At 32.0% G+C, this 72,089-nt stretch overlaps 5 protein-coding genes and 1 pseudogene across 7 annotated transcripts; 2 read left to right on the forward strand and 4 right to left on the reverse strand.

Annotated features, from left to right (window-relative positions):
* Positions 1 to 6,437: 6,437 nt before the first annotated feature.
* LOC125876944 (60S ribosomal protein L7-3) lies at positions 6,438 to 9,262 on the reverse strand. The gene is made up of 7 exons (XM_049558237.1): positions 9,197 to 9,262; positions 8,493 to 8,675; positions 8,308 to 8,405; positions 8,171 to 8,228; positions 7,324 to 7,403; positions 7,115 to 7,217; positions 6,438 to 6,886 (listed from the first exon to the last, which is right to left on the reverse strand). The coding sequence occupies exons 2-7, from the start codon at positions 8,664 to 8,666 to the stop codon at positions 6,671 to 6,673; spliced, it is 729 nt and encodes a 242-aa protein (XP_049414194.1). The 5' UTR covers positions 8,667 to 8,675; positions 9,197 to 9,262; the 3' UTR covers positions 6,438 to 6,670.
* Positions 9,263 to 10,849: 1,587 nt separating this feature from the next.
* Positions 10,850 to 14,989, reverse strand: LOC125877866 (4-coumarate--CoA ligase 2-like). The gene is made up of 5 exons (XM_049559144.1): positions 13,731 to 14,989; positions 12,449 to 12,647; positions 11,524 to 11,737; positions 11,342 to 11,444; positions 10,850 to 11,235 (listed from the first exon to the last, which is right to left on the reverse strand). Exons 1-5 carry the CDS (start codon positions 14,796 to 14,798, stop codon positions 11,116 to 11,118), a joined length of 1,704 nt encoding a protein of 567 aa, XP_049415101.1. The 5' UTR covers positions 14,799 to 14,989; the 3' UTR covers positions 10,850 to 11,115.
* Positions 14,990 to 17,261: 2,272 nt separating this feature from the next.
* On the reverse strand, positions 17,262 to 27,049 carry LOC125876842 (mitochondrial outer membrane protein porin 4). 2 transcript variants are annotated; one of them, XM_049558098.1, is made up of 7 exons: positions 26,925 to 27,049; positions 25,480 to 25,560; positions 23,961 to 24,028; positions 22,319 to 22,429; positions 22,080 to 22,166; positions 20,719 to 20,927; positions 17,262 to 17,843 (listed from the first exon to the last, which is right to left on the reverse strand). In XM_049558098.1, the coding sequence occupies exons 2-7, from the start codon at positions 25,526 to 25,528 to the stop codon at positions 17,537 to 17,539; spliced, it is 831 nt and encodes a 276-aa protein (XP_049414055.1). In that variant the 5' UTR covers positions 25,529 to 25,560; positions 26,925 to 27,049; the 3' UTR covers positions 17,262 to 17,536. The 2 variants fall into 2 exon arrangements, with proteins under 2 accessions (XP_049414055.1, XP_049414056.1); XM_049558099.1 differs by having other exon boundaries at positions 25,480 to 25,550; positions 26,925 to 26,993.
* A 3,987-nt stretch (positions 27,050 to 31,036) lies between these two features.
* On the forward strand, positions 31,037 to 32,316 carry LOC125877599 (uncharacterized; annotated as a pseudogene).
* A 5,585-nt stretch (positions 32,317 to 37,901) lies between these two features.
* On the reverse strand, positions 37,902 to 44,814 carry LOC125875882 (ABC transporter E family member 2). 2 transcript variants are annotated; one of them, XM_049556931.1, is made up of 12 exons: positions 44,473 to 44,814; positions 42,563 to 42,648; positions 42,379 to 42,476; positions 42,177 to 42,294; positions 42,010 to 42,099; positions 41,021 to 41,325; positions 40,740 to 40,935; positions 40,483 to 40,668; positions 40,115 to 40,384; positions 38,591 to 38,836; positions 38,251 to 38,379; positions 37,902 to 38,174 (listed from the first exon to the last, which is right to left on the reverse strand). In XM_049556931.1, the coding sequence occupies exons 1-11, from the start codon at positions 44,573 to 44,575 to the stop codon at positions 38,260 to 38,262; spliced, it is 1,818 nt and encodes a 605-aa protein (XP_049412888.1). In that variant the 5' UTR covers positions 44,576 to 44,814; the 3' UTR covers positions 37,902 to 38,174; positions 38,251 to 38,259. The 2 variants fall into 2 exon arrangements, with proteins under 2 accessions (XP_049412888.1, XP_049412889.1); XM_049556932.1 differs by having other exon boundaries at positions 37,902 to 38,379; positions 44,473 to 44,610; positions 44,694 to 44,788.
* A 4,671-nt stretch (positions 44,815 to 49,485) lies between these two features.
* LOC125876843 (uncharacterized) lies at positions 49,486 to 55,429 on the forward strand. Its single transcript, XM_049558100.1, has 8 exons — positions 49,486 to 49,799; positions 51,017 to 51,081; positions 51,594 to 51,634; positions 51,751 to 51,947; positions 52,052 to 52,468; positions 54,085 to 54,174; positions 54,285 to 54,346; positions 55,041 to 55,429. Exons 1-8 carry the CDS (start codon positions 49,542 to 49,544, stop codon positions 55,144 to 55,146), a joined length of 1,236 nt encoding a protein of 411 aa, XP_049414057.1. The 5' UTR covers positions 49,486 to 49,541; the 3' UTR covers positions 55,147 to 55,429.
* The last annotated feature ends 16,660 nt before the right edge of the window (positions 55,430 to 72,089 follow it).

The following is a 72,089-nucleotide window of genomic DNA, read 5'->3' on the forward strand; positions in this document are numbered from 1 at the left end:
TTTGCCGTCATATAAAATGCTTTAACTTTAACTTAGTGGATCCACTAGCTTAACTTACGTGATCATCTAAAAAGTATGACCTGTTAAATCCCATGTTGGCTACATATTTCTTATGGAGAGTTGAGTTAATATGAACTCATGTCCCCAATTCGGTGCTCAAGACTACTCCCAAAAATATACTTTAGCTCATATGTTTTAAAAACAAACTTCTTTCTCTAGTTTGAATTAATTGCTCAAACTACCCTCTTTTGGTAATTGCTCTTGAAAACTCTTTTTAAAGAACATATCAAAACCATATCATTGATGACTCGGGAAGTCATACTGCATAAACATTGATGGTATATCTAGAGACCATATTGTTTAAACATTGATGACATACTCGCTTGTCATACTAATCATGTTTTAAAAACTCTTTCGCAAAACTCATCTTTCTCTTAAAAGAGATAGTACTCAAACTGTTCAAAACTCTTTTGGAAATCGCAATTTCCTATCATCTTAAATGTGAAAACATTTATAAACTTCTTTGGGAATACTTAGTTCCCTAATAATTTTTGAGAAATGAACTTGACTCTATACACTTTACTTAACTTGAAACTCTATACTCTTGGAAAAAAAAACTAGAAGACTTGCTTTGACTTACTTCTTAACTTCTAAGCTCGACTCTAACTTCACTTGACTTTGACCCTAACTTTCCTCGAATTGAATTATGGATTCAAGGGTAATGATCTTATGTTTATGGATGAGTTCTTGATGTTTAGATGTACCTTAGAGTGTTGAAAACAACTATAAAACATAGGTACATTACCAAGGAACATGTATGAAAAAGTGGGGAAGTAATAGGAAGGATTGGTGTCCTTGGCGCTCTGAGAGGCGCGGGGCGCCAGCCCTCAAACTTCAGAGGGCCTGGTGGGGAGCTCTGCATGGCGCGCCGCCCTAAGGGTGGAAGTTCAGAGTCTCTTTTGGGGCGCGCTGGCAGGCGCGACGCCCCAGCCTTTTTTCCCGAAAATTCGACTTTTCTCCTTTGTTTTTCCAACTCTAAAACTTCTTAACTTCAAAGGTTCCATCCCCAAACACTTAGAATCATAAAACCCCTTAATATACAATAGATTCAAATCGAAATCAGAACCGGAAACATGCATCAAACCAACAAGAAACTTCAACAAACACAACCACAAACTTCAACAAACACAACCAATCTTTTCTCAGAATTAAAATGAGTTTGGCGTGTGGGGTAAAGAACCAACCCAACATTATGATCTCACATACCTTAATAGGGATCACCCCCGACGAAATCCACGACGATCTCTATGAACGTTGCTTCTTCTTCTACTTCTCCTCTTCTTCTCCTCTTCTCTCTCAAAGCCCTAACCTTCACTTTTTAAAAAGGAAAACTGATTTAAAATCAGCCTAGACCCTTAATATAACCAAAAGAAATGGTTAGGGAAAAGACCAAAATACCCTTACAAATTCGGATGAACTTCCTTGTGCCAACTGCCCAACTTCCAAAGGTCATAACTCACTCATACGAACTCGGAATCGAGCAAGCTCGGCGGCGTTGGAAAGATCACTCCAAGAGCTTTCAAAACATAACTGGAAGTACACCTAACTCATCCTGAGCTAGGAGTTATGACTGTATGAAGTTGACCAAAAATTCATTTTTTCCATACTTAGCTAAATTTCCAGATTTTGAATTCTTTCCAAAAATGACTATTTCCAATTCTAAGCTTCTTCCTAGCTATTTCAAATTGCCGGATGTTACAAAACCAACCCAACCTAATAGTTCATAATTCACATAGCATACAACTCAACAACAACACGCTAACAATTACATATCCTCAACAACAAGCTCAGTATTCATCAATCAAAGTTCCACAGAAAGGCACTCACAAGATCAGCACAACACAACATCAAGTTCACTAATGATAAATATGTGCAATGCAATGTCAAGTATAGTGATGCATGTCTGACCTAGTGATACACACCCGCTATCTCTCAATCTGGGACCCATGGGGGACATATCTGACCATGTATCCATTGCGGCGCGCGATACGACCCTCGATAATAGTAACCATCGCGGCGCGCGATATGTCCCTCGAAATATTATATCTATCGCGGCACGCGATACGTCCCTCGAAATGGTACATCCTTTTTAATTTCTTATTCTGTCTCAATTCACATAACACTTGCCACAACCATGTCTCAGAACAATGCAAATGACATGTTCACACAAATAATAAGGAGATGACCATTTTCATAACATTGCACAATTCACAATAACACAACCATGATACAACATTAACAATGATTCAACAAGCCTTTCAAACTATTCTCAACACATCACACACAAATAATTAATCACATTTCCTTTTGTTACCCTATTTTCATCATTAGAATTAATCAATGTGGACAAGTCAACCCATCATTAAGTCTCATTACCCCCAAACACATATTACAAGGAAATACATGAATTCCATACACCTAACAAGGGTTTAGAAATCCACTTGCGTCAATCAATCAAGAATTCACTCCGGAACTTGAGCCTTCCCTTTTCGTTGGACTTCCAACTCAAAGCAATCTATTCAAATAAATGACCACAATAAGATTTCAAAACTAACAAGACTCGTATTATTATGTGTTTAGCTTTGACCCAAAAATCCACCCAAGTTTATAATCAAGTTCTTAAGCTCGATGTCAATTAGCATATCAACTCTCATATTTCTCAAATTCAAGCCTAGGGTTAAGTCATAATTTCCCCAAACACTATAACTCTAATAGCTTTCATATAATATAATACACCCAATATTTAATTTAATATCTCAATTTATCAAACTTGAATCAAAATATGACAACTAAAGAAAATAAACCAAAATCTGCCTAAATCACACATGACCTATACTTAACCTGCATACAAAGAAATATCCAGAACCTTATTTGTCCATAATTACCAATATATAATTGTTTCATGATTTTTGCCCACTATTTTATCCCAATCGAAATTGATACATATGGCCAATGTAAGACAAAATATTTATGAAATCCAAACATTAATTACCTACTAGTTAAATAATCGAAACTCCCCACCGATTGACAGTTTAATACTTTTCATATACACCTCTTATATTAACAATTTACATTCCAACCAAAACCGCTATAATCCATCCAATTTCTAATTTAACATATTAATATAATTATATAACTTATCACCAACCATTAATATACTATTCTTTTCCTATAACAACAATACAGAAACAAAATAAACTTAAGATTTTACCTGAAGCATGGGTTTCTTATCATGGCATCAACCCGTGCCCTCCGCCTCTCTCGTCTGACGCCCAAGTAATTTTCTCCTCTTCTTATTATCTTTTCTTTTCATATAAAAATAATCAAGTATAAAAGTGAAAAACCCTATTACTTATTTTAATATATAAGGGTCAAATAGTGTAGGGTCTTAAATAAATTATCACTTTAGCCCATTAACTATCGATTAAGTCAATTATCTACAATTACCCATCAATTAATTAACTGTAGTTAAACGAATATTTAAAATTTCCACAAATGACCTTTCGGGTCATTACACATTTATTATTTTTTAAGCTTTTTCAAACTTATCAATGGAGTTTAAAATTTTTCGATAGTCACAATCATCCTTCACATTATCCGCATCTCCTCATTTTAACCATCTAATGATACTAATATTTTTCAAACCTAAAAAACGAAAATTTTAGAAGTTGAGGCAACTGATTTGTATAAAAAAAAAAAAAGAGGCGGAGAAGAGTGAATGTGGGGCTGGAGAAAGAAAAAAGTTGAGGGTTGTGGTGAGGGGTAGAGGAGAGAGGGCTGGTGGAGAAGAAGAAAGGGTGGGTGTGGGTGAAGGAGGGTTGAAGAAGATGAATCTTATTTTTTAATATTTTGTTAAATTGATTTTTTCAAAAGTAAAAATTGTTTTAACTCGCTTTCAAGCGCGTGTAATCACGGATATTTCCAACTCACCAATATTAATGTCACATAAGCTCGGTCAATGATCAGAGGGGTTTAAAATATTGTGTTTTGATGAGTTTAAGGGTTTGGTTGGCAAAGTGACGAGTAGGAGGGTCCAACTGACAAATAAAGCCAAATACAGGTGTCTCCCAGGTCATTCCGTCTTTAAATAAATCGATCCTAAATATTTGATATTTCTAATATTTTGAGAGAATGGAAGCTCCGATTGAACTAATTCTCAATGTATTTTTCTCATATAATTATTGGGTACATTATTATTCACACATATCTTAAACATATTTTATAATATACCATAGAAATTAAAATAAAAATGAATACGTAAAAGGATAATTTATTCAACAGACCATTTTTTTGTCTTTTTTTAGTCGAATGATTATTTTGAAACAATAGAACTGATTCTATTGACTAGATTCATAACTCCTATCGTAATTACCTTAAGAGGAATAAATTTAAATTTATTTCAAAAGAAAATTCATCGAACTTCATACTATTAAAAAGAACATATTTTATAGAAATAAAACATTCACTATGATTCATCGAAAAGGACGAAAATTCCTTTTAATGAATAAATGTAAATATAACTTTCATATTTTAATTTTTGTAGAAATTAAATTAAGAACATGTGCAATGACATAAAGTCTTTTGTCCAACAGTTTTACAAATTCCTCCACGCTCACATGAATCAATGCAAAATTTCCAACATTTGCCATCGTTTTCTGGATTATCATCTTTCCCTGCTATACATGGACTTATATCTGGGTGATCCAAACAACACTTTCCATCTGCATCGACTATATTACTGCAACCTACAAACAGAAACGTATTCAGAATTTCGAGATGATAGATGCACAATTATGAAAAGATGGATGTAAGATACAAATTTGATCGATTTGACATTTAAATTTTTATCATGGAAAACAATTGAAATTTTAAAATAATAGGTCCAAAATTAAAATGCCAAAATATGTGAGAATTGAAAATGATTTGAGATAACATAAAAAAATTAATTAATGTAGGTTAAAAATACCTATGAAAAGTATAAGGAGCGTAAAAAGAAGAAGTGAAACACTCTTGATGGACATGCTTATATTAGTACAAATATTTGAGAGTTAATGTGTATATTTGTTGTGATAAGTGAGATGGTGATGGTGTTATTTATATTGTGAGAAATAGTTAAGGATCTTTGACTTTAATTTTTAAAAAATCTATACTTAATTAAATTGTTTCCATCCATTACTAGCTTTAAAAGGAATAGTGTTTATTATCTTTCCATCATAATAAAAAAGGTAAGGAACTTGATAATTATTTAATGAAATATAAAAAAAAATGATTATCTCATAATGAAATTTCCATATTGGTCCTAGCAATTGGAGATTGTGATGATAATGACAATTCATTATGAAAGTATACACAAAATTATGTTGACTTATATATGTCGTTGACTAAACAATAAGGTATACCATATTATATATATATATCCCAACCTCAACCAGTATAATACACTACGATAGTACTATATATGAGTTTAAAACATCGGTAATAGAACTAAAAAATATGAACTATAATTAATAAATAATACTTCATTTAAGCCTATCAAATTCAACGTATGTCATTATTCTAAAATATTTCTTTTCGGCTTAAGTCATATGCATCTCCTTAAAATTGTCCGCATATTTTATTTGAACACCTCAATCTATTTTTATGTCTATTGAACACTTTATTTGTTCAAAAGTCATTTCTATAAGACACAAATACTGACATTTCTAAAATTCATTTTGGATTATTTAACTAGTGCCAATGTCATGTGTCATCATTTTATTGGTATGTTTGTTATTTGCGGGTGTTTGAAATACCCACATATTTATTTTCCAATTAATTGTGATTTTATGTCAAATAGGGATAAATTTGTTAAGATTTATGTGTTTAATAGTTACAAGACTAAATTAAGGTGTCTAAGTAAAATGTGCGGACAACTTTAAGGGCGACTATGATTAAGCCCCTCATTAGTACTTCTCAAGATGAACTCAAACTAATGTGTTGAATGACTCTATCTACGTGATAACATCATTGAGTGTGTATATTGATTTGTTTCAAATTCATACATTTCTTGTAAAATAATGACACGATGTTATATGAATTATAATTATTTTCATATTTATCAAACTCTCTGTATTTATTTGAATCGGCGGATCATAATTACTTTGATAAATATCTATGGTGCAACATTACTTATATTGTAATCTCATCATTAATTTTTATTTAGATAACAATAAAAAAAATTAGTAAAATATAGTTCAACAAGATTTGAAGGTGTGTTTCAAAATAGGCTATTTTGGAAAGACTTATGAGGTTCTGTCTCGTGCAAGCAGATACTGTCACAGTCAAATATAAGATTCAAGCACTTTCTCATACAGGGTATCATGTCAAAAACAAACAAATTGAAACGGAGTAAGAATATCAATGTTCAAAACCCAATGGCAGAAACCATAATATAAATTGAACAAAGCACACTTCCATTTTAATATTGAACAATGAGAAAACCAGAGGCAACTGGTATACTTAACCCAAAGACTATTTTTTAACCTCTGATAGAAATGCATCTAGTTCAATATTACAAACAGTTCAAAATACAAAAAACAAACTTCTAAAGAAACAAAACTGTTGCTTAGTTTTAGTTCATCCTCCTGATGAGCTCATTGATGAAATTCTCGCGATTTCCAGCATCACCACCTTCAACATAGTGGTTTCTCTTCTTTTTTAGTCCACCAAGAGGTGCCTTGAGTTGGAAAGGCCATAGGAAGTTGTTAGCCTCCTTGAAGTGTGGTCCCACAGTGATGATCTCGTGGACGAGATCTTCAATGCAAATAATTCCATGTTTGCCCAACACCTACAACATGAGAGCATTGTGATGAAAAAACTGTAGAGATTGAGGTATCCTTTCGTTAGAAGCTTGGGAGATTCTTGAATTTACAACAACCAAGTTCTTCTCGGAATCAATTCTATATGTTATGTTTTATATTATACATCATAACCAAAAAAAATATCCAGATGAATGATGTTGAAGAGAGGTTTGTTAGAACACTATGAATGAATTTCAAATATATTTTGCACCAACCTGCTCAACGACAGCATTGTCGGTCAAAGCAATTCTCTGCTTGTCTACCTTTCCATAACCTCGTTTGTAGATCAATTCTTTAATACTCTTCAAGTTGGGATAGCTGAGAAAATTAAAGAGATTCATCAATCAATAACAGATAGAGGAACTCCGAAATCAAAATCAACCTCAGAAGGACACAACGCATTAGAAAACATATAGAAAGATACCCGTATGTAACATATGGCTCAACCCTATGCAGCATGTTCACAGTAGCCTTGTTAACTTTCAAGAAGACACCGTTGAAGATCTGTCATATAGCAAAGAGTCATCTCATTAGACAGACAAAAATGAGCTGGGTAAGTACTAAAAAAGAACAATAAGAGAGACCTGCATAGAGAAAAACCAAATAAATTTCCATGTACAAAAGTTTAAAAGCAATTCAATGGCAAGTTATCACATCTTCAGAAAAGATCTAAGAAAACAGTAACCGGCTATCTAAAACAAGAGCAGAGCTGTAATGAGAGGACAGAGATTGGTATGTCCTTTCGCAACACAACTTACTAAGACTTTGGAAACACCTCACTAGCAGAAATCATGAAGTAACTACAAAAAGTAAAAGATGTACAAAGTAAATGGCAGTCCAATCATGTACTATCACAGGTATAGGATTAAACTATGCAAGGTTACATGATAAGAAAGTGTAATGAATGAATCCACTAAACAATGCAAAGCCTACATGTAAGAAAATGGAATGAACGAATCAACTCCTCCATCCAAGTTCAATGTCAATGTTTATCGTGGCATGACAGTAACAATTGAAATTGGAAGCTGAAGTGCTACTCTAAATCTTTTGGACCAAAAACAACACCTAACTGACCATAATAATGGTGCAGTCCATATCCAAGTTGAGCAGATTGAATCACTTAAAGTTACAAAGTGGCATGGAAACTAACAGAAAGGAAATATAATCCAATAATACATAAAGTAGATCATATTCTTGTGACAGCCAAAACTTGAACCAGCATCCTCTTGCGGATTTTTATACATATTAAACAGGAAACATCAATAACTCACCTGTCGCAGTCTGAGAAGCTGCAGAATCTTTTTTGTCTGAGGAGGCATTGCGTTAATCCTGAAAATTCGAAATTACAGTCAATAAACAAGACTTAATTCATCAAGTCCCTGAGTTAAACAATCCAGCAACTTCTTACCCACGGATTCTGATAATGAAAAGCAACTTTGCTTCGGGGTCAACATAGAATCCTCCCTTCAATCGTGCTTCGCGCTTCAAACGGATCAGCTCCTTCTCCTAAATGCATAAACACAAACTCTTAAATGCCTCATTAACAGAGGGAAAAAATCAGCATCATTTACTGACATTGAGTTTATAAATTACCTGCTCTGAGTACTCCTTAGCATACTGTTTAGCTCTGTTATAGATAAGTTTGCGATTCTCAACACACTTTTTCTTGGCGACTGCAAGCTCTTGCTTCTTTACAAGAGCCCACTCCTCATTCCTTTTCTGCTTCTTCAATACCGACTCTGGAATTACTACACCTCCCTCACCCATATCTCTACTCTACAACACATAAATACAAGTTTAGAAACACAGTATTAACATCAAGCTTACTAGCTGAAATAAATTCAGTTAAACCAACTACTTTACACCACAAAAACAGCATGGTTAGAAAAAAGACCAGATTTTAACCACTTTCGAAATGGCAAAAGGGAATGTTACATCAAAAACAAACAGAAATTAACACAAAACCTGAACAGAAAAAAAAAGAAGANCCCCCCCCCCCCCCCGCCCGAAATTTCAAGGATCAAACAGTTCGTTATATTAAACTGGAAAAAAAAACTCAAAAACTGAAGCTTTTGACACAAACCCATTTCAACAAATCAAAACCTCAGGCTATTATCTAAAGCCCCAAATCAACGATTCGATCAAATGATTTAACTATATACACAAGCCCATTCCAAACAGCCTAAGCCTTACATCTTTTTCTTTAGCTCAAAAAAGATGATTTTTTTTTTTTCAAATGCTCAAAATTTGATAAACTCATAGCAAAAACATAAAGGCAATTGTAAAATTTTGATTACCCTATGGATTCCTGCGGCGGCGTCTCTTCTCTGCAGTGTTCTTCCTTCTCTGCACTAGCTGAGTTTACGTTCATTTCATTTATGTAGTAGGGTTTTGGGAAGATGTTGTAAATTTGGGCCTGTTGCATGGCCCAATTAATGAGGCCCAAATTTAGTCGCAACATCCAAAATTATCCATCTATCTATGTCGTTTTAATTTGTTTGATGTATTTTTTTTGAAAAAATTATCTAAATACACGTTTATTTTGTCATAACTTTCTACCATTTGAAAAACTTACAAAAATGTCTACTCTCATATCCTCGGATACATCATTTTATGTGATGTATCGATCGGATACATCATTTTACGCGATGTATCAAGATGTACACGATGTATCAAGACGTTGAGTGATATATTCGAAATTGAGACGCGATCTATTGGGACGTTGAGAGATGTATCTGAAATTGGGACACAATGTATCGGGACATTTTGGGATGTATTCGGATTCCACCAAATTTAAGGGATTTTTGTAATTTGGAAAAGAGTAGGGATGTGATGTAATTAGTTCTTAACAGTGTGATATTTGTGTAAAATTCCCTTTTTTGTGTGTTTCAAAAATAATGATATTTAATTTTACATGACATGTCAAAGATATTTTGGTACATTGCACATACATTTAATTTCGTACCATTGTATTAAAAATCTTTTTACTTTTTTAAACTCTATGTCAGGTCAAAATAGGTCAAACAAATTAAAACGAAAGGAGTATAACATAAACATAGTGATAAAATTGAATAGCTTGACCTTTAAATGAGTTTAATTTTTAATTTTTGTCCCTTAAATGACCAGGTCTAGTGAGGCATACGTTATTTAAAAATTAAATTCGTGTATTATAAAGGGCAAAAAGAAAATAAAGATCAACGCAAGATAGGGGTAAATGTGCAAGTGATTTCCATTATAAGGGTGACTTCATGGGTGTTTGGGATGAACTAAAATGTAAAAATACGCATAGAATAATATTTCTTTTTAATGTAAATTATAAATAATCATAAGAGATTACTTCCAATAAGACTTGTCTATATTCTAATTGTCCCTTTAAAAATTATGTTGCAACAGTTATATCATATATGCATAGTAAATTTAGTCTATTCACTTTTTTGTATTCTTAGTAATATACAATTGTAAATATAGTTGAATCACACTTCAGTATGCAACTTGTGAATTGTATATCCTATAGGTATATGCATACATGACATAACCAATTTCATAAATTTGCTAGGATATTTTTATTTAGACATTCAAATTAAAATATGTTTTAATTGAGAACCTTAGTTTCTGATAAAATATTATAATTAGACACTTTCCGTTTAAATTTTAGAAAAAATTATGTGTATTCTCATCCGTCTATTACGTAGTTAAATTAATCATACAAATATTATTTCATTTTCTTTAATTATATACATTCGCATCAATAAAACATAAGATTTCATGTGTTTTCCACTTGATGTTGATGCTTATACTTAAAGGAGATGATTGTTTATAGGAGATGATTGCTTATACTTAAAGGAGATAACATATTTTATGTGATAATTTAAAACAATTTATTAAAAGTTGATGTGTTCAGTTGAAACAAGACTTAATTCCAGTATCTAAGTAAATATCACGACAAATTTAAAAAACTAATTATGTATTAAGCCATAAATAAGTAATTACATTAGTGAAGGGAGATAAGGGGAAGAGGAATGTTATCCAAAAAAAATAAAAATACGCCATAGTCAATTTAGCCAAAAGTGATTTCATTGGTTCAATATACAAATCAAACAACTATAAGCATATTATAAATTTGGTTCATATTTTTTTACAAATTCCTATATATCATGAAATAATTAAAAGAGAGAAAAAAAACATATAGAATATCTCTTTTTTCCCATAATAAAAGTCAACTAGCTAAATCTTCTGCTAGCTTAGCTCTTAAATCTTTTCGAAGTATTTTCCCTGATGGAGCTTTTGGAATTTCTTCTATGAAAAATACTCTATTTATTCGCTTGTAAAATATAACCTGTATGAAACATAATTTATTTAGTCACGTATAATTAAATTATTTCTAAATATATAAAAAAAAAAAACGTCTTTTTCTAAACGAACTAATAAAAAATGATATTTACCTGTTGGGATACATATTGTTTAATCTCTTCCTCAGAAATATTACTACCATTTGCTTTCACTACAAATGCAATAGGAACTTCTCCAGCAACTTCATCTTTCATCCTATAATTAAATGGACAGGTCATTAATTCGAATTTTTTAAAAAATATTTTCATAAACTAATTTTATCGCAACGACTTACGGGACAACAGCAGCATCAATAATGTTTGGATTAGAAATAAGCATAGCTTCTAATTCAGCAGGAGCCACTTGATATCCTTTGTATTTTATTAATTCTTTTAATCTATCAACTATGAACACTTGATCATCATCATCTATGTATCCAATGTCACCTGTATGTAACCATCCTTCTTGGTCTATTGTTTCCTCAGTTGCTTTTGGATTATTCAAATATCCTATTCATATTCAAAAATTCGAATTTTTTTTAGGTTAGTATAAACTTATATGCAACGGAAATAAAAAAGAGTGTGTGGAAACGTACTGTCAGTATGTAAAAGTTTAATTAATACATTAAAGGAAAAAACTACATTACTAGACATATTTCACTATCATAACACTAGATACACATAATATATATGTATCTGTATGTATCTAGAGATTCACATGTAACTGGGATACTAGATACTTGGGAGAGTGGCGAGCGAGATGAGAGAGAGGTCAGGGAGGTGAGCGAGATTTGCTATGTATCTCAGATACATACGAATCCACTTGGATACAATGTATCTAGAACAAATTATACTTAAATCCAACCTTATGTATCTGAGATACATGTATTTGGAGGCATCGAAATCTGGTAAAATACATAAAATTGTAAACTAAAGTGTATCTAAGTAATTAGCTCCTAAACTAATGGGATTTAGGTAAGTCTCTGCATTAAATGGAGTTGGAAAAGAAACATTTCATATTTGAGCCAATAAACATGGACTAAACATTTGTTGAAGCCCATATATTGTATTTTAATGGGCCAGAAAACTTCTAGGTCTCATTATACTTGGATCAAAACACAACAATAAAGTGTATTATTTGGGTCAATTAATATTATTGGGCCTGACTATGATCTCTATCGATATACTTAATATTAGAATTAACGCGAACGCGTATATCACCTTTCATGATCTGATCACCTCTAATGCATATTTCTCCAGCATGATTCCGGGGAAGCAGTGTTCCGGTGTTGCTATCGACGATCTTCATCTCGGCATTACGAACAACTGTCCCACAGGAACCTGATTTGACATCAAACCGTTGTTTTGCAAATGCTAAACACATTGATAATACTGGGCCTGCTTCAGTCATGCCATATCCCTATTCAATTTAATTTGTATATCACAATAAGTCATAACATTAGTTGAAAGACTTTAGCCCAAATTGCACATGATTTGGTCTTTTTCTAGCTTTATTTATGTCTTTTGTCATAAATGCTGTTTTGTTTGTTAAAAATTGACATTTGATGTAATAAAATACACTGACAATAGTAGTACTATCATGTCATCTAAATGAAAATTATAATGATCCATAAAAATGAGATTTATAACTTGGAAAATAAAAGGGTAAAAATCAAACTATCTCTAAATATAAAAATGTATCATTTATTTTCGAGATAGATTAATGATAAAAGAATGTACATGGGAATGTTAAATAGATCGCCCTCCTATCATTGTTTTCTCCTCGCAAACCAGATCTATTTAGTTGTAAAGCTTAACTAATATACAATGTTAATATAAAATATATATATACTCACTCTTTATTTGTCTTACTTTTCTTTTTTGTCCCTTTTTTAAAAAAAGAATGTCTCTTTCCCCTTTTGACAACTCTTTAATTCTAATTTTCCACGTGACATGTTTTAGACTAGAAAATTAAAAGATATTTTGGTATATTCTACATATCTTTAAGTTTAAATCACAAGATTCAAAAGTCGTTTTCTTAATTTCTTAAATTCTATGTCAAATTAAAATCAAACAAACAAATTGAAACGGGACAAATATATATACCACAAGTGTGCTTCAACTTATTATAGCATATTATTTACCTTAATTTTTAGATTATTAATTATTTGTTTGTGGTCTTACACCATAAACAAATATTATGTTCTCTTAAAACTTTTTTATGATGATGGTGTTCGAGCCATGGCTCTCGCGCATACACCTCAACTATTTCAATTCAGGTACCTAATAACTCAAGTATAGATACTAGAAATATTTGTCTATCAAAACTTAGACAAATGAAACGAAATTACTTAATTCTTTTAGTCCATTTCAATCACTAGGCCGGCTATATACATATAGTTGAGTGCAAATATTCTTCTATAACACTAGAAATTAAAACTTATAAAATATTTTTTTAAAAAAAATTATATAAAAAATAAAATAAAAAATTGTAGGATTTTACCTGTCCTAGTATGGCATTAGGCAATTTAGCTCTAACAGTATCTTCAAGCTCTTTTCCCATTGGTGCTGCCCCTGACATTATCATCCTTATAGATGACAAATCATATTTATCTACCAATGGACTTTTTGCAATAGCCAATACTATAGGTGGCACAAATGGTGCAATTGTTACTTTATATTTTTCCACTAACTCCATTAATCCTTTTATCTCAAATTTTTGCATTATCAAAATAGTTGCACCAACTCTCAATCCACAAAGCAAAATTGAATTGAGAGAATAAATATGAAACAATGGCAAAACACACATGATCACATCTTCACTATGGAAATAAAGATTAGGGTTTTCACCATCAACTTGTTGTGCCACACTTGTAACAAGTCCTTTATGTGTTAGCATCACTCCTTTTGGTAACCCCGTCGTACCGGATGAATAAGGTAATGCCACCACATCATCAGGAAGAATTTTTACACTATCAGATAAAATGATGTTGTCATCATTGCAATTGTTTTCGTCCGATTGATGAGTAGTAGTTAACAATAACTCCGCGAAACTAAGGCATCCATCGGGCAACGGCAAGGAATCGTCCACACACACGATTTTAACTCTATTTTCCTCAGCGTAACTCTTGATTTTATCGACGTAGCAAGATTGTGTTACGATGAGCTTCGCGTTCGATGCTTTCGCTTGCTTCGTGATTTCGGACGGAGTGTAGAACGGGTTCGCGGTCGTGCTAATCGCGCCTCGGAACGACGCTCCGAGGAACGAGAACACGAATTCGGGCGAATTCGGAAGTAAGAGCATGATGACATCTCTTTGTTCGATACCGAGTTTGTGGAGCCCGAGGGCGATTCTTTTGGCAGTAAGATCAACATCGGCATAAGTGTATGTCGCACCCGTGGCACTATTGATTAAACAAGTGCGTGAACTAAATTGAGAAATGTTTTCAAAGCAATATTTGTGAAGAGGTAAATGATTTGGGATGTAAATATTAGGAAGTTTTGATCTAAAAATGTATTGATCATCATGATCATGATGATTAATTTCTAATTTGTTGATCTTTTCTTCCATAATCTTTTGTTTTTGCTTTGGAGAGAGAGAAAAGAGAAGGTGGCTTATAGGTATAACTTAGATGAATAATCTTTACATTCAACTTTGGTTTGTTTGGGAATTGGTAAGTTATAGACAAAGGCAAGAGGATTAGGTGATGATAGAGGGGTCTAGTAAATTAATGGATTTGCTATTGGTTAAAAAATGGTTTAGAAAAGCATATAAAAGTGGATAAGCTACCTTTGCCAGCTCATTATTTTTATGCATTTAAGTTATATATATTAGAACGTCAAAAATAATATAACTGGTGTAATTTCATAAAATGAATTTGGGAAGAATAAAATGTATACAAACTTCATCTTTATGCTTATAGATAGAGACTAGAGAAGTTGTTTTCGATAGATTCTCGATTTAAAAGAAAGTTATTCATAAAAGAATTTTAAAAAATGGCAATATAATATCAAAATACGAATTACAAAATAAAGCAACAGATAGTAAAATAACATAAAAGAATAGAAAACTACGTAATTACTAATACTATAAAGTTGTGTTTACACTATGAGTGAAATTTACACGATATAGAAAGTTAATTATTATATTATCAATTGATGTTTATTAAGATATTCAGCAATAAATACCTAATAAGCAATATGATTATGTGTATATATTTTTTCATCGTTAATGTATAGAACTTAAACTCAATACTTATTATACACAATTTATAGTAATAATAGAGGGTACAAATTAAATTGTTTTTGTTTTAATCAGAATGTTAGTGAAAATAACGATTTTTCGCATATCAGATTTTAAAAACGAAATAAACATATGATCCTCGACTTTAGATAGAGTGTTTAGCGGACTATATAGTGCATCCATATTTGTCGAAAGAATTTAATATGGTATATTCTTATGGTTACGATTGAATTATTGCAATCAATTATATATATCTAAATATCCAAACAGTTGCAAATTCAACAATTTATGTGTTATAAACACAAAGATTACAATTTGGTTGTAAATCAAAATTGATTTCGAAAAATATGATACTATAATAAGTTTATACGTGAATAGAAACTTTTTCTTCATTAAAGTTAATAGTTATACTAATCAAGGGTTATATTTGGAAACAAATCAAGATTGAATTCATTAACTTGTTTGACCATATTAAGATATATGATTTGCTCTTCGTAATTCAATTTTGGACGATTCAGATATTGATATTATTAGTGTAATTTAACCTGTAACAGCAAGCAAGTTTAGATAGAAGTTCATGTGGAGATATTACGTTAGCAAAAGTGTACGTACATGCTCACCTAACATAATGACTAGAAAAAAACATAACTTATATTAATGCACTAACCTATATTGTAATATAATAATAATAATGTGTTTTTATATGAAAGAAAATTAAATCTAGCTAGGTCAAAACTTTGAAAAAGTCTATACACAATGTAACAAATGGTACAGCTTACCTACTTTCATACTAAAATAGTTATATATAGTTGTGTGCATGCTTTGTTTTCTTTGTTAACTTACATATATTTAGTGTTGTGAGCACCAAAAGTTTCACAATAATAATATTCCTTTTGTTTCGTATTAGATGTTACATTTTTATTTTACATGACTTATTAAAAATCATAAACAAGAAATGTATTTACTAATTTACACTTAACTCTTAACAATATAATTAATATTTTTTACTTTAAAAATAATTAATTTTAAGGGGAATTGAAAAAAAAAAGTTATTAATTCTATTTTAATTTTGTAAATTGGTAAATATTTTGGAATTGATGTTTTTATTAATGTTGATAATTAATATGAGAATAAGGGAGTATTGAATATTCTTTTCCTTTTTTGGTTTTGGTTTGGACAAAAAAAAAAGTAATTCACTTTGGCACCACAACTTATTATCCAATTAATTGCATTCTTTTTTCTTTGTCAAATGTTATCTTAAAACAATAATTTAGTCATTTAATCTTGAGCTACTAATTAAGGTAGCTGTCTATTTCCTTTCAAGCACTTCCAATATAGATGTAGTGTTTTATGTACTCTAAATTCTAAAATATTCGATTAATTGAAATTTATACCATATCATGAAAGATTATAACAGTAACATATCCAAGTGTGATCCGAAAACATGTACACAAATCTTATTTCTATCATAGTAAGATAGAAAAACAGTTCTCAATAGACCATCAGCTCAAAAACATTACCGGCCATAAATTTAATGTGAAGCTAGTTGAGGCGTTCACCAAATATCACTATATGTCATTATGGACGTTAACTACAAAGTTCATTTCTATCATAACCAACCATACATCATTGTCAACCAAAAATACAACCATATAGTTGAATATGAAGTTAACTTGATTTTATATTACTCATCACCTAATTTTTCTCCAGCAAATTAAAGAGTAAATAGTTCATGTTACACAAAAATCTACATCATAAGAAGTTGGAAGCAAGATTAAGCTCAACAAAATGTTGCGAAAAACGCGAAGCATCAGAAATATTTCATTCTCCAAAAAATACATGTATCAATAGTTTCAAGGTAATAGAAAGTCAGAAAACCTTGAAAAGGCTTATGCAACAATGCTAGTGTAACAACATATTCTTTCAAATTTATCATCATTATATGAATCTTAACAAACAAAAAAATGATGTAAGATGTAAAGGGCAACACTTGAGGCCTTTTGAAAGAATTTTAACAAAGTCAAGCTACCAAAGTAAAACTGGTTGAATTAGAGAGATTGCAGTTTTTATGGCTTCAAAGCAAGGGCAAGACCCAACTTGGGTACTGAATTCTTTGCCTTCGTGTCATACTCGGCTGAGAAAGTAATAAGTGACTTTGGCCTCCATTCCCGCTGGCAAAGCATTGCAACTTTCCCATTGTCAGAAAATCTAGTTTTCAATGATGTTAATGGGTCAACTTTGTGAGCACTCCCGATGCTGAAGCTGTTCTCGTAGGTAGATAATCTGTGTATCATCTCTGCACCGACTTCAGTTCCATTTGCTGGATCTACCGAGTGTACATATGATGCCTTCACAGCTTGTCCCCTATCCGTTCTACATGGATAGCAACAAAAGAGCAGAATAGATACTTGAGATGTGTGAATTAAATTTTCCATGTATTATGCAGAAAGGACAAGCTAAATCTTCAATGAACTTTGCTTTTGACAGAATGAATAAAGCTGATGTACATCATCAAATTAGGAAAATAAAAATTGAAGTGTTTCAGCCATCGTATGCATTCTCGGTCATACACTTAATCTTGACCAACTTTTTACGAGCTCAAGAAACAAATGAGAAATGGAATTAAGTTCCAATTACAAACCCTCATTGCAAAGCACCATATATAGAGAGCTATATCCCGGACATGCAGATTTCAAGAGTCCAGAGCCAAAAGGGCAAGGCACATCTCCCCACACCTTCCCTTCTTTCCCAAAGACCCCCTCCCCCCCCCCNCCACAATCAAATACTTTTAATATTTCCTTTCCTTTTGGTGCTCACTGCTCTACCTTTGATCAGTCACCAGAAAACTGAGTAAACTAGGAAAATGACATGACCACAACAGATTGAAATACACCTAATGAGTAAATATATTTAAAATAATTTATATTAGTAAAAGAAACAAGATAAATAAATTAAATAGAGTATGTGATATCCAAAGTAAATTTTCTGATATTAAACTCAAGTATCATCAATTTCTTTGTCTCTTCAAATCAAGCGACGTAGTATTTTTATAAATGTAGGAAAAAGAGTTAGAAAAATATAGTCAGAGAAAGAGAAGGGAAACACGGGGAGAAAGGAAGAGAGAAAGGGCAATTTGATTATATAAAATGTTCACATAAACAGCCAATAAAGGATTATTTTTTTAAAAAAAAAGTTGTTCTTAATATGGAAAACTATTATGTCAAAATGTATTTTTTGGAAAATACAATTACTGATTTTGTTCTAAATACTTTAACCAAAATGGAATAAAGAAAATGTTTTCATTGTTGTTTTGACTTTTCTTTTGTTTTTTCTTCAACCTTCCCTAGTTATTTCCTAACTAGGGTAAAATTTGTGGTTTCCTTTGGGGCCCACCAATAACACGTAAGGCGCAAGGGCTCCTGTGCCTTATAAGGTGTGTGGGGTCATGCACCTTGCCTTTGACGTTTACTTGATGGCCATTAAGAGACAAAGGACAAGGCGTGTGAGGCCATGCGCATTTGGTTTTTTTCTGAATTTGTTTGCCCTTATGGCATTTTTGCGGCAGAATCTTCCCTTTTAGCTCCAGACTCCAGATTTCAACATGTGATTTTACATGTTTTTAACAAAAAGTCCGCTACTCAGTAAGTACACAATCTTTTAAATGTACTTGTTTCAACAGGAAAACACCTTTCAGAAATAGAAGTTTTTGTAATTCATGTCATGGTTGCTTCCTCAACTAGTTTGGGATTGAGGCAAGTTATGGTAATTCATGTCGTAGTGGCTTCCCCAAAAGTTTCAAAATGTCAACATGTGTGTGTCGGATTCTCCAACTGTAGTGTATTTTGGAGAATCCAACACGGATGCGGCATCAAAAGTGAAGAGTTCACACACAACTTAGGTCAAAAGCATAAAGCGCTAAGAATTTATTTGGCCTTTTGTGTGCAAACAACTACACCAGTTCCAAACAAGTTGGGTCGGCTATATGAACCCTCAATGACCATATTTCGCTATTTCAACTCATATATGTAATGTGTATACATCGGCATGATGCAAAGAAAAATTACTATAGACACAAACCATAACTACTTGAACAAAGAATTGAAATATCTATAATTAAGCAAAATATATGAAATAAAATCATGATAATGAACTTAAAACCCATTAAATTTTTCTTGATTTAGATGAAAAGTAGTTAGTATTTGTTTTTTTACAAGGTAAAGTATCAAAATAAGTTGTTTTATGTTTTTTGAAGCTAGTATCTTGTACCGAAGTATTAATTTCTTAATACTAATCACTAACAATTTCTTCATATCACTTCTAAACTTTCAACCTATCTATTTACCAACTATATCTATGCCCTTTTAAAGATAGAAGCATAAAGAGACTATATCTCAGATCTGGGATTCCAACTAATGAAATTCGAAAGATAACCTAGTTTCCTTTTGACTGCCTATTTTCACCCCTTGAAGACTTCGCTTTGAACATATGCTGCAAAAAAAATAGACATTACCGGCATGTTCTTTCTAGAGATTATATTTGCGTCCATTAACTCTGGCAGAATTTTTCTCAAATAATTCTAGTTGAATTTTGCAGAGATTCAGCAACATCACTTCTTTAACTTTTAAACAGCAACATACCCAGTGTCACAAGTGAGGTCTGGGGAGGGTGGGGTGTATGCGGACATTACCCCTAAGGTCCTAACTTTGTGGGGTAGAGAGATTGCTTTCTGATATACTTCTTTAACTTTCAAATTAATGAAAATTTGGTTGGAAAATTTATGTAGTTTAAACCAAACAGCAAGTTAATGTTTTCCTAAAACTAGTACTACATGCATTCCCTCACACAAGATTTCTCTCCATTCTTTTCCTTCCCTTAAGAATGTCCAGAAAACTACTTTTTTTAATATCAAAAAATGTAAAGATTTATTCATAGTCAGATTAGTAGATTACAGATGTAAAACTTATTTTTATTTCTGATAATGGTAGTGCACCAAGACTTCAACAGTTAAAGCTAAAAGTCAAAACATCTTGGAAATAAATGATGAAACAAAGAGAGCGGGGCAGACAGAAATTGACAACTACACTTCAATAGTCAGCACAACATTTTGACATAATAAATAAAAAGCATATAACTGCATGTTGCATAGTTGGATTGACCATCTCACCTTTACTTAGCTAACAGGAAAACATTTGAAGAACTCAGAAGCACCAAGAGTATACTAAGCAGAAAACAACATATGAATACTTACAACATAAGTGCAGCAGAAAAATCCGGTTTGTTAAAACTAATTCCAGCATTGCACTTGGTAAAAGAAGATGAAGCAGTATTAAATCCTATTTCACCACCAAGGGCTAAATCCTTGCTGCCAATAGCAGCCGAGAGCTCCAAGAGAGGGGAGGGATTTAAGCCAATACTGGAATTGATGGCAGCATGCTGATGAAGGTACTGAACATCAAGCTGAAAATACAAAATAAATGATTCAGAGATTGATATTGAATTCACAAACCAAATAACATACAGATTGTTCCTACTTAAAAACAGCTTGAAATCATAGGACATTGGAAAAAACATGTCACACTGTTTCTCCCTAAAGAGGTAAGGTAGTTCTATCGAAATCTAGATATTGTTTAGACACTATTTTATGGCAGGTAGAACTTGCTCCTCTAATTGACACGATAGGTTCAATTACTTTCTTCCCACTCCACTTATCTGCTGAAAAAGAGATTGTAATAGAAATAAACTGAGATTTTTATACTGTTCACAACTTCACATTAGCATCATCTGAATATTGAAAATAATAGAACCAGTAATCTAGATGACCCACAAATTGTCTTCACTAAGCGCACGCCCATCGGGATAAAAAGTAAAGCATTGGCTCCCATTTTCAAAGACAATGGGAGCCGATGCTTTACTTTTTATCCCGATGGGCATGCGCTTAGTGAAGACAATGCCCGTCCTTCACAAGTGTATCTTTCATAAGATTTTAAATTTTGAGTTGTGTGTGAATAAAGGAGTCTGGAATTAGCACATTATCCCCCAAAAACTAGTCAGAATTGAAGTAAAAATAAATTAATGAAAAAGTGCAACAGACATTAAATGTTTGAAGTCCATGTGTCCAGCTCTAAGGTTCAACATTTGCACCGCATGATGTAATTAACATTACCTGAGATGATGACGCCCAAGGAAAAGAGGATGCTATGGAATAGGGTGAAAATGTAATTGGTGATAATATATGATATCGACCTATATGAATTACTTGTATCCACAGAAAGCTTTTTAAGAATAATACTTGGTAGGTAGCACATTAATTATAGTTCACTTAGCAGCCAGTGACACTCTCACCAAGTTTCAGTTAGTTCACTGTGAACAACTAATCACTCACAAATCATTATCTGCCTGTACCAGTACCATCAATGAAACAAAGACATAACTGGAAATAATCAATTTCAAAATGAGCTATCTTTTATCCTCTAATTTGTCTCTTCGCCCATAATATCTGTGGTAGCATGACACGCACTAATTTAATTCTTTGGCTCATACATGTGTTGATGTGCATCAGACAGACCAGAGATTCTTTTGACCAGTACTTGAGAAAGCACAACAATTTACCTTGCCAGACTTGTGATCAGGTATGTTGAAGCCTAAGGACACTTTTGTGGATCGGAAAACGTCAACCAGTGTAACTTTTGTTGAGACCTGCATATAAGATAACATATAAACATCACGTAAGAAATTTGTTGCACTTACTAATAAGAGACCCAAGAGTTTAAATATATCTCAGGATCACAAATTAGATTATCAAGAGGACAAGCAATTGCTGGTCTAAGTGACAGGAAATCTGCTCTTACATTGGAATAGGTATCAACTTTGATATCGACAACTGTACTTCCGAGCTTATATTGAGTACTTATATCACCAATAAAAATTTGATCTTTCTTCACACCAGTAGCTGTTATTCCCTAATATGAGAAAATGACAGAAGTTAGGATCGGATTCAGATATAACTCTAAATTAATAGAATACAGAAAAAGTTGCACATTAAATAGCAATGATAAACGTCAGAAACATCAGATTTTACAGCACACCAGCACCATCTGTTGGGATTTCGGAAAGGTTCTATAGTCACAATAAATGAAAGCATACCAAGTATGATTGCCAATGAATTCACCAACGTCACTTTCAAACAAATTGCAAACTTATGCAAGATATGAAACATTTCTAGATCAATTTCAAGGGATACACTTAATGGAACACCATAATCAAGCGGAATCAAGAGTTATTAGCAAATGCAAACTGTTATTTTAGACAATGTAAAGCTAAGATCAGGTGAGGTCCTAATACCTCTTTTCCTTGCAAACTTTATAACAGGGTAAAGTCGTCAATCATGGCTAAAGTAGAGGACAATTTCCATTTCTCCCAAAACCAAAGGAAGATGCAAGTACATTTTCTAAAGAATCAAGAACACAAATGTTCTTATGAACATCTTTCTACCATTTATATTTCATTCTCAAAGGATTTCTTTGAGTTGTAAACCGAACTTTACGTAAGCTCTCGCCACTGAATAATGTTACGGAAATCCTTCTCAATAAATAAATTAAAAAAAGAATGATCATCCTATAAAACTAGTACTCGGACACAGTACAAGAACAACAGTAAGAACACCTTTATTTGTACCCTCAAAAGGGAAAATAGTGGATTATTAATTTTCACAACCAAATTTAGTTCTTACAAGCCTTGCATGTACTTCAGGAACAAAAATAATAATATATATAGACGTGGATGTGACCAGGTTTTAATATGAATTGACTTTAATTATCAAATTGCAAATACAGCAAGTACAACTGTGTCAGCCACATGTGGAATAAAGGATGTCTTACCTGAAAATTAGGCTATTAGGAATAAAGTTAGTATCCCTTAACAATGTTGTAAAAGTAGAGAATTTTCAAAACCTCATATAAATTTGACAGAAAACTTGTGTGTCAGCGTGTGGGTGTGTATAGGTGCACAGAGTTAGATTCTTTTCTTTCTATTTTGCTTTATTTTATTTCATCCTATTCTCCTTTCTCAGAAAAAGGGCCTTACATGTTCAGATGGGGTGTAATTTGTTAACCCGGTACTGCTAGAATGGCAGCACTAGGTGATTTTATCCCATCAGCTCAAGCCTTGATGGGCAGAATACCCTATACTTTTATGGTAACAGGTACTCAGTGGAAAAGTCGAGGTGTGCAAATTGGCCCAAACACCTTTTTCATAAAAAAAAATCTAGTACAAAGGACAGATACCAGACTTGAAGACACATAATAATATATTTCAGAATGAACAAATGATTTTGTAACTGAAAGTACGTATTTATCTAATATCAATATAATAGATAAACTACAACAATGTGTGCAGGTGGAAAAGTTTGGCAGCCTTCTGAAGCCCAAATAGAAGATTCAACAGCTTAAATAATCTAAATGAGAAACAGTAAATGAGAGAATAAGCTCATACCACCCCACTTGAGCTCGGAATAGAGAAGGTGAACTTCTGATCATAATTGTAGTCTTTGGTCAGTAGATCTGCATGAATGTGACCATTTCACAGAGAATATTATATTAAGAGATGGATAAAAAGTTGTCAAAATTGTTAAATGACTAGATCTTTAGATGAGTCTTAATAGGATGCTCACCAAATAGAAATCTATTCAAGGAATTTTGATGGTAATCGAACAGTCAAAATTCAAAACTATATACTTCACCTAGTTAAGTTGTTATAACAATCTAAGTGGAAGAAATCAGTATGAAACAAATAGGCTATTGCAGGCTATATAATCAAGCTGGTTAAAGTTTGAGCTCCGCTCGCCCTGCTGCAATCTATGCACAGCTTCGCAGTGACCTGAAGCAAGCTCATTCAGCCTGACTTACTCTTATTCAAGGCTTGGTATAACCTATTTCAACAAGTTTGGGAGGCGAGTTTGAGCAAACCTAGCTTGAAAGGCCTATAAACCGGCATACTTTATATATATATATATTTGGCATAATTTTTAGTGATGGTGAAAGTGCAATATGTACACTGGGTTGAGCATAAAGTCTTCCCTTTTCCCTTTTAATGAGTACTTGAGCACAAAATCTTCTCAAAAGCACATATTACATGAAAATTTTCTGTCCAACTCATTACGAACAACTGTTAAAAGCTCATGAGATATTCTATGTTACATAACAAACTTACTATATACTCTTGATTTTTTTATAAGGTAAATAAATTGTGTTGATGCTTGGGCCAGACTCACCCATATACAAATAGTATACCAGACAATAGAAAACCTACAGAAGAAAAAACTTACTGTACTCTTGATAAATAGTGTTAATACATGTGTTATAACTTATACACTACAATTACATATTTAATAGGGGAGGTAACATGTAACTGCTTCCAAGAGGAGATTGTGTAGAGTTGGTAAGATCAAAGCGCCAAAACATTGATGTGAATTGGCTCAACAATGGTACTGGCATACACTTGGAAACTCTTCAGTAAATGTGAAGTTCCAAACAGAAAATAGACAGTATCTCCTTTATATAACCGTGGCATCCGGACTAGCTAGTGCCCACCTTGACTGATTCCACGAGGTACGTACTATCTCCCACATCAGCTCATATGCAGAAAGAACTTGAATTTAGCAAACCATGCCACGTAAGCTCTAGCCACCAAGGCTTGGGCAGATGGAAAGAAATCACCTAGTATTATTGCTTCCGCTGGGAATTGAATATGAGACCCTAAATATACAATATCATGGGGCTAAAATCTAGAGAACCCTCCTGCATGGTAGGGTACTTAGTTTGTGCTGGCTGGCTTTTGACAGGTTCAATTACCTAAACAGTTAGATAGGAGAAATTGCTTGGTTCTTCCAATTGGTTTCGCAGATCAAGTTTAATAAATATATAAGTACATGAATGCTTTCCTATACTTCATTTTACCTTCCTAATAAGTATCAGAAGCATCAGTACTCATTAAATTGATGGTGAATCATTACCTCTTGCCCGCCTGCCGATTTCGGAAAATGGTGCCGGGCTCTGCTCCATCTCTTCTTCAAATGAAATCACCCTGATCAATACTGATGAACAATTAGCATACGATTAGTTATGCCCACATGATCGAAAGAAACACAGTTAGTTAAGTGAAGCATACAATTAGTTATGGAAGAAATACAGTTTTTCTCCCATTATGCATAAACCATAACCAAAATCAAGCAACATGAAGTTTTGCATTTGCAGTAGACAAATTTGGACCATTAACAAATTAAGTGAAATTATTTCTCTGTTTTCTAATCTCACTAATACGGCCTTCCTTCAACTAGTTGTATGCCCTTGCTCGTTCACAAGCAGAATAATCCTAAGAAAATATCTACAAAAATAAACCATATACAAGCTCGTTCTCGATGAAAACAGAATCACAAGGTATCCAAAATAACACAAAATGAAATTATTCTGTTCCAATTTTAACAACACTTAACATATTTAAACTTGCAAGCAACTTCGGGCCTGACATGAAAAATTGAGTTATAATATCATAAAATTGAAATTTCATTTCTTTTCTTTTCTCTAAATTGATAGAAGGAATTGAAATTTCTTTAAGTACCTCATAGGTTTCAAATTCACAAATAATTCTCCACGGTCAGCAATGTCTATCTTGGTATCAATTTCCCCATGAATATTATAAGCCTAATATATATTTTTTTGACTATCTAAGCATAATATTACACAAACAGACATATTAATCCCAATCTCCATACATTTTTCTTCCTTTCCAGAACAAGTACATTGAAACTATTACTAGTGAAACTTCAAACAAGATTGTCTAATGTAAACCCCATTTTGTTGATATTACTATAAGCAGCATTTCAATTATTCGACAACCTAAATGCATCAAAACAGTAATATCTATTGGAAGTCAATGCAATCCAAGGAAAACCATAACTGAAACCCAACCCCACAAATTCTATAGGCCTAATACATATCTTTGACTATATAAGCTACTATTACACAAACAGCAATCTAATTAAACCCCCAATTCAAACTCCATACATTTTTCTTCCTTTCCAGAACAAGTACATAGACATTACTAGTAAAACTTCAAACAAGATTATCTCCTATAAACCCCATTTTCGTTATATCACTAAATAAGTGGATTTTCAATCATTTCACAACCAAAAAGCATCAAAACAGTAAGACCCCTATTAGAAGTCAATGCAATCAACTATCAATCAACCAAACAAAACCTAAAACTAACACCAACCCACCTCAACCCACACACAAAACAATCAAATACAACTAACAGATTTTGTATAGAACCATTGGATTAAAAAAAATTCAATTTTCAAGATTAACAGTAAGTATCAAATAAAAACTTAAATCTTTGAAACCAAAAAAAAAAAAAAAAAACCCAAAAACAGAGAGAGAGAAATGGGTTTTCGCTAACCTTTTTGATTCTCGACAGAGACCGAGAAATCGCCGTCGAGATTTGGGGTGCGCAGAAGAAAATGACTGAACCTTAGCTTAAACCTCTTAACTCTGTCTCTTCAATACCTGAGGGGTAGATTTGTCATTTTCATTTCCTCATATTTGGACCTTGGGCTTGGGTCTAATATGATGAATGAGCCCATATTGTTTGTAGAAGGATAAACTACCTTATTAGACATACATCACTACTATATATATTAATATTATCTTTACTTTCAAACAATTACACATATTACCACTTTTAATATTTTATACCATATATTAATATATTATTTGAATATACAATTAGATTATTAGATACCCACATACCTTAAAACTAGGATTAATTAATTATCTGCTTAATTAACTCTTTCACTCCAAATCAACCACTATCTCTTAATTCTCCCCTCCCATATTTATCACTTAATTATGTCTCCTCCTTTATGATTCAAGAATTTCATCGTACAATTTCATTCCAACAATAGCTAATATACTCTCTTCTTCTCAAGATATCATCACCATGGCCGACAAATTCTCCTGAACCCAAATATTATTTTGTATTATTCATTTATAACTAGATCAAATCAAAGTAACTGCTACAGAGAAAACTTTAATTCAGAGTGGGTCTTGATTGTTTGTCTCTGGAAAAAATGGATCTCAGTTTTGATTATGTTATGCCACAACGCAAAAGGATCAAAGGGAGTATTGTAGATAGGTTTTGTTTGCTGGTGTTCTTCTAAGGCTTTCTTTGGTTACCGTGACATGGATTTGGTAGTACCAATATTACTTTGATATAGCCCTTGATATCCAATAAGTAGTAATCTTAATTAAGATCTGAGTTGTATTTTTAGTAATGGGGGTGTCTGACTATGTATATGTATCTACCATTAAATTTTGGATACATGATTTTTAACAACACGATGATATTAATGATACGACAGATACTCTACAGTCGTGATTTGTTCCTAAATTCATGTGTTTCAGCTACATTTCATATTTAGATACACATAATTAAATATATACGCTTATTATGTATTCGAGATACATGTTTTTGGATATAACGTATGAAATTTAAATACACATAATTAGATGTATATGCTTACTATGTATTCGAGATACATGTTTTTGGATATAACATATGCAATTGATACTTGATACATCAAATTAATACTAGATACATACAAAAGATACATGAAATTAATATTATATATATATATATAGAGAGAGAGAGAGAGATACATAAAATTAATACTAGATACCTATAACAAATACATGAAATTAATGCTCGATACTTCTCTGAAACATATGAATGTACTTGCAGGACACTCATGTATCTAAGTGTTTAATTTGTTGGATACATCATATATTGATAATAGATACATCAAATTAATGAATTTATTATTTTAAGAGTAATAATTTGAAATTAATCAAATTGCATTACCTAGATATACATGTTTTTTTTATCTTATATTAATAATATTAATGAATTTACTATTTCAAAGAATAATCAAATGAAATTAATTATCTATGTATTTTGAAAATCCTCAATTACTCCTCTAATTAAGGAAATCAGTTCCAACCAATTAATTTAAATAAATAAATTTTGTATCTCAATCTAAAAATCCGGCAGATACATGTATCTCATGAATTCAGATTTGTGTATCCTAAGCATAAATATGGTACAGGAAGTAATATTTGAAACTATTGAGAATCTTAATAATTAAGACCTAAACTAGTGGGATTTATGTGGTTTTCCCTTTTTAGAAAGACACCAAATTATAATATTATTTATAAAATATAGTTTTAAATTATAATCTACAATAATTTATTGGAAACACAACATAATTAGATTGGCGTATTCAGAATTTTGAGATCATGGGTGCTATTACGAAAAAGTGGATCTAAAATATAAATTTTATTGATTTGATATCTAGGTTCTTATCAATAAAATTCATTAAAATTATAAAATTATAGGTCCAAAATTAATAGAAAGAAAAATAAAACAAGATATATACAAGAATCAAATTTCTAACCTCACTTAAAGAGGTGAACTCAATCATTATTTCTTCGAATGTGGATTCACACATCTATACAACACTACTAAACATAATTACAGGAGAGGGCATCTGCATACGCCCTGATTAGACAGACTTCACTCTCATATATACTAACTTTCAAAATATTACGTATTTTACCACTAATTATGAGTCTTTTTTACTATATATTGAGAAAAATACACTTAAATACATGTATTTTTGTTACCATAAACACTAAAATAGGAAGAGAGGCGAGCGAGATAGGGAGGAAGGCGAATGAGATTTTGTTATATATCTCATATACATGTAAATCACACTAATATATATATGGTGTGATTTGCATATATTTGGTATACCAAATACATAAGAGAGTGGCAAGCGAGATGGAAGAGAGGCAAGGAAGACGAGCAAGATTTGTTATGTACCCTAGATACATGCGAATCTATTTGAATACAATATATCTAGAACAAATTTCACTGATGTATCCTGAAATAAATGTATTCGAACGTATCTAGACGCACCAAAATCCAGTAATATACATAACATGTGATGCAGAAAAAGAATCTCGAACTCTTTCTAGAAGTCAATTCAATCAGCTTCTATTGTTGCATGTAACACCTAATAATGAATCGGATACCTGAGAAAGTCAGCATCCAACTATGTGATGCAGAAAAGGACCAAGAATTTGATCAACTAGGATCAAAACCAGTTTTATATGGCTGAACCAAGGCCATCATTATATTGTATTCCAAACCATTGAATCCACAATTCTTTGACACCATAATCTTTCGTTAACCACAACTTATAAGTGCATAACCCATTGATTTGATTTTTTGAAAAACCCGAACCAACCCAACTTATGTACACCTTTAGTTGTGAATGAAAGAAGTTTTTGGAGAAAAAACAATTAACGTTTAAAAAAAAAAGACCTCTTGAGCAACCACCAAACGCTTAAATAACTTAGCCCAATGAGAGATTAAAAAATAAACTGTGGCTTACTGCATAAATGTCACTCCAGTTTTCATCAACCCAATCAAATGACTCATTCATGTGCCAAAGATAAAACATACAAAATGAGAAATCAACTACTCCATCTGCTGTCAAAATTGGTGAACAAAACTACATTTACGAGTACACAATACCAGTAATAATTACTAAATCAACGNACCTTTGGGTCCAAATTTACCCCCTTCATTAACAGAGTACAATTTAAAATTATTAAATAATATTTTTAATTACGTGGCACTCAACCATTGGTTGTAATTTAATTATTTATTATAATTTTAAACCCACCCATTTTAACTTAACCCGCCCCAAATGTTATTAAACCCGCCCAACTGACCCAATACAAAAAAAAAAAACATCTAACTAAAAGAACCCTAAAACCCAAATAAACACTTCATCTCTTCCAATTTATTTCACCATCTACAGAGGGTACAGAGGGTTAGTAGCTTCCATCCTGATAACTACACTCATCCGTGAAGATCTCAGATTGCAAGGGTATTTTCGTTCACAATCTCGACTTCAACTCAAGTAAGAACTTTTGTGCGCTTTGAAATTTCAGTTAGGGTTTAGGTTTTTATAGATTTTACTTGTTTTGAGAATCAATTTCTATTAATGTTAATGTTCCATGTTTTCTATGTTTTTTTGACAATTATATGGTGATACAACAATTTGTTTTGTGTTGTCTATTTATGTTAGTGTTTTGTGTTACTATATTGATTTCAAGTAGGATTTTTATATTGTTGTCTCAAGTTTGTTCTTTTCTGTCTTTATTCGTTGTCTCTCTTTATTTTATAATTCTTTTCGATTTGTGTATTTGTTAGTTTGATTTGTCTTTACTGTTGTGAGGTATGAAATATTTTATTGAATGGTCCATTTTTTGGATTCTAGGTATTGTATTATATGTTTTTGCATATGTAAAGTTTTACTTTGAAGAATGTGGTCCCTATTCCTTTACTCTTGGTAGATTCCTCTGTTTTTTTTAATGTTTTGTTGTTGTCTAATAGCCCTTTTCTCTTTCTTTTTTTTGTCTATAATGTCCTTTTCTTGAAGAATGGTCGACAAGGTGGACCTATTATTCTATTATGGGGGTAGGTGGGTACTGACACCTACTGTTATTTACATTAAAAAATTGACTCATGTTTGGAAGGAGTATGATCCAGATTTATTGTCATATATAGACATATGTGAAGAGTTTCATGAAAAGTTAGGTTTTAGTAAGGTCCAACAACTTCTACTCAAAGGACCTACTGGGAGGTATTATTTGATTGAGGGGGATTCTGGCATAAGAACAATACAAACAGCACTGTCTGTTAGGTCTGGTGTACTTGAACTGTTTGCTGTAGATGAGGGGGATGATATTGTTCCAGCTATTGACATCAGCCACAATAATGAACCTTACCTAGTCACAATAGATGCTGCTACTGAAGGTGAAACAAGTGAGGAAGAAAATGATGAAAATGAACCTTACCTAGTCACATTAGATGCTGCAACTGAAGGTGAATCAAGTGAGGAAGAAAATGATGAAAATGAACCTTATCTCAGTGACTACAATAGTGAAGAATTGGAATCCTTTAGGTTGGAAAAGAAAAGAGAAGTTAATGATCAACTTGACAACTTTAAAGAGTTGGAAAAAGGTATGAGCTTTAAGAACCTTGAAGAAGCTAAAAGGGTTGTAAGCTACTACTCAATTGCTAGGAAGGTTGCCCTTAGGGTTGATAAAAGCGACTCTGTTAGAGTTAGATATAAGTGTGTTGTTGGCTGTCCTTTTGTGTGTCTGATTTCTGAAGTTAAGAAAGGGCAAGGATTTGAAATTAAGACCTTGCAAACAAAACATACATGTGCAGAAGCATTCAAGAATAGAAGAGCTACTCAACAAGCTCTAGCACATTACTTCAAGAAGAAGGTCCAAAATGATCCTAAGTGCAAAGTGAATGAAATGAGAAAGATTGTAGATGATAACTTTAGGCTTAATATTAGTTATTCAAAAATGAAGAGGGTCAAAAGACTTGTGCTAGAGAAATTAGATGGTAGCTATGTTGATGATTTCAATAAATTAGAGGGTTATGCTCAAGAGTTAAGGAATAGCAACCCTGGTACTGATGTGATTATAAACATATCCAAAGAGGCTTTGTTGGAACATGGACAAAGAAAGTTTTTGAGAATGTATATTTGTATTCAGGCTTTGAAAAATGGTTGGAGAGCTGGTCTGAGGCCATTTATAGGGTTAGATGGCACCTTTTTAAAAGGGAAGTTCAAGGGAATTTTATTGGTTGCAATTGGACAAGATTCAATGAAGCATTTTTATCCACTTGCTTGGGCAGTGGTGGATAGAGAAACTATTAGAACATGGAAATGGTTCATTGAGTTGTTGAGGAACTCATTGGGGTTGGCAGATGGTGAAGGATTAACACTTATGTCTGATATGCAAAAGGTAATTTTGTAAGTGTTTGATAATTTTTTATTATAGTTATTGTATACACTTAAATTTTTTAAGTTATTCTATTCTATTTTTTCTTATTGTTACAGGGCTTGATTGGCGCTGTTGGTGATTTGCTTCCAAAAGCACAACATAGATGGTGTGCAAGGCACATAGAAGCCAATTGGTCCAGGTCTTGGAGTGGTGTACAGATGAAGAAGATGTTTTGGTGGTCTGCTTGGAGTACCTATGAAGAGGAATTTAATGACCAATTAAAGTCTATGGGTTCTGTGTCTAAACAAGCAGCCAAAGATCTTTTATGGTATCCACCACAACACTGGTGCAGGGCTTTTTTTGACACTGTCTGCAAAAATCACTCATGTGAAAATAATTTTACCGAGTCATTCAACAAATGGATTTTGGAAGCAAGGGCAAAACCAATAATCAAGATGCTGGAAGACATTAGAATTAAGGTATTGCCACTATTTTATATAACTATCTGATAGTAACTAATTATGTTTAATCTGATAGTAACATGTAGGTGTGATGTTTAGATTTTATATGTCATGTATATGTTATATATTTCACTGCTATTTATAGGTTATGAAAAGGTTGAAACAACTTGAAGAAGAGGGTAAGAGGTGGACAGAAGAGTATTGTCCATACTCCATGGATCTGTATCATGATTTTAGAATGATTGCACAAGGTTGTCAAGTTGTTGCTAATGGAGACTTAGGATATGAGGTGGCTGAGGGTATAGATAGACATGTTGTGAATCTTGCTACAAAGAAGTGTACTTGTAGGACTTGGGATTTGACAGGAATACCATGTCCTCATGCTATTAAAGCATTAGAACATGATAGACTAGAACCACTGGATGAGATGCATTGGTGGTACTCAAAAGAAGCTTACTTGCTTGTGTACCAGCCTAAAATTCAACCTGTTAGGGGTGAGAAATTCTGGAAAATTGATCCTTCTCAAGCTATGCAACCACCACAAATTTATAAATTGGTTGGTAGACCAAAATTAAAGAGAGTAAGGGAAAAGGATGAGGCAAGAAAAAGGGAAGGATTATGGTCGAAAAGTAGAAAAGGATTGCAAATGACATGTGGAAACTGCAGTGCTGTAGGTCATAATCGAAGAAGATGTCCTTTGGTAAGTTATGTTTCATCAATTTATAATTACTTACAATGTGTATTTATTTATCTTACTCTTTCACAAATTTTATAGCTTCAGAAAGGAAGACAAGTTCTTCCAACACCCCAACCAAGTGAAGAAAATGAACCCGTCTTTATGCCAACTCCTGGATTTGTTGCATCTTCTAGTCGACAAGCAAGCCAGCAGTCAAGTCAAGCATCCAGTGAAGCTCCTGGTCCTTCAAAATCAAAGAGAAAATTTTTTTCAAAGGACAAAGTTGATGCAATTCCAAAGAGGTTTAAAAACAGTGGAAAAGAAATAGTTGTTGCACCTGCAATTGCAACTGTTGATGAAGATGAATTTGAAGATTGTATTGAATCTGAGAGTGAAGATACAATGTTTGCACCTAGGATGATATCTGAAGAAAAGACTAGACTACAAATGAAGAAGATGCAACAACAACCAATTGGTTCAAGAAGGATTAGTTTCAAGGGTGATGAAAATGGTGCTTCTATTCCTACTAATCTGCCATACTCACCAAAAAAGCTAACTTGGAAAGGCAAAGCATGTGTGACCTCAAATCAGTTGACAAAAGACAAGGAGAAAAAAATTGGCAAACTTAAGGCAAAGAGGGGAAAGCATTAGAAAGTAGTTGCTAAGTAGTGGTTTTAAGTTTTTGTTTAGTATGTAATGGCACAATGAAACTTCTTAGTTTGCTATTTTGTAATACTTAACCGTGTGTCACTGACCATGTATGTTAATGATAAATTAGTCTGACAATGTTTTGTGGGCTGAAAATGCTTTGTGACTTGAAAAATTTATGAAATTGATGAGTTCTGTTATCAGTTTTGATGTCTGAGATTGAAATGCTAGGTTGTTGGCAAATTGCTGAGTTCTGTTCTCAGTTTTGATGTCTGAGATAGGAATGCTAGGTTGTTGGCAAATTGCTGAGTTCTGTTCTCAGTTTTGGTGTCTGAGATTGGAATGCTGAGTTTTGTTATCAGTGTTAGAGTTGTAGTATTTGTTAAACCAATGTACAGCATGTTGATTGTAACATATTTTTAACCCACGTATTCTTCTCAAGTTTGAATATGATGTATGCGATAGTTTTATAGTCTTATTTGGTGTATGATAAGCTCTTTTTCCTCTTTTAGTTTTACAAAATTCATCTTTTATGGACAATCTTGTTGGTATGTTAAAGAAAAATGTGGCAAGCTGAGAAATACTATGTAAAGCTTCAGCTTGGCCACTGCAGACGACGAAGACTGGATCAAGGAGAAACATTTCTTTTAGAGCTGCCATATGTTTTAGTACTAAAGAAAGGATTGAGCGTATGGCAATGTCACATTCTCAAATTAGGAAGAATTTCTTCTCTTCTCTAATCACTCTGCTATTCACACATTCATATTTTTTTGGATGAACAAAAAAATTAGAGAGAGCAGGGAATAGGAACTCAAGCTTTCATTAATTCACATGGCTACACACTAATATCACACGTTCAAGGTGAGCTATTACAAATGCTATTTCATAGATACAAGTTATAGAAAATACCAAATTCAGGTTCATTACAAAGCTCCCAATTGTCAAATCTCCGCATAATTCAATAAACTAACTAGATGTTGCGTGAAACAGAACTTGGCACCTGCTGTATGAGCTAGTGTGCTACCAAGTGAAACACAATATGGAAAATGTTTAGTGCTAGCTAGTGTGCTACCAAGTGAAAATGTTACAAATTGCAGCAGCATTACTGCAGAATTCTTCATTAGTAGACAGAACAACAACCTACATCATCTTGACAAATTTTCAAAACAAAATGCAGATTATCAAATTGCAAAATTTCGTCGTTACAATAACAAAAACCACAAAACTAACATAATCTAATAATACTAACTTAACACAAATAATAGCACCACACTACATCATCTTGGTAGCTACAAAACCAACAATAATAGCCCAAGAAACTGCAAGCAAACTTATCAATTGATGAGCTTTCAACTCTAACTTCGAAACTTTATCATCCAAGCTAGATACTTTCTTCAGATTTGAACTCTCAATTTTATCCGTCAACTCCAAATTTGACATTTTTCCCTTTAAGGCAGAAACTTTCGTCAAATCAGAAATTTCATTTCCATTCATATCATTCAACTCAGACATTTCATCGGCAGTCATATCCTTCAAATAAGAATCTTCAATGCCACTCATATCCTCCACAATCTTCTTCAAATGATTTCTTTCTTTCCGAATTGAATCCAATTCAACTTTTTGATTATGAATCATGGTTGACACATGACGTGGAAGTTTGTCATCAATCCAATTCCAATAACCACAAGAATTTGACCCAAGACGACGACATCGGTAGAATCGGCGTCCATCATTTTCAAGAGTTGTAGCAGTAAAATATCTTGCCATAAGTCCGCACTTACATGTACGAGATTGAAGTTCTTCAGGGGAAGAAATCGAAGAAGAAGTTGACATTTATAACAAATTGAAGAAGAAGAAGAAGAACATTGATGTTTTGTACCCTCTGTAGATGGTGAAATAAATTGGAAGAGATGAAGTGCTTATTTGGGTTTTAGNCCAATAACCACAAGAATTTGACCCAAGACGACGACATCGGTAGAATCGGCGTCCACCATTTTCAAGAGTTGTAGCAGTAAAATATCTTGCCATAAGTCCGCACTTACATGTACGAGATTGAAGTTCTTCAGGGGAAGAAATCGAAGAAGAAGTTGACATTTATAACAAATTGAAGAAGAAGAAGAAGAACATTGATGTTTTGTACCCTCTGTAGATGGTGAAATAAATTGGAAGAGATGAAGTGCTTATTTGGGTTTTAGGGTTCTTTAAGTTAGATGGGTTTTTTTTGTATTGGGTCAGTTGGGCGGGTTAAGTTAAAATGGGTGGGTTTAAAATTATAATAAATAATTAAATTACAACCAATGGTTGAGTGCCACGTAATTAAAAATATTATTTAATAATTTTAAATTGTACTCTGTTAATGAAGGGGGTAAATTTGGACCCAAAGGTGGATGGGAAGGGTATTTGGGGGCCAATAGGTGGATGGGGGGTAATTGTGTACCATTTCCAATACTTCGAGGGTATTTTAGGCCCTTTTCCGATAATTTATTGGAAACACAACATAATTAGATTGGCGTATTTAGAATTTTGAAATTATGGGTGCACTATTACGAAAAAGTGGATCTAAGATATAAATTTAATTGATTTGATATCTAGGTTCTTATCAATAAAATTCATTAAAATTATAAAATTATAGGTCCAAAATTAATAGAAAGAAAAATAAAACAAGATATATACAAGAATCAAATTTCTAACCTCACTTAAAGAGGTGAACTCAATCATTATTTCTTCGAATGTGGATTCACACATCTATACAACACTACTAAACATAATTACAGGAGAGGGCATCTGCATACGCCCTGATTAGACAGACTTCACTCTCATATATACTAACTTTCAAAATATTACGTATTTTACCACTAATTATGAGTCTTTTTTACTATATATTGAGAAAAATACACTTAAATACATGTATTTTTGTTACCATAAACACTAAAATAGGAAGAGAGGCGAGCGAGATAGGGAGGAAGGCGAATGAGATTTTGTTATATATCTCATATACATGTGAATCACACTAATATATATATGGTGTGATTTGCATATATCTGGTATACCAAATACATAAGAGAGTGGCAAGCGAGATGGGAGAGAGGCAAGGAAGACAAGCAAGATTTGTTATGTACCCTAGATACATGTGAATCCATTTGAATACAATGTATCTAGAACAAATTTCACTGATGTATCCTGAAATAAATGTATTCGGACGTATCTAGACGCACCAAAATCCAGTAATATACATACCATGTGATGCAGAAAAAGAATCTCGAACTCTTTCTAGAAGTCAATTCAATCAACTTCTATTGTTGCATGTAACACCTAATAATGAATCAGATACCTGAGAAAGTCAGCATCCAACTATGTGATGCAGAAAAGGACCAAGAATTTGATCAACTTGGATCAAAACAGTTTTATATGGCTGAACCAAGACCATCATTATATTGTATTCCAAACCATTGAATCCACAATTCTTTGACACCATAATCTTTAGTTAACCACAACTTATAAGTGCATAACCCATGATTTGATTTTTTGAAAAACCTGAACCAACCCAACCCAACTTATGTACACCTTTAGTTGTGAATGAAGGAAGTTTTTGGAGAAAAAACAACTAACGTTTAAAAAATAAAAATAAAAAGCTCTTGAGCAACCACCAAACGCTTAAATAACTTAGCCCAATGAGAGATTAAAAAATAAACTGTGGCTTACTGCATAAATGTCACTCCAGTTTTCATCAACCCAATCAAATGACTCATTCATGTGCCAAAGATAAAACATACAAAATGAGAAATCAACTACTCCATCTGCTGTCAAAATTGGTGAACAAAACTACATTTACGAGTACACAATACCAGTAATAATTACTAAATCAACGACGAAACAAAAGGCATTCTGCTGATATCCAATCATCTGTTTGCTCAGACGTTAACCTCTTAATAATCACGTCAGACGTCTATGGTATAAAAATGCCCAGAGGCTGCTCGTGATCATCGATTAGCACCTAAGGGAAGAGTGGAGCTTCTGTTAACATCAAGGTGCCAATTAAAAGAGGTAAGCAAGGATCACGGATGCACAACCTGTTCTGGTTAATCATCCAAGTAATAATAAGATCCAGCTGACTTCTGCTCCCTATCCTTGGTTGATTCCAGTTTGTTGATCCTTGGACGGAAATTAGTTGGGTCCCTTCGAAATGTAATGTTCAGATGCTGCACACAATTTGGATAGCACACACATCAATAAGAACACGAATCCAATCAACATATCAGATCAGAATATAAAAGCTAGTGCAGTAGTCTAAACAACATTTGTTTTGATTGAGAAAATATGTGCTACACGACGAGATGAATCTTGGAGTAATGAATATGTTAGTAAGAGAACTTTTTAAGTAATGACGCAAGATATATGCAGAAGGCTTACTGATAAAAATAAGTTCATTCCAGTCAACAGTGATTGAGGTGCATTTGCAACACAATCTATGGAAGGCGTCCCCTCATATACAATGACTCTATCTGCCAGGTAAGTTGCCATTATAAAGTCATGCTCTACAACAAATGCAGTCTTCTTTGCGTGAAGAATGAATCTCTTGATGACTTTAGAAGCTACAATACGTTGCTCAGAATCAAGATAGGCACTTGGCTCATCGATCAGATATATATCAGCGGGCTGCACGGAGTTAAGTGAGTAAGTTAGGTTACAATTTATAAATACACCACTAGAGTAAACATGAGTGCAATAGTCTTCATATGATTCCATTGCAGACAAACTTTGCTCTTCATCTACACTTCACTATAAATAGTACCCCTATCTAAATGGCTTTAGAGTAACGTGATAAAACATATTTTTTGCAACATGTTTATAACTGTGCAGTAAGAAACACAGATTTTCAATGATATTATAGCACATGGTTAGACTTATTTATAAATAACAAAATGGAGGCAGAGAAGCAGCAAGATGCAATACGGATATTAATTACCCAACGCAACCCACGATGCAAATAGAAATTTCTAGCTGGTTTTGTCAATTAACTTGGCAAAATCCTCAACATGACACCCTACACTAGGGAAGAAATAAAAACAACCTTAAAAAAAATGTTAAAGCATCAAACAAACAGATGGAGAGACCATTTGCATTGTTGGATCAGATACCTTTACATTGCAATAAGAGCTAACTTGAGGAAATTTCATTAATAGAGTACCAAGAAGGTACTGCAAAATACAGAAAAACACATTGACAAGGCTGTTACAGCTCAACCCTCAGGGGTTGGCCTGCTGGCAATTGACTTGAGCCTTGGGGTTTGCTCCCTTTCAAGGTCTCAAGTTCGAAACCCACTAGGTGCAAACAATTTCTGAGGGCCATCGGACTAGGTAAAACCTGAATTAACCGTGGTGCACTTGCGGGAAACTCCTTGCCGAGGGCCTATGCACCCCCGGGATTAGTCGGGGCTCAAAGAGACTCGGACACCCGGTGCAAATCAAAAAAAAAAAGGCTGTTACAGCTCCACCTCTAATATATCCAAAAAATCCAAATTAGATAGCTAAAATTTGCAAGGCCATTCCGCAAAAGTAGGATACTTTAAAGTAAAATAAAGAGAAGGAAAAAAAAAAGAAATACTAACGGAAAAAGAGGCCCAGTATCTGTCATAGAGAGCCAAAAAAGAAAAAAGAAGGCAGACTACTGCAATTTTCTACTTTTGGTGTACAGAACATTGTATACAAAATGTTGAACAGTTGGTAGATCTTTTAGGATTACTATAACTACTTTCTTGTTTTAGCTTGTTGCCACCTTTTTTGAGGTCTCCCCGCATACCTTAATGCTGAGGAATACAACATTACCAGTTTTTCAAAAAAAAAAAAAAGATCATGTTTGATTGGACCAAGACATCTACCAGATCAATGTACAAAACAACCAAAGCAGCAGTTCTACAGAATGGGAGAAAATTACCTTTCCAAGGCACAGGGCTAAGGCAACTCTTTGCAACTCACCACCAGAAAGATTCACAACTTCTTGGTCCATCAATTGCTCAATTTGGAGAGGCTTCATCACATCTGAACAAAACTGGGGGTGTTGATAAGAATCACGTATTTTTTGATGTAGCAAATGCCTCACAGTGGATTGAAATTTTGGACTAATTTTCTGGGGCTTGTATGAAACATTGAACTCTGGTATGTCAATATCAGATCCTTCCACCACGTCAGGCTTTAATAGACCAGCCTGCAGTATACAGAAACACAAGTGGAAGAGTCATTGTAACACAGAAGACTGTAAACAGCAGCAATTTCAGACATGACGTATTTGTGAAACAAACATACCAGCATGCGAATGAAGGTAGTCTTCCCAGTCCCATTCTCACCAAGCATCACAACAATCTGTGAATCAGTAAATTCACCCTCGGCAACCTTAAGCTTGAAATTACCCTGAGTCTTTGTCATGGTTGGATATTTGTAACGTGCATATGATTCAATTTCCTCAGCAGCCTCTTGTGGGGTCTCAGCAACCTAAGAAAATGTTATCGTTCAGATAATATTTTTGCCATGACATATGGGTAATACAAAAATCTGAGTCCTACCTTAAAAGTAAGAGACTCGTCACGGAAACGTAGATTTTCTGTAGGCACAAACCCAGCCAAAAATATATTAATTCCTTCCCTGACTGAGAAGGGTAGGGTCACAACTCCATATGCACCAGGCTTCCCATATAAGCAGCAAATGAAATCCGACAAATAATCAAGCACACTAAGATCATGCTCCACAACGATGACATAGCTGAAACATTGAAGATCATTTCAGTATGCGGACTAATAAATAAAATTCTTGATTGTTGAAAAGTCAGAAGAGAATGGACTAGAACCTATTTGGTCGAAGCAAGGATCTGACAACTTGGGCAGCTTTAAGCCTTTGCTTCACATCAAGGTAACTTGAAGGCTCATCAAACATGTATATCTCTGCATTTTGTATTGCAACAACAGCAATAGCAAACCTCTGAAGCTCTCCACCAGATAGATCACCTACATTACGATCCAAAACCTGATTCAGCTCTAGATCAACACAGAGTTTTTCCTTCACGTCTCTCTCATCTTTTTGGTCAAGCACTTGTCCAACGTTTCCTTGAACTGCCTTTGGAATATGGTCGACATACTGAGGCTTGATAATTGCCTGTTTGAAGAAAGGTTCAAATTACAAATGAGTAAAATACTACATGGTCAAGAGCAAAGGTGATTAGACGCAACAAATAACGAGGTAAAGAAAAAAATACATCTTTTTTTTAAAATAAGGTAACTAGTAAGAAAAAAAAATATCTTGACGTAGAATGGGGTGATGAATTTTAAAATTTAAGTTGCTCAACAATTCTTTGAATGATGCATTCAATCATTATCTTGGAGCAGTTGAGTATCCTTAATTACTCGGAACGGCAATGGCCTACTGAATATTTTATTCAGATGTAGCGGGTGGTCTTGCTGCTCCTAGTAGAAAAAAGGATATGCCAGAATTCTACACAAGTTTCGGACACTGCCGTACTACAATCGAAACAATGGAAAATCATAAAAGGTATAGTTACGACATAGAGTTAGGTGACTAACTAGTAATGATTTGACCAATCACAATGGTACCGAAAAAGAAAAACCTTTTCTGGAGAGTTACAATGCCCTCCCAGTCAGACAACTAAATCCATTGTGCTGTAAATGTTTTGTTTATTCAAACATTACGCTGGTACCCCCCCCCCCCCGATTAAAAGGAGCAAGAGGCATTATGTATATCCAAAGGTGAGTAATACACACAAAGAAACCAACTCAAAAGACGGGACATTTAGGAGAGCTGAAACACTTAATCAGAAGTCACCTTTAAGTTATCTTCCAGAATGCGAGTGAAGTAGTTCTGCAGTTCGGATCCTCGAAAGTGAGTCAAGATTTCTTGCCAATCAGGAGGGTTCTGCCACAGAAGGATTAAAGAAAGCATAAGCAAGTTGTATGGACATGAATTGACTAGTGATGGCAAAAGAGTAGTACCGTGAAGCGCCCCAAGTTTGGTTTCAATTTTCCAGCCAAAACTTTTAGGGCAGTTGACTTTCCAATTCCATTTGTGCCAACCAGACCAAGAACCTGTCCTGGCCTAGGGACAGGTAACCTGCAACAATGTTTCAAAAAATAACTTTATAAAGATATTTGATTAGCAAAAGACTTCTCAAGAAGAGCTGCAGCTTAAACAGACCTGTGCAATTTGAAAGTGTTGGGACCATAACGATGGGTTGTATCCTTGTCTAGATCTTTTGGCAGATTGATGATCTGAATTGCTTCAAATGGGCATTTCTGTATTAACAAATAAAATATCAGTCAGCCAGCATAATGATCAATCTGCAGCAAAATGTATCCCCACATTTGCGATATATACAAACCTTTACACAAATACCACATCCAATACACAGCTCTTCTGAGATGAAAGCAATCTTCGAGCCTACAGTGACCTCTATACATAACTTACCTGCAAAACGAAAGCATAATTGACTGAAGAAGACATATCTTAACGTTACCATATAATGAAAATACGCAAACATATTTCCCTGATATACGAAGTAATACTACAATCAGTTATACATACTCCATAAATTGATTATTTGATTTGTCAGTCAATCAACTACACCTCGATCCCAAGGATTGAAACACAACTGCATCTCAGTCCTAAATAGGGGTCGACTACATGAGACTTCCGCAACCCCACTCCACTTGGACCCATTTCGTTCAAATTCTAGATAACTTTCCGTAATCAGAAGTTTTCTTATAAGCTAGTGTAAATGTAAGAACAAGGACTAAACCTTGATCCCTATAAGCTGTGGTATAATCTAAACGGACACATGCTTCCTCTGTTCTATTCTTCAACAAAACACATTGATTCAGAGAGCCTCGCTCCCCTATTAATACTTCAATTATCAAGAAAGAATGAATTAAATGAAGAAATAAAGAACAGTTTACCACCCAACATAATAGTCTATTTTTTCTCTGTTACAACAATAATGAATAGATGGTGAAAAGTAGGTTCATTTGGAATTTCGCCCATATAGCCATGGTTGATCTTGTGCATACCTTTAAAGACCCGATACACCAAAATTCTTACTCCTGTTTTTCCTGAGACCTAATATCTCTGCTACTGCACATCAGGAAATACAACCCCTTGGTTAAAAAAGCCATTTTATCCTCGTCCTCACAAACAACAAGGAGATTCCATCCGTAGCTACCTTGCCATGATGAAAACTCTACCTTGCCAAGTCTTTGCAGCCACATTCTACTTTCCCTACAATGACTCCAGCACAACCTCAAAGTAACAGAGGAAGCTTTTCAGCGCCCTTGTTTCTGTTTACCTTTTTTTTCTAGGTTTATTGGTATTTAGGGGCAATTGTAATGCATGCCTATCCACAGAAAACTACATGGTAGGACATCTACTTTCTATTCATTTATAGATATAATAATAGCTATAGGCAAAATTCAAGAATAAAGGTTAAATAAAATACCAAAAGACCACAGAATTCACTGAACGTATTAACAGAACTGTCCGCTCCACTAGGCTGAATTCATTATATACGTAAAGCTAAAATCTATAGTCCAGACGACAATATATACTTAAATATCAGAAATACTAGTTAAAATGTCATCAACTTCCAACACAAAACCTCCTTTTAAGCCCAATAGCTCATATCAATCATATACTCCTTAATCATATATGCAAAGAGTAGTAAATATATCCCCTTCTTTACTCAATCATTCAAAGCTCAAAACATTAAATGGGTAAACATGTTGTTGAAAATACCAATAGACATAATACATGATACAGACAAGAGGGGTTGCTCAGATAGTATATGTCCATTATATGCTTAACTTGTGGCCGTTAAAAGGGGGGAAAAGTAGAAAGGTACATATGTATAAAAAGGATCCGATCCTCACCTAATAGCTTACATGTTGCCAATATGGCTCGAATGTGTTAATGGGTTGTTTATAATAATTGTATCACTTGATTTGTATAGTGTAGCTACTACATCTTATTATGTAAGGCTAAAACCTCTAACCTTAAGGTTGTGCATTCGACTCACCAACGAAGTAAAACTTGGAAGTTCCTAGGGAGGGGGTTAAAAAAAGACGTACATGATACAACTTTAACCTATAAATTCACATAGAAAAACACAATCTTGTTATATAAATAGCCCAAAATACACAAACTAAACAAAAAAAAGACAAATTTTAGCACAAAAAAAACTGAAAATTTTCACAACAAACCAAAAACAAAGATTTGGCGTAAGGAAATCGAAGATTATACCAGTTTTAACAACTGGGCAGCTCTTCTTGCATTCTTGGCGGCACTTCTTCGGCTTGCACTTGTCGGCGCTAACGATGGCGATACGCGTCAATCTATCCGACATGATGTCTCTATTTCACCGATCTGAATCCCAAATCCCTAAATTTCACCCAAAAAATGAAAAAATATTGAAATTGAATGGGAAAATTGCAGATTTGTTAGAGAGAGAGGAAAAATTATACCCTAAGAGAGAGAAAGGAGAGGAGTGTGGGTGGCACGGCTGTAATGGACACTTCAGCCCTAACAACGCTGGGGATAGCCGCCGATATCAATACTTGATATTTTTCTTAATTTCTATTTATAATATATACTAGGTAAATTATCCGGAACTATTTTATTAAGCTTACATATGATCATTCGGTAATATTCATATCTTCAATACATACACTACATTGTTAAGAACATTTTATCTTAAGGCAAAGCGTTCCTCTGACGTTTATAAAAATAGTTGGTCAGAAGTAATAAAATTTGCTAAATTCCAAAAAGTTATAAAAAACAACATCTGACGTTAAAGAAGAAATCAAAAAGCCTCGAACAACAACACTCCCAAAGTGGAACATCACGTCCATACAAGAACATAATTAAATAAACTCAAATAGAAGACCTTCAACTCCTTTCTTATGAACCTTCATCGATCTGGTTTTATTATAGTATAATGTATCATGTATAGGTTAAAAATGACCCTAAAACTGTTAGTATCATAAATGTTTTTCTTCATTGTCTTAGAATAGTCATTACTATTGCTTATGTTTCATATCACCGGCCCCAACTTATTTGGAATTGAATCATAGTTATTGTTATGGTTATAGTATGTAGATACAAAGAATTAACACAATTTTCAACCAAGCAATAGGTGACATCTGAATGAAACTGTTCACAACTGGATATTCTAAATCAAAATTTTGACACATAACATATTAAAATCTCATAGCATAATTTTGTGAGCACTTGAACTCACAAATATCCACAAATAATAATAAAGACAACCTTACTTTCCTAGCAATCAAGAAGAAAAAGGCATGTTGCTTAACATATTTTTCAAAAAGATAGTCTATCAGACTATATCCAAGTTTACAGTTATACACTTGTAGTAAATTAAACAGACGATCTGTTAGAATTTTTTATGGACTTGCACATATATTGTAAAGAAATAATTGTATGAATTTTGTTGCTATCGTTAAAAGATTGATCTATATTAATAGTGAGTTTCTAAGGTTTTTAACGTTCTTAATAATCATACACGATAGATCTTAATAAAGAGACGATAGTGTTTGTCTCTTAAAGTTTGATCTGAAATAATCCAAAAGAAAGAGTTGTTACTTTTATAAAATAAAACAAAAAACTTAATCGAAATAAAGAGTTATCACTACAGTAAAAATGATCTTTAACGGCAATTAATAGCTTAATTATCACTAAATATGCATTTTTAGAGGCAATTGTTGCTCTCTATAAATGTCCCTAAAATTTACAACAACATTGAATCTAATGACAATTAATTAATGTCAGTAAAGGCTCTAGCACACTTTGTTAATTTGCATATTTATTGCCGATAAAAATTATTTTTGTTATAGTGTATTTTGGACATTTGTTAGTTTCAATAAAATTGGATTTCTTATTATGCCCAAAAAGAAGAGACGAAGAAATATGATAAATTACTTAACTTGCAACAAAAGAAGTGGACTAATTTTGTCTATACTAATATTCTAGGAATAGTGCAATGACATTCAAATTGTTTGGAAAAAACAAGCAAAATAATATACTAATTGTGGCAAGCAAGAGAGCAATCTGTTTGGTTCTTTTAACAAACATCATCATTGGTTCCATATTTGTTGTTGTATGCTATCAAATATAGCACAACCCACAAGCAATTTTCCCAAAAGGTATATGAAAAAACCTATATAAAGGGACAAAAGAGAGGATAAATTTTCAACTATCCCCACTAAAATTTTTAACAGAGTTCAAAAAAATCACCAAAATAGCAAATAGAAATTGCTATAGAAACATGAATCACTAATTAAGCTTCATGAAATATGAGGAAGAAAATTTTGAGGAAAGAAACACACTTCATAAGAAATTTAATTAATGTATTTGAATTCGGCTCCCCTATAGAAAAAAAAAACATAGAAATAAAAGTTTTATTTACTAAAGAACCAAATATAATAAATTCAACCATTTCAACAGCGTTATGAGTTGTGGAATGAAAGGTGCAAGAGTTGTAATGTCGCATTGCAATCAAAATCAAATTTCTTTATATATATGAAGAAATCTATAGAAAGGGACAAAAGAAAAGATTATTTTTCAATTATCTTTGCTGAAATTTTAAACAGAGTTAAAAAAAAGTCACCGAAATAGCAAAAAGAAATTGCCAGAATTACAAGATCACTATGACTTATAGTGAAGATTTAGCTCCATGAAATAGGGAAGAAAACTTTGAGGAATGAAACAAATTTCATAAGAAGCTTAATTAATGTATTTGAATTCGACTACCCTACAACGGGGAAAAACCTACAAACAATAGTGGCAGAAAATCCCTCTATTTATAGACAACAAAAGATAGAGTGAACAAATGCTTATTGTGCCTTATCGAAAAAAGTTACAACCCTTCGGAAAGGTCACAACCTTTTATTAAAGTTACAATTTTTCATAGAAGTCGCAACTCTTCATAAAAGTCACAACTTTTCATAAAATTCACAAATTTTGATATAAAAGTTGCAATTCTTTATAAAGGTCACAACTTTTCATAAAAGTCACAACTTTTCATAAAAGTTACAATTTTTCATAAAAGTCACAATTTTTCATAAAAGTCACAACGTTTCATGAAATGGAAATGCTAGTTTTAAAAATAAATAAATTTAAAGGGAATTCTGGCTTGTGGTGGCGCCACATAGGCGGGCCTAGGGTTCTCTTTTATATATATATATATATGATTAGGAAAAAACATTTAAAGTAAGTACTTAATTTTAAAAAAATAAGTAACTTATTATTATTTTTATACATATATACGTGTTATAAAACTATATAATTTTGCTATGTTTTGTAATTATTAAGATCTATTGTTATAATAAAGAATAATGAGAAAGTAGAATATGTAGTTAAGATAATTTTTTGACAATTTCTTCGAATAAAATATATTGAATTTTATGTTCGGATACTTTCAACTAGTTTCCTACTCTTAATGGATTGTTTTACACTAATTCGGCTTATTATTTCTTCATCCATGTTAAATTCTTCGAGATGGACCGACACATAATGTAACTTCAAAAATTATATTTACCAAATAAAAAAAATTAGAATTGGTTCTTGGTAATATCAAAGACTATACATGACTTCTTTCATATCTTTTCTTCCTCATCGTGTCATTATTGTACATTAACTGAGTAAATCGTTTATGATACTTTCTTTGGACGCGTCGAAGTTTATTATGTGTTGGATTTTCTTTGTCATTTCTTACAATTCAAATTCACCCCTCTTCTTTGGAGTCGATCTCATTATTCTTCTATGAACCTACTATTTATTATCACTGTATGATCTTTTCTATCTCATTTTTCACCCCATTTAAACTATGACATATTAAGCTAAATCGTAACCACAATTATTTCATCAATAACGTTTATATGTATCCATAACAACTATCTCATTTAACATCTATTTATCCTCACAATCTGATATTTCTTACAAAAATTTATACATATCAAATGGCATCCTCTAATCCATGTCACTACAAGCTCAACACTATTGGAGCTTTCGATCGCATCTCAAAAAAGGTGGTGCCGGAGGAAGTGGTTGCCTTCAAGAACAAAATTATAATCTCGGTTGCTCAAGTACTGCATTCGAATGTGAGTTTGCGATTTTCATGTTGAGTCTTCGCCTAATATGAGATTTGAATCTTTGTCCACAATAAATTAAGATAGATTCGCTGGTATTAACTCAAACACACACATGAACATCCAACTTTACTCATATATTATCTCATATTGCAAGTCTTTGATAACATCTCTGCATAGTACTAAGAGTAGACATCTATCGGGAGGTCAATCATTTAGTCGATATGCTAATTTAATAAACACGTTCCTCATTTTGAAGAATACCAATGGTGGTAATGCTTATATCGAGCCCACCAAATATGTACCTCATGTTTTCGACAAATGGCACAATTTTGACAAGTAAAATCTCATCTTATAACTATACTTTTTCAATTCATGTAAATAAATAAAACATATATTCTTTTTATAAAAAAACTACTGACAATTACTTTTTTATTTTTAACGCTTAATGCAATAAAATTAGTGTAAAAAAGTGTGTGAGAAAATTACCTTTACATTGGTGTGGAATAAAAATAATATCACAATTTGTTATAAAATAATATGAATTACTAATCTCAAAATTAAAAATCATATGAAACTAAAAATGTAATTTATCAAATATTGTGACATAAACAATTCATGGTTTGCTAAATTCCTGATAGAAATTGAAATTGTATTTATTTCAGGTTAACTAATATAAACATGAAAGAGTTATTTTTCTTTTATTTATTTTAGTCTTTCTTAAAATTAAAATCATCAATTCACGCGCCAAATATGCATGTAAATTCAATCGTATGAATGCCACACATGCTCAATCAACAAGCAGAACGGTTACAAGAGTGAGTTTTTCTTCTTCTTTTATTTACTTTAGTCATTCTTAAAATTAAAATCATCAATTTACACTGTAAAAATACGTGCGTGTAAATCACATATTTTGTCCAGTTCAATCATATCAATGTCATATACATAAGTTCGATTGACCATATAAAATATTGAAAATCCTAAATTTTGTAATATTTAAATATTCAATTGACAAATTGAAAAAATACAAAAATCTAATTAATTATCCGAACCAAATATAAGATCTCCGAGCTTATTCCAACCCCCTTTTTCTTACTTTGTTCCAATGTTTCATGTTCTTGTACTCTTGTAAGCGACCACACAAGTTATATTTGCGAGGCAAAGACTCATTTTTTATCAGTTGCCCTAAAACCCTTTCCTTAATATATGCTAGAACCAGAAACAAAAACCAGACAGCTGCAAAACCCTAGTACCTCTTCTCCCTCAGCAGCAGCTGCTCTGTTACTAGCCTTCAAGCCTAGACAGGTAGTTCTAGCAGAGTCATCAAAATCCAATCTTGTTATGGCTAAGAAGGAGCAGAATCAAGAAAACAAGTTTGGTTTACAACAATCTATACTCCATTATCTTCACCTCAATGGTTTCTCTAAAACCCTCAAATACTTTCTTAAAGAAACTCAAACTGAGGTTCGTTTTTCTTTTATATCCCCTTTTTTATTTTATAAAAATGTGATTTTTATCCAAGATTTTTAGAACCTGTTATGTTATATGTTTATTACTGTTGTTTGGAGCTGATGGGTGGAATTATTTAAGCTTTTTTTTGCCTCTGCCTAGGAAGTTCCACCCTTTTTACTCCATTGGTGACTCGAACCTGTAACCTTAAGGTTTAGGTGGAGGTGGAGGTGGAGGGGGCTTACCATTCCAGCTACCCCTCTTGTCTTTAATGTTTCGTATATTCCTAACTTTGCAATAAGATTTATGTATACAAAAGATGCAGAGAAGTATTACACGTCACATGATTTTTATAGTTAGAAGTAACACTTGTCAAATAGTAGCAATGTGGTAGGAATATGGAGCACGGGAGTATAATTCTTGGGTAATCGAGTAGGAATAAAAAATATAACTCTGGTTTGATGGAGCTTGTGGGATGCTGTATAAACTGCACTTTTCAGCTATGTTTATACTATATATCTTATCTTTGATGAATTGCATTTTGTTGATCTAAGTAGGATGGTTGGTTTTCCTTGTCTAACCAAAATAAGGGGGAGTGTTTGGTTTCATTGGGAAGAAGTTGAGTGTATGGTGAAAAGTCTTGGTAGAATCTGAATATGTTTTATTGACTCATAGGAATAAGTGACGGAAGATATGAAATAGGGGCGAGGGGATTAATAAGTTAAACTAGGAGGTTGCCAAAACAATGATTTCCTCTTAAACTAGAGAGCATTTGTTCTTTCTTATTTGTTATCCCATGCAGAAAAAAGTCTTCAACAAGAGCGTGTTGTTTTGGCTTGTTAATTGTGTTCTCATTCATATGTTGTATGAAGTGTTACATAGTCAACGTCGAAAATTGCTTTTGTTTTATGAAGAAGAAAAAAGAAAGTAATTGAAGGTTTCTGTACTTGTGTTAGTATTACTATGTCGAAGAAACCTTCACTTATTGAATTAATAACATCTTTTATCACGTCTGGCATTCTGTTCCACTGATTGAAAACTGTGCTAGGTCTCACTGATCCTTTAGTGTTTACAGGTTTTGTTGGAAATTTCATATGTACTTTCTGGTTGATTCCTTCATTTCGATCGAAAGTTTGATCTGTGGATGTCTCTGTAGAATCTGCAACTAACCTCTATACTAGGATGTTGGTACAGCCAATCATGTCTTTCTGCTTTTTGAATTTTTGATGCAGAGTGACAGTTGGAAGTCTTGTTCCCTTAGTTTGGAGGATTTGTACAGCAAGTATCTAAAAAACAGGTATGTAATCACTTACCTCTCCTGTGTGTGGTTTGCGAGCTATTGCATAGGAGCAGGGGTTTTAGGGTTTTACCTTGTGCGCACCCAAAGGGTAGCGGCGGTGGGTTTCCCTTGTCATAAAAAAAAATCTTATCTTGATGATGAATTTGAACTTGAGACATCACGGTTCTCAACCCACTTCAATGACCACTAGAGTGCACAGTTGGTTGCCAGAAGGAATAGTTGATTTTAAACATTCACAAGTACACAACTATAATGATTCTCAAGCAAGAATTTATCTTTTTAAGTTTGTTGATCGAGAGTAGTTTTTTTTTTTTTTTTGGGGGGGGGGGNTGGGAGTAAATTGTGTCCAACACAATGAATATGACATCTCTTGTATGTGGGATTCTGTTTGGTGGGTTACTTTGGCCAAACATCCCCTGCTTCCTTCTTACTTGTTTGTGCAGTTGTTTATAGTAATTTTACTTTCCAAGTCCTTCTCTCATGCTACTTGACCTTCCTCAAATTTGCAGCACTGATAATGATACAATATCAAAGGGCGACAAAGAGTCAGGTAATTTATCGTATATCTTCATTCATCTTAAACTTAGTTTCTTTCATGAGGCTTGTATTTGTGATGTTACGGGTGTTATTCTAACTTTATTTTATCTTTCACAATTTGGTGTGCAGCGCTGTGTCAAGACAGCATGAAGGGAAAAAACATAAGTAGCAATGATGCCGACTCTCAGGAAAAAGTTAGCAAGAACAAGAAGAAAAAGAGAAGTGAAGACAATGATATTGCTGTTCCAGATGCGTCTCATCCTGAAAGTGTTGATAAATCCATGAAAAATGGTGCTACTGCTCAAGAGGTTTTAGCAGATGATAAGGTTAGCAATCAAATTTACATGTATAAATACGAGCGACTAGATAGTTATCATGAGAAAAACTGAAGCATAAGAAGAGTGCTGATGATACTCTTTTTCCATTATAGGCAGACGTGCCTTTGAGGAAGCAGAAGGAGAAGAAAAAGAAGAAAACCGAGGAGAAACCAGAAAATGTAGACCCTATCAACAACGATAATAATGATCTTACTGTGGAAACAACTAAAAAGATTAAAAAGAAGAAGTCCAAGGAAAAGAGTGGAGCTACTGATTCTAAGGATTCCAAGAAGAGAAAAAGATTAGCTTCTGATGAAAATGCAAATCAGGGAGTTGATGGGGTTGAAACTGAAGAATCAAAGCGCAGAAAGACCGAAGACTTGGAAGAATCGAAGGCTCTTTGCACAGACAATGGAATTGAACAAAATGGTGAAGTTGGTGAAGCAAACTCTAGTGGTAATAATCAGGATGAGTTGAACAACTCTGCTAAGCAGAAATCATCAAGGAAAGACTTTAATGGATCAGCAGAGGTATGCCTGTGTCCTTTTCTATTACCTTTTTTGGCCTTGGATTGTTAATGTGTACCAATGTTTAACAAGTGAGGTTCGTAATTTGCATTTTAATGCGTAGTACAACTCTTGAAATGGTGATTACCTGACAGTTCCTCAAAAACAATTCTTAAATTGTGTGTTATGTACTGAAGGAAAAATGATCTAAAAGAATTCCTAATTGCAGAATAATCTCAAATCCTTCAAAATGACTTTCCGTCATGTTTGTGTCAAGTTTTAATAAATAATCTTGAAGCATGCTTGAGTTATTTTAAATTGTTTGATCTTTGAGATTTCAGCAAGTAAACTCGGGCATTTGCAGAGGATTTATATGTCCTTGTGTGGAGGATTAAGTGGGCATTATTTTTATTTTTGATTTATGGACTTTATGCTACAGAACAGATTATGGATAATTAGACATCATAATATGATTTGATACAGAGGGATTTATTAATACAAAAGAAAAGAAAAAGGTGTGGGCAGTGAGGATTGTAGTTCAACCAGATTGTGAGAAATAACGGAACAGTCTGAAGAACGATGAGGCTAGGTATCCTTTTGATAGATGGATAATGAGGGATAACAATCTCCTCATAGTTTTTACCATTCTCAAAAAAAAAAAACAATCTCCTCATAGTTTGGGCGGGAAGAAACTTAAGTTTTTGTTCATGTAACATATGAGCTCTCCTTTAGTTTCTCTCATTTCCTCTCTCTTTCTAAATTGACTTTAGCTCATAATTCTCCTCATCATATTCTTTTCCTATGTTTTAAACACAAAAGATAAGTCTTGTTAAATACTCCATTCGTTTCAATTTATGTGTCTTAGTTATTATTTGGAGAGTCAAAGGATGTTTTCTTGACCATAATTTTTTCAAATATTTTGAATTGTTAACTACTGTGACTTATAGTACTTTCATGTAGTTTCTCAGTATGTTCTAAGAAAATGGATGATCTATGTTTGAATTCACACCGAACTTCAGTTAGTTTGACCCTCTGAATCAAGCCACATAAATTGAAACAAAGAGAGTATCTATTTTGACCATTCAGACAATATAGTTTAATTGGAATATTAGGCCAAACATATTTAGTTGCCTCTTTTCAAGTTAGATAGTGAGAAAGTATGCAATCTTGAGGAAGAGAACCATACTACTGTAAGTTTGAGACTCACAACAGCCAAAAGTACAGTGGAAGAAAACATAGGTCATGTTTACCTAGTTAAGCCCCAGCTTTGCAGTCTCTCCACTGCATAGGTAGCTTTCCATCTTTGCCGACACAATTAGCTTTTTCGGAATTTTTCATATTTGAGGCAAAACTGATGGGATTCTTTATCTTTAATTATAGAAAGGGGTGGAGGGAAGCTTTCCTGTAATCCTAACAGACTATTTCTTTTGTTCTTTCATATTAAAATTGATGATTGCAGCTTGTGTCGTACACCGTTTTTTTGCTTGGTTTCATGTCCTGTCGTTCTTGCGTAATTTTGTGTGGCTATGTTACATTGGCTAACAGATGATTTATATGGTGGTTGTTGTTGGGAAGAATTATGAATGTGCTTGCTGAATTATTACTGATGTTCTGAAAATGCAATTTGATTGCTATTGCAGCCAAAAACCATAAATGCCTTTCAACGAGTGAAAATTGATCAGGTGGAGTTTAAAGATGATAGACTTAAAGATAATTCTTATTGGGCAAAGGTATGATCAGATTCTCGTCTTCCAGCTTTTATGCTCATTAAGTATATGTTGGATATTCATCATTTACCATTCAACTAACTTTTCCACTTCTCCACGTACGACTGTTACAGGATGGTGCAGACATTGGCTATGGTGCAAAGGCACAGGAGGTTTTGGGCCAGGTGAAAGGAAGGTAAATTTTTCCAAATCCTGTCCAGAAGTTTAACGAACTTGAGTTTACTTTTGACGAAGACGAATTAATTTATAAATAGAGGTTACCTAGTTGACAGCTCTTCTCGCGTGAGTTAAAATATAAATTTCTGAACTCAGATGTCAAGGGGAAGTAGGGAAAAATACTAGATTGCTTACATTTGTTAATGCTGCTATTGAAAATTACAAATCATCTTACAAGTATACTAATCAAGATTCAATAGCATTAACTTTCATTTTGCACCAAGGTATTTACTATAGTCCCCTCCTTCCATCCCCTCTTCTCATCTTTCTGTTAAGTATTACTCCTTCCGTCCCAATTGAAGTGTCTTTTTTTCTTTTTGTTTCTTCCCAAAAAAAAAGTGTTTTTCTTTATTTTGTAAGTTTCCAATTTCAACATCCTACCTGGCAAGTTTAGGCTCACTTCTTTAGTTTAAGAGCACAAGATTCAAGTCATCCTTCATATTTTAAACTGTGTGCCCAGTCAAAGTAACACACTTAAATTGGGATGAAAGGATTACTAGTTCTTTTCCTGGTAGTTAAACGAAGGGCATGTTACAATGATTGAAACTATGAAGTGCTGTGCTCTCTAGTGAGAACCCTGAGCGTGTTGATTGTCTGCATAGGTTCTACGTTTGTCGCAATGGCAAAGCTTAATTATCCATGCTATTTCCCAGGGATTTCCGACATGAGAAAACCAAGAAGAAGCGAGGCAGTTACAGAGGAGGGATAATTGACTTGCAATCGCACTCCGTCAAGTTCAACTACTCAGATGAGGAGTAGCCTGTTTCAAGCATATTTTCAGGGAGAGCCTCTTCATCCTTTTACAAAGAAAATAGAATTATTTTTCGCCGTTGTGGGTGTTTTTATTATTTAAGCAGAACGATGAAGATTTCATTAAACTAGAAGTTGATCCTATGCAAGAAAGTCCTTTGCATTTTCTTGTTAATTTCTTCAAGTTGTTTTTGAGCTCAGAAATTGTGTCAATTCATGAATTGTATTTAATAGTAATCAACCTAGTGTCTGAATCTCTCAACATGAGAGCTGAGATTCTTATTTTCCTTTTAACTGAAATCTTCATTATTGAGTCAATTGATCAAAGCTGAAAGGCCAAGTTATAGTGTGTGCGCCTTTTGAAGTCCAAATAGTTTTTTGTGAACAATTAATGAGCTCCATGGGCCATAATGTTGTGGCAAAGGTGACATATGATGTGTATGCATGAATTAATTATCCCTTTTCTACAATAATAATGTCTAAAATTTTGAACTTTTTTGGATTCTAAAACTTGCTGATCTNTTACTTTCTATCCCTACTCTTTTATAAATTACAAAATTCCCTTTATTTTATTGTCTTGCGGATACTTTATTATGCGGGCGGATACTTTAATTTAGAAGCTGTAATAATCAGTTCAGTGCGTTAAAAAGGGGATTTTATCAGTTTAGTTCCTTAAAAAGGGGATTTTATCAGTTTAGTGCGTTAAATAAGGAATTTAAAACAGAAATAAAAATTCATTGCCACAATTCACGCATACGTTTCTTTCATCTACAAATCAGTCATTCATAAAACAATTACTGAACTAAAATTTTAAATTTTAAAATTCTCTCTTCCTGTTTTGCAAAAAGCTCTGGAAGGCTGATTCAAAAAAAACTGCAGCGCATTTTTTGGTGAAGATTTGTAATGAATATTTCGATCTTGTTAAGGTATTCAGGAATATGGGAAAGTGATGTTAGATACGAGCACTACAGAAGTGATGGCATAGTGGTTGGAGAAAATATTTCGTTCGTTAATCTTAATTCAGCAATTGCAGCAAAATTGAATGTTGATGAATCAAAAAAAATATGGAGATCAGATACATCGTAGAAGGTAATTCATCTCCATTGTGTATTCAGAATGATATGGGGGTGAAATTGTACATAGAAGTGAAGAAACACGAGGTAGGATTCGGTATGTATCCACTATGCATTAATACATCGGATAAAAGTGATGAAGAGATACAAAATTTTGATGCAACAACAGGTGCAATTGTGTGTGTTAAAGGTGGAAAAAGGGACGCAAAGGCTCTAAGCGTTGTTGAATCGAAAATTTGTGATTCTTATTTCATGATGCAATAAATGAAAAATGTTATGTTTTGAATTCTGGCTACATTTTTTTATTGTTAATTTCTGATAAAGTTAGTTTGGTATACATTGTTGTGTGTCTGATACTTAATTGTTTGTAAATTTTTTATGGGATAGAATAATAGTCTAATAGATGTGATGTGTGCCAAAGTTAAAAGAGACAACATGTAAAAAAGGTATTATTTGAAGCAATTATATATCATATACATAATATCTTCTTCTAAATTTTGTATCTACTAATAATAGAGTATCGGAAGTTGTATTTTTTACCATTATTAAATATCATATACATATAATTTTAATATTTGTGGACGCAATTGTGTTTCATGTACATAATAATTTTCTGAAAATTTAATATCAACTTAAAAAAAGTTAGAGTAATTTTAGTATCAATTTTGTGTATTTGATACTTAATATCTTTGTAACGATGTGTGCCAAAGTTAAAAGAGGCAACATGTAAAAAAGGTATCATTTGAAGCAATGATATATCATATACATAATATCTTTTTCTAAAGTTTGTACCTGCTAATAATAAAGTATCAGATGTAGTATTTTTTATCAATATTATATATCATATACATACAATTTTGATATTTGTGGACGCAATTGTGTTTCATGTACATAATAATTTTCTGGAAATTTAATATCAACTTAAAAAAAGTTAGAGTAATTTTAGTATCAATTTTGTGTATTTGATACTTAATATATCTTTTTAACTTTGGCATGAAATAATAAAATCGTATCAATTTGAGATGTTTGAAGCACCTAAGTATCATATACATAATATTATGTACATGATAATGATTTAGTATCATCCGTTGTGATTTGTAACAATCTTATAAGATATAATTTGTACCATGTTGTGTGAAGAATATAATTTTGTTATTTGTGAAAACAATTTTGTATCATATATTTGATAAGTTTGGGGAAATTTTGTATCAGATTCATTGTAGTAGAAGTTGTAGTAATATGTATAATACTTATAATATACAAAAATTAATAAGGTATTAAAATGTATTGAAAACAAATTTAAAAGCGCATAAAAATTATGGACATAAAAACTCTTCAAATTTAGAAGTATGAATTACTTAGAAATATAATGTTGACCTGGCTTGAGGAGGAATACTCCAAAACACTTAATGTATCTTCAAAACAATAAAACTTATATCTTGACTGTAAGTCAGTAAATAAACTACTATTCTACATTTATCAGTTCATCATCTGTCAATGGAATGAAGACACATTTAGCCTTGTAGGATTATCATTCTCGCTAACGTATTCTGCCTTGGCTTTGTCGGTACCATATTTCCATAACAGTGTTGCATATCTTGAGCGAAGATAGTCACTTCGAAAAAGGAATCGATGGGACCTTCATTTCGTCACTCAGAAATTCAGCTAAAGCAGCTACATACGTTTCGCATTCACTGCAAACAGAAAGAAGATATATTATAAATTGAATGAAATGTGTAAGTAAAGTTGGGTGGATACAATACTGATAGGTCTAAATTAAAAGCAAAAGAAATGCATACCATGGGTAGTGTTGGTCGAGAAATAGGAGGGGAAACCTTTCTACCCCTTTTCTTTTGAATTTTTGCATCTTTTGCTTTAGATGATTCCCCCACTTCCTTTTTCGATTTTCTCTTCATAGAAGTTGATTTGCCATTAATATCGGTGCAGTAAACTTTTAGACCTCTGTTCTGCCCAGTTGGGGTCTTCTGAATCAAGAATCTGATCATTGTTAGGTGTTATTATTTGGGAAATTCCAATATTAAAAGACGGATGATCCATTGTACAACAAATAACCTCTATATCATACAACGAATTTCAACCATGAAACCTTAATATCAACAAGTAAAATATATTTTATTTCAACAATGAAACCTTAAAATCAACAATAAGATATCAGCAATTGATAAACAGATATATGAATCACAAGTAACAGATACTTTATTTCAACAACCATATCTTTCATCTACAAATTTAAAAGTAAAACTCAAACCCAAACAATCAGTGTTTCTACAAATTACAATATACACTAGATACGTTTATTTTTCAACAATGTGTAAAATTAAAAGCAAAAGATAGACATACCATGGGTAGTGTTGGTCGTAAAATGGGAGGGGCAACCTTTCTACCCCTTTTCTTTTTAGTTTTTGCATCCTTTGCTTTAGATGATGACCCCACTTTCGTTTTCGATTTTCTCTTGAAAGAAGTTCGATTCGCCATTAATGCCGTTGCATGCAAGCTTTTAGACCTCTATTCATTCAAGTTTTGGTGTTCAGATTCAAAAATTTGTTCATTGTTAGGTGTTATTAATTGGGAAATCCCAATATTAAAAGATGGATGATCCATTGTGACAAATAATCCAAAATCGATTGAAACAAAAAATTGATTTTGAAAGAAAAATGAAGAAGAAGAAGAATACCCATTTTGAACTTTGACACTGTTGAATCGTTTGGAAATCAAATTGCTTTGAAAGCGGTAACTGATTTGGTAGTGGGAGAGATTATAGGCGAGATTTTGGGGGTGAGGAAGATGGGTTTGATTTCTTTCACAATAAAGTATCCGGAAAATAGAAATTGGGGAAAAAGTAGGGATTTTTGAATTTTTCTGAAAGAGAAGGGATTAATTGATAATAGGTAAACATATGTAGTGTACTTTAGTAATTTTACCAACAATTAATGAGCTCCATGGGCCATAATGTTGTGGCAAAGGTGACATGTGATGTGTATGCATGAATTAATTATCCCTTTTCTACAATAATAATGTCTAAAATTTTGAACTTTTTTGGATTCTAAAACTTGCTGATCTAGAAGTATTAAATAAGTCAATATACTTCTTAGAAGAATATGTTTAGTAGTCGTTTGGTGCAAGGTAGAAGGTATAATAGCCTTAGGGGTCGTTTGGTAGGATGTAGTAGGAGAAATAATCCATGTATTATGTATAGAGTATTATTTAGTACTATGTTTGGTAGAATTTTTGGGCCTAAGTTCAGTTATACACCCTACATGATATTATAGGAAGTATTGCTAATACCTTCTATGTAATGGTGTTAGTAATTCATTAAATTTAATACCATGGGATTATCTATGTAAAGACAAAAATATCCCTCAAATTATTTTATTTATTTTCTTGATTCTATGTTTTATATTTGTACTAGTAAATTTATTTAAATAAATTACCTTACAAATTTTATTATTTAGAGAGAGTTGTTTGTTAATAAATAAATACAATACATATCAATACAATATTTAAAATGTGAGTTGTTTAACATTTACTAATTGAAAAGGCAAATATATCACCACATGGCGTTTGTGATCTTAATTGAATATTTTATTTGTTGGTTTATATGTGGTATTTTGAACAATTTATAAATTGCATACAAAACTACACCTTGCAATTTTTGTATGTAAATATAGATGATTTATTTGATTTTACTATTTTTATCGTCTTTTTGATTTTAAAGTAGATAGTCTATCTATTTTAAATTGAAAATTAACGTTTTTAAGTGATTAATTTATTAAGATAACAATTGTTTACCCTCAAATAATTCAAGTGAGAAAATAGCAAACATGACAACAAAATTGTTCTTCTCCTAGCTAGTTAGAAGGCCATAAAAATATAATATTGTCTGACAATTATCTACCTTGACCGATTACATAAAATAAAAAATCTCATAATAATGCAAGAGTATAATTGGAAAGAAGCTTTTTGTAGAATTTTAATCCAAACACAAGATGAGGTTAGAATCAATGAACCAAACACTTGATAAAAAATACATTTTGCACTACTAATCCCTGCATTATTATTTTTCTACCAAACGACCCCTTAGGATATAAAATATAGGATTATTTCATCCCATGTTTGGTTGGAGGTATTTAGGTAGTCCTTGGATTATTTATTACACCATTTTTGTCATAGTGACAGGATAAATTACCCCCTATACACGATAGAATAACTTATTCTGCGATAATTTGTTTCCAATTCAACGACCCTTCAAAGTGAAGGGGGAGCCTTGGAATAACAATAAAGTTATCTATGTGTGATTTATAAATCACGAATTGAGTCATGAAAGCCACTAGGATAAGTTGCTTACACCACACCACTTGAGGTACAACCCTTCACCGGACCCCGCTAATGTGGGTTGTAGGGCTGCCCTTAAGAACATGTTGAAAATTGCCAGACAAGTATAAAATATTTCTCAAATGAGTTTCCTAGGAAAATCTTGAGCTTTTTTAATATATATATAAAAAAGCTAGTGTTATTTAAATTATTTAGTTGACCTTTAATTAGTACAAAAAATGACCCTTTTTTCCCCACACAAGAAAAAAACCATTGATTGGTATTTTTGAATAGGTATTTTTGTCTTGTGAGTTGTGAGTGTGAATGGTATCATTATCCATTATCTAAATCAGCTTGTCCTCATTGTTTTAAAAGTAAATATTTCAATTGCTTACAAAAAATTAAGCAAGAATCAGGCCATTGGAAATTTATTAGCTTGTGTACCAAATTTTTTTAGTACAAAGTTTTTTTTTCCACTCGGTGTTCGAAATTCACATTAGAGCTCCGATTAAATTCGGATAGCGCACTACAGGACCCATTTGGGGGTGACGCTCTTAATAAGTTTTTCTCCATACCCAGAGCTCGAACCTGAGACTTCTGGCTAAGGGTGAAGCAATCCCACCATTGCACCATAACTCATATTTGGGATAAAATATATTACATAGGGTTTTGGATATGTTTGTTTAGAGGACAACTTGGCAGAGCCAAAATTTTTACTTGAGGGGTTAAAATATGAAAAAGTGAACCCAAGAAGAAGCTGAAAGGGTTCAACGTATATTATATATACATGAATAATAATTTTTAATTATATATATAAATAATGTAATTTTCTGTCCAAATCCTTTAACCCTACCTAACTCCATTCCGTCGACAAAAAAAGAAATAAAATGCAATGGACGGTGGAAGTCACTCATCTTATGTTTCTTGGAAACGTATCAATAATTTTCTCCATGAAAATCCAAAACACCTATAGTTAAAACACATGAGAAAGGGAAAAAATTAATAAAGTGTACATGTGTGCCCTAGATTTATTTAAACCAAGAGAATTTCTTAACTTCTTTTTTAAAAAAGAAATAGGATGATAGTGGTGTTCAGACAAACTCGTTTTCTACACGCTAACTTCGCTTACTTGTTACTTCCTCTGTTCATCTTTATCGGTCCACTAAACTAAAAATAGTTGTTCAACAATACTTGTTCAATTTGAAAAATCAAGAGATAATATATTCTTTCATGTCTATTTTATCCTTGTTATTAAATATTATTCAATATCTAATACCTTTTTCAAAATATTAAATTTAATATATATAAAAAATAATATAGTAATATTACCTCATTGTTTTTTAAGATAGGTGTCAAGTCAACAGTGCAGACAGAGGAAGTCAAGGAGTAGGTTTTAATTTTCACCTGTCATAAAAATAGGTACTGACATAAATGAATTTTGGTTTTTCGATTCATTAGTGCGGGACCATAGTTCTTTTTCTTGTTAGATTTTAAATAAATTGTAGTTAACATTTACTATGTTCTATCATATTGTAACTATAACAATGACCTTCATACAGGAATATCAGATAACTCTTTCCACTAAAATTTAGGAAAATAGAAAGACCAAGAGAGTTTCAAAACTTGTTAACAAAGAAATGCTATGTATTTTCAATTATTTTTCCATATTAAAAATATTATTTTTTCTTTTGATTATCAAAAAAAGTCTTAACCTACCAAAGCATGGTGTACTGAATAAAATACATGATATTACATGCATGAAAGTCACCATATATAAGTGCAACAAGAAAATTTCTATACGGAAACATAATTTAGTAAAAGGAGGATTAAAAATTATCTAGTATTGAGCATGTTGGCTTAACTGATTTAGATTTGTGTTTCACTCTCACACGACGAAAAACGTTTTTTTACTATAATTTTTTTGTTTCAAGACATAAATTTAATCGAAACCTTTAATTAAGGCTGGAGAGCTAAATCACATTCATTTCACCGCACCCCTTGGTGGTGATCAAAGTCTAATAACCTTTGGATCCTCCAAACATAAGTTCAATTTATATGATTTTATATATGAATTATTGTACCTAGCAAATGCATAAAACCTTCTACTTTTAAATATTATTTGAGTCTTGATAGACAGCGTTACCTGATATCTGTTGTTGATAGAAAATAACAAATATCTAGTATACATTATGATTATTAAATGGAAAAAAGTTGAATTACAATGGAAGTTTGATTATGTGTTTGGGAAGACTAGATTAATGATGGGAAATCCCAACCTTTTTATAATTAATAGTATTGCTTTCCATGTACTCCTGAATTAATGATCTTTTTCAAGAAATTATAACCTTGAATTAAGGAAATGAACCCCCCCCCCCCCCCNTTTTTCCTCTAAAAATTATGAAGACTACTTCCATCAACAAACAATGGATTGATAAATGACTTAGTAAAGAGATAAAAATAACTTCCATCGACCAAAAAGAGTGTTGGTTAGCCACTATATGATTTAAAAAAAACAAGAATAATATTAAAATAATCTCCATCAACCAAATAAAAAAAGTCGATTAGCGATCATGAGTTGATAAACAACTAAAAAAACAAAACTGATTATCAACAATAAGGTGAGTAATAGACAATAGGGAAAAAAACAAAAAAAAAAATCAATAATTCTTCTATTTAACCTAACCACATACATATATATACAAACGAAATGATCATTTCAAATTTCATACATTATTTTCAAATCTCTTAAGTATAAAATTGAGTATATCTTATAACATAAAATTAAAAGTAAAGTTATAAAGCACTACAAGATTGACAGACAAACACATAAGAATGTTCATCATAGGACTGAAATTAACTAGAAAAGTGCACAAAACCCTTAATCCAAGATCAATACATCTTATAAACTAATATTGAAAACCAAATCTTGAAGTTTAATTTATTAATTTGCATAATCAATTTAATTAACTCTTTTATGGAAAAAATAAAAATAAAAATAAAAATAAAATATGCATGTTCTTCAATTTAAGTCTTGATGGGGTCATCTCAAGAAATTTCTTAGAAATTTCCTAAAGTAAAAGATGACCAAGACTTCTCAACTAAACCAAATCATAAAAGGAAAAAAAGGGTTAGTTATCTTGAATAATCTTTTGCCTTTTCTCACTTTTTGATCAAGTGATTCCTTTTGGTCACATTATTAAGAGTAAGAGAATCAAAGAAAAGAAATTAGTGTGGTAAGTAACTTTTAAAATTTACACTATTCTTTTGAATTTGTATGTTATCGCGATAATTTAACTTATTATAGCAAATTATCCATCGTTTATCACAGGATATCTGTAAATTTGAAGATCTTTCTTTTTTATTTTTTTTATCAAAAGTGATTTTTAAAAGAAGTGCCTTTGAATTTGTAAAGTAAAAAAAATGCGTTAGGCTTTCAAAGTGTTTTTCTCAATATAAAGCAGTAGTTGTTTTTGGTCAAGTTTCTAAAAATATTTTTAAAGAAAAATTACTATTTTAATTTTTGGAAAATAACTTATGTTACTATTCAAAAATATTTAAAAGTTAGGTCAAACATCTCAACACTTTAAATTAAATATTATTGATGGTTTAAAAGCTTAATCAAATAAGCTACTTTTAGTATCAAATAAAATTATCTGAAGTTACTTTTTAAGGGCTCGTTTGACCACAAATATATTTGGAAAAAAATTGGGATCTAGTATTTGGCCATATTAATTTGTATATTTGACAAATATCTCAAGTTCCCAAGTACTAGAAAAAAAACAAGAATTTGGGCCAAATTATAGTATTTAAAATTATCCCAAATTTTTATATTTTATAAAAACACCCATCATTTATATTTTTTATTTAAATTTCATTCCTAATTTGTTGTACAAAATTTATACTGTTATATACATATTTTATACCTTTTTTTATCCAAGCTTGCTATTCGAAGTCACTTCCAATTCAAATAGTAACAGTAGTTTCTCGTATACAAATCAATGATATGTTCCTTTTATTTTCTTCCTTTTTTTTTTTTCAAATTCACATCATTTATGTTCATAGTCATGGCTTTTCACAGAAAAAATTCATTATTAAATGACAATACAAACTTATGTATTTTTAATAATTTTTAGAACTTATGGATATAAATCATATTTTTTAAAAAAACTTAAATATTTCTTCCAATATCTATGGTGAAACTTCACCTAAAAATAACTTACTAAAAATATTTTAAAATTTGTGACAAAAAAAACTAGCTTAAGTTTATGTAAAATATGATTATATTGTTGAACCTAGACGCATAGAACTTTAATTTAAGTCTACTCTTCTTATTTTCAGCTTTTACAACAAGACATTTTTTCTTTAAACTAAAGTATAGTCCTCTTTTTTCCTTTATTCTTTTTTTTTTCTAAGTTTTACGCGCATTTGATTTTAAAATTCTTCAATATATCTTGAGATTCTTGATTAAATATATTATTCTTTACCTTATTATATAATTTTTTTATTCTTTGTCTCTTACTGTGGATATATAGGATTCAAGAAAATGCTTGTGCCAATAATTCTGGTGGACTTTTGCTTCATCTTTATGTTATTCACAAATCACTCAAGGCAAGTATATATCAATTTATATGAATATAGTTGTACATTAATTTGATTCTTTTCATATACTGTTTTTTTTTATATTTATTTTACACCAAAAAGTTTCATTTTTGTATAGTTGTGATAGATATCATATAACTTTTCAAACTTTACGTAAATATAAAATACTTCGTTCATCAGACTGTAACCATGTGATATAACGTTATTAGGGAAAAAGTGTGGGAGAAAAGGGGAAAAGGACAAACATTTTATGGTACGACATTGCAATGAGTTTGTCTTACCTCGTTGACTTTTGTGGGAGACTTGACCCAAAAAGAAAACACAAATAAATTAAATATTAGAAATTTTAATTTTTGATTTTTGATTTATTTTTATCTTTTAAACTTTAAAATAAATAATTAAAATTATTCTTTTATGTTATCTAATACACTTCAAAAAATTTAAAATTTATTTTAATTTTAAAATATTTAAGATTAATCAATTCAAACAAACTCTTTTGAGGTTACCTTAGCTTATAGTGCAAATTAACTCCACTTTTCTCATGCCTACGTATGATCAAAAATCAAAGTCTACAATTAGTAGAGTGCATGTGGACAATATCAAGAACATAACTCTCAGTGCGCTCGTATTCAATATATGAAAAAGTAAATAGAAAAAAAATTCAATATTTATTATATATAAATCAACGAAAAAGTCTTGATGAAACCTTTTATCCAAGCTTCGCTAATATGAATCGCATAAATTTCTCTGAATTACTTCTGAATAATCCCTACAACTTCCTCATTACTATAATAATTAATAATTAATTAGCCGATTAATTTACATTCATATTAATTCTAACATTTATTTATTCGTATATTCAAAAATATCGTTTTCACCAAGTATCCATCAAGATAATTAATTCAAATGTTGAAAACTTAAGGAGGAGATATATTTTCAATCAATCGTGGTTCTCCTAAGTATAAAAGGACCATTTTTTTTATTTATTTTTAAAATTCTTTCAACTTATTAGAGCCTATTTAGCGTTGTTATTGAGAGACAAAAAAAAAACTTATTTTAAGGAAAAAAAAAAACATTTTTTTGAAAAATTAAATATTTGACAAATAAGTAAAACTATCCATATCCATTATTCATTCAATGAGAATATATTATTTGATGGAAGCAGAAACAGTTTTTCTACCCTTAGAATTTTTTTAAAAAAATTTATGTTTCTTAAAAAAAACAGAAGCAGAAATAAAGAAAATCAATTTTGAGTTTATAATTTGTGGTCCAAGTACAGACAATAAGAACAATATCCACCGTCCACAAATTAAGACGATTAAACAATGTTCCTAATTAATCCTAGGTAAACGTATACAATTCTTAAAGTGCATGCACGTCTGTTTTAGATCATAGAATAAAATTTCCACTTTATATGAATTATTAAAATAAAATAAATAAAATTAATTAGTCTCTACTGCCTGTAGAATGAAGAAAGGTACTGTTCTTATCGTCATTTGCAGGTTGGAGAGCCATATGTAATAATAATATACTTTCTCTATGTGACGTTGTTTAACTGGACATAATAAAATTTAATTTTTTTTTAATTAATTTTATAATCTAAATTAAATCTTATATATTTGTGTGCTTATAGAAAAGATAAGAAGGTATAAGTAGAAGTTTGTGATGGTTAATAAAGTGGAATAAAAATTATAAAATATCTTCGTACCTAGTTAAAAAATTAATCTAAAGAAATCAACGATCATCGCTAGTTAAACTCATGAAAATGTTAAATTAGGTCTTAGGTCTAACTCACACTCCAAAAGCTAGCTCAAAGGGAGGAGGATTGCCCAAGTCTTATAAGGAGTCCACTCATCTCATTAACCACCGATGTGGGACTTTTGTTATTCTTTAACACCCCACCTCACGCCCAATGCTTAGCATCTAGTGCGTGGGCAATTTTGATTTTGGGGGTCTTAGGCCTAACTCACACCCCAAAAGCTAGCTCAAAGGGAGGAGGATTGCCCAAGTTTTATAAGGAGTCCACCCATCTCATTAACCACCGACGTGGGACTTTTGTTATTCTTTAACACCCACCTCACGCCCAGTGTTTAGCATCTGGTGCGTGAGCAATTTTTATTTTGGGGGTCTTAGGCTTAACTCACACCCCAAAAGCTAGCTCAAAGGGAGGAGGATTGCCCAAGTCTTATAAGGAGTTCACCCATCTCATTAACCACCGATGTGAGACTTTTGTTATTCTTTAACACCCCACCTCATGCCCAGTGCTTAGCATCTGGTGCATGTACAATTTTGATTTTGGGGGCCCTAACATCGAGTGAGACGGGCCCTGCTTTGATATCATGTTAAATTAGGTCTTAGGCTTAACTCACATCCCAAAAGCTAGCTCAAAGGGAGGAGAATTGCCCAAGTCTTATAAGGAGTCCACCCATCTCATTAACCACCGATGTGGGACTTTTGTTATTCTTTAACAAAAAATTATACTTGTGTTTTATATTTCTTCAAAAGAAGAAAATCATCAATACACCATCTTTTTAATGAAGGTCGACGGACCTCAAGTGAATTTTAAAATGCAAAATTATAGTCAAAAAGTACAAATAAAGAGATCAAATGTATTTGCGAAATAGCATGAGTAATCTCATGATAAAATTATTCAATGTCCTGATAAATCCTTGAGCTCAATTTCGATTTGCTGTATTTTTCTTTAAATAAATAAATAAATAAATATATATATATTCTGGAAAACCGATAAAGTTCTTCATTTTTTTTAACATAAAATTGATATTTATAAATTTTAGGAAATCAACGGACGTCCCTCAATTATAATCGAGGCAATCCATCGATTTTCTTAAATCAACACATAATTTTTTTCAATACAATTTAGTCCACCTATTATCTCTCTCTATTTTTACGTGAAAAGAATTAGAGTTACATTTATTGTATCTCCTTATATCCTATATTTCTATTTATGAAATTTTACCAAATATTATTATTATTATTATCATCACACAACTTAATTATTTTAGCTCAATTTTAAATCATAATCAACAAACGTCCATCGATTTCGACTCTCGACCTAGATCTCATTCATTCATAAGGAAATTCGTTGAACAAGGAATTAGAATATTCTCTGTTTAATATCAATTAAAATAATGTGGATATGTATTAACCTACCTTTAATGTAATATCTAGCTCAATTTTATGGTGATTTTTTTTTAAATAAAAGAAAAAAAAGTCAAATATATCTTTAATCTTATGATTTAGAATAGATATATTTTTCGTTAAAAAAATTGTTGTGTATGTGCTCCCTTCATCTATAAATAATAGTATTTATTCACCCTTTTTGTTAACGAATTTATATTTATTATAAATAATTTAAAACTGGTTTTAATTTCAAAAATTACATAGAATCTTAGTAGCTCAGTTGGTTGGCTACGTGAACTCCCACCTTTTGGTGAGCGTTCAATTCACCGTATTGTAATTCCCTCCCCATTCCCCCTTCTCCTATCCCCGATTAAAAATAAATAAATTACATGATTTTGAAAAATTACTCCACACATTTGCTTACCCCTCGATCTACACCCCGTTTAAATGAAAAACCTTTATTCATCTCTTACTCAATCATAAAATGAATTTGTACACTAAATACATCATATACACCTATTATGAATCTTTTACTGATTGTTATGATATTGGATCTATATATTTTTGGATCGAATTTGAATAAAAGAGAGATTGAAATATTATTCTTAATTAGATTAGGTAAGAAAATGTGTGAGATAATTTTTTTAAACTACGTGAAATTTTTAAAATTTCATTTTGTTAATGAAAAGGATAATTTGCACCATCTTATATATATATATAAATTTTGTGAATTAGAGTAGATATAATTTTCATTAAAAATTTGATGTATACATGCTCCCATCATCTAATAAAGTAGGATATATTCACCATTTTCGTGAATAGATCTGTGGTTATTATTTAAAAAAAATCTTAAACTGATTTTTAATTAAAAAAAATTACATGATTTTATAAAGATATAAGTGTCAAAAACACACCTAAACTATCTTATTTTTTTGAGTTTCATAACCAAACTATTGGACATGTGAATTTCATACCTAAATTATTCGTGTACTTATTAGTTTGAGAAACACATATCTCTCTTTTATTACACTTTCTTCATGGTATATGTACTACATTCCCTCTTTTATTTAAAAAAAAATGTCACATCACACTCCATATAAACAAAACATTCTACCTTAATAAAAATTAAATAAATACTTAGTATTAGTTAAGATTAAAGATTAAAAGACTATTATCCCAAAATAATAATATGTTTTAAAATAATTCCACCCCCACCTAACTCTCCCTTCTTAATTTTTTTCTTGTTTTGTGTTAGCCATATACATATATTTTTAGGAAAATATTTTTTACTTGCTGTAAGATTTTTTTTAAATAAAACTTTTATTTATGTTATAATCGGTACACAAAAATAAAATATATGTACATATCTAACACAAAATAAAAAATGTATATAAATAAATAAATTTGAAGCGGAGGATTAGATAGGATGATGTAGATTTTTCTTTAAGAAAAATAAAATAATATCAATTTTTTTTTGGAATGAGTTGGTGATCTGGGGGGGGGGGGGGGGGGNTTTTTTAAAAATATTTTATTTTTTTATCAAAAAAAGGGATGGAGAGATTGTCGCGGGGGGAGGAGGGCGGTACTATGGGAGGAGGTGGTAGAGTGGATAAGAAATATTTTTTAAAAAAAAAAAAATTTTTTGGGGGATAATAATACTTTAATCTTTAATTAATGTTAATAATTTATTTTTTAATTTTTGTCAAGGTGAAATATTTTATTCATGTGAAATGTCATGTGTTAAGGTCTTATCAAATAAAAGAAATAGTGTATAACATACACCACTTAGGTGTATTTTTCAAATTAATAAGTACTAATAATTTAGATATAAAACTCACACTTATAATAGTTTAAATATAAAACTAAAAAAAAAGATAATTTAAATCTATTTTTTATGCTTATCTCATTTAAAAAATAACCTCAGCCATTTGCATACCCCTCTAGACCTGATTTAAATGAAAAAACTATATCCATCTCTTACCTAATCATACTCATCATAAAACGGATTTGGATTTTGAGTACATTTTATACACGTATTATATTATGTGAAAATTATATAAAAAAAATACTATAAATTATAATAATTAATAACTTAAAATCTAAAAAGAAATATATAAAAAAATCTGATTAACTCACAAATTTAATCGTGTCAATTAACAACATATATCATGTGAAAATTACGTGTAAACTGTGCTATAAATAATAATTTAAAATATTTAAAACTATATTAAAAAAATTATTTAACTTCAAATTTAATATATATAAAAAATATATTTTTTTTTGATTCTGTGCTGAGACGATCTCTATCTAATATATACAAATAGGGAGTACTAACATGAAGTCAAAAGTCAAAGACAAGTACAAAATGGAAAGTGACTTCACCTTTTCAACAAAAACATCTTACTACTATTTTAAACATTACGGCAGGTATGAACATCAACAATTGATACCCCTAAGGCCCTAACTATAGTATAAAATATAAATTACTAATATTAAAGGACATGTTTGACTTGAAGTATTACCGATTCAGTCTGAAATTGGCTTTTATATTCATACTAGTAAAAGATAATCGGTGCACATCTGTGAAATATTTAAGATATATTTTTTTATCATAACAGACTTCATAAATTAGTTGGTTCAAATTTTTTAAACGTATTATCTAAAAACGTTTAAATGTATTATTCAAAAATAATTTTTGTATCATGTGTTTATAAATTATTCTCTCTAACATGTATTAAAACGGTATTATAAATATATTATAAGTGTATTGAAATATATGATAAACATATTATCCATAAATAAAATCTATATCATATGCGTTTATAAACTATTCTCTCTAACATGTATTAAAATTGTATTATAAATGTATTATAAGTGTCCAGTGAAAAAGAATATGTTATTGCTATCAATGATAAATATTTTCTTAACGGAGGATATCTATGCAAGTTTTCCTTTATAATATGTGGATAATATTTATATTTGAATATAATGCTATTTTAAAAGTGAGCTAACAAACAAACTATAAGTTATTTTTTAAAATTTGAAATATAACGTAAAATTAGTTTTGAATTTTCAAATAAAATCAATTACTCCCTCTGTCTCAATTTATGTAACACATTTCGTTTTTCGAGAGTCAAACAATTAAGTTTGATCGAGAATTTGCGCATGACATCTTCAATTTTTTTAAATGAAATTTATATATTTATAAACTACATAAAAAGTACTATAAGTTACAATAATCGATAATTGAAAAACTTTTAAAATGTATGAAAAATTTATAATCAAAGATAGACTTATTTAAATTTTAAAATTCAAAATGAATCTGTCACGACCCAGACCGTCGTGATTGGCACCCACACTAACACTCCGGTGGGAGAACCACTACTACAACCCTACCAAGCAAATAATCTAAAAACTAAAGACATTTAAATCAAACACTAAAGAGATAAAAATAGAGTTCCTATAAACTCTAACAAAAGTCTAACAATAATAACTAACAATGCAGAAGAATAACCTAGAACTTGAAAGTCAATATACCAAAATATTCTAACAATGAACCAAGTCTAAACAAGTAAGGGAAACAATCCCAACTAATGAACTAATCAACTAGCAAAAACAAATGTCTAAGTCCGGAAATGGTGGACATAGACGAACGAGAATTCCATGGCAGCCTGAAAGAATTGACACACCATTGAATTCGAACGACGATCACTGATCTTCTAAGCGAGGTTTGTCAATAGTCGCTTGAAGATGCCCTATACTCAACAAAAATAAGAGCAAGTGCAGAATCAGTACACAACCATATTG

The sequence above is a fragment of the Solanum stenotomum genome, chromosome 9 (assembly GCF_019186545.1).
Source record: "Solanum stenotomum isolate F172 chromosome 9, ASM1918654v1, whole genome shotgun sequence".
In the NCBI taxonomy this organism is placed as follows: Eukaryota; Viridiplantae; Streptophyta; class Magnoliopsida; order Solanales; family Solanaceae; genus Solanum; species Solanum stenotomum.

What these genes read in the sequence shown, in the direction of transcription:
- LOC125876944 (XM_049558237.1), bottom strand. Translation starts at nt 8,666, where the DNA reads ATGGGTGAGGGAGGTGTAGTAATTCCAGAGTCGGTATTGAAGAAGCAG. An exon ending in TTCATTATCAGAATCCGTGG is followed by an intron (nt 8,229 to 8,307) that starts GTAAGAAGTTGC and finishes TCGAATTTTCAG; the next exon opens with GATTAACGCAATGCCTCCTC. An exon ending in GAGCCATATGTTACATACGG is followed by an intron (nt 7,218 to 7,323) that starts GTATCTTTCTAT and finishes TAATTTTCTCAG; the next exon opens with CTATCCCAACTTGAAGAGTA.
- LOC125877866 (XM_049559144.1), bottom strand. Translation starts at nt 14,798, where the DNA reads ATGGAAGAAAAGATCAACAAATTAGAAATTAATCATCATGATCATGAT. An exon ending in ATTGATGCTGCTGTTGTCCC is followed by an intron (nt 11,445 to 11,523) that starts GTAAGTCGTTGC and finishes ATTTAATTATAG; the next exon opens with GATGAAAGATGAAGTTGCTG. An exon ending in AACAATATGTATCCCAACAG is followed by an intron (nt 11,236 to 11,341) that starts GTAAATATCATT and finishes TGTTTCATACAG; the next exon opens with GTTATATTTTACAAGCGAAT.
- LOC125876842 (XM_049558098.1), bottom strand. Translation starts at nt 25,528, where the DNA reads ATGGAGCAGAGCCCGGCACCATTTTCCGAAATCGGCAGGCGGGCAAGA. An exon ending in AAGTTGATACCTATTCCAAT is followed by an intron (nt 22,167 to 22,318) that starts GTAAGAGCAGAT and finishes TCTTATATGCAG; the next exon opens with GTCTCAACAAAAGTTACACT. An exon ending in TTTTCTGCTGCACTTATGTT is followed by an intron (nt 17,844 to 20,718) that starts GTAAGTATTCAT and finishes CTATCCATGTAG; the next exon opens with AACGGATAGGGGACAAGCTG.
- LOC125875882 (XM_049556931.1), bottom strand. Translation starts at nt 44,575, where the DNA reads ATGTCGGATAGATTGACGCGTATCGCCATCGTTAGCGCCGACAAGTGC. An exon ending in CTGCCCAGTTGTTAAAACTG is followed by an intron (nt 42,649 to 44,472) that starts GTATAATCTTCG and finishes TTCGTTTTGCAG; the next exon opens with GTAAGTTATGTATAGAGGTC. An exon ending in GAATGAACTTATTTTTATCA is followed by an intron (nt 38,380 to 38,590) that starts GTAAGCCTTCTG and finishes AATTGTGTGCAG; the next exon opens with CATCTGAACATTACATTTCG.
- LOC125876843 (XM_049558100.1), top strand. Translation starts at nt 49,542, where the DNA reads ATGCTAGAACCAGAAACAAAAACCAGACAGCTGCAAAACCCTAGTACC. An exon ending in AGCAAGTATCTAAAAAACAG is followed by an intron (nt 51,082 to 51,593) that starts GTATGTAATCAC and finishes TCAAATTTGCAG; the next exon opens with CACTGATAATGATACAATAT. An exon ending in AGGTTTTAGCAGATGATAAG is followed by an intron (nt 51,948 to 52,051) that starts GTTAGCAATCAA and finishes TTTCCATTATAG; the next exon opens with GCAGACGTGCCTTTGAGGAA.